Source organism: Seriola lalandi, unplaced genomic scaffold (genome assembly GCF_002814215.2).
Source record: "Seriola lalandi dorsalis isolate HSWRI2012SDOR001 ecotype SW California unplaced genomic scaffold, Sedor1 jcf7180002053958, whole genome shotgun sequence".
NCBI lineage: Eukaryota > Metazoa > Chordata > Actinopteri > Carangiformes > Carangidae > Seriola > Seriola lalandi.
The window spans coordinates 1-58,543 of NW_019524511.1; the positions used below are offsets into that span (position 1 = coordinate 1).

Here is a 58,543-nt window from a genome sequence, read left to right on the forward strand (position 1 = left end):
CCTTACCATACTATGACGTTTTTATGCCTTACCATACTATGATGTTTTTATGCCTTACTATACTATGACGTTTTTATACCCTACCACACTATGACGTTTTTATGCCTTTCCATACAATGAAGTTTTTATGCCTTACTACACTATGACGTTTTTATACCCTACCACACTATGACGTTTTTATGCCTTACTATACTATGACGTTTTTATGCCTCACTATACTATGACGTTTTTATACCCTACAACACTATGACGTTTTTATACCTCACTATACTATGACGTTTTTATGCCTTACTATAATATCACGTTTTTAAGCGCTTCCATACAATGAAGTTTTTATGCCTTACTATACTAAGACGTTTCTATACCTTACTATATTATGACCTTTTTAAGACTCACTATACTATGACGATTTTAAGACTTACTATACTATGACGTTTTTATACCCTACTACACTTTGACGCTTTTATACCCTACTATAGTATGACGTTTTTATACCCTACTATAATATGACGTTTTTATGCCTTATTATATTATGATGTTTTTATTCCCTACTATACTACGACATTTTTATGCCTTACCACACTACAACTTTTATACCTTACTATACTATGACGTTTTCATGCCTTACCATACTATGACGTTTCTATGCCTCACTATACGATGACGTTTTTATACCTACCATACTATGACTTTAAGCCTTACTATACTATGAAGTTATTATCTCACTATACTATGACGTTTTTATACCCTACTATACTATGACGTTTCTAAGACTTACCATACTATGATGCTTTTATACTTACTATACTATGACGTTTTTATACCTTACTATACTATGACGTTTTTAAGACTCAGTATCATATGACGTTTTCATGCCTTTCCATACAATGAAGTTTTTATGCCTTTCGATACTACCACTTTTTATACCTAACTACACTATGTTTCTATGCCTTACTATACAATGACATTTTTATGCTTCACTATACTATGATGTTTTTATGCCTCACTATACTATGACGTTTTTATGCCTTACCATACTATGATGTTTTTATGCCTCACTATACTATGACGTTTTTATGCCTTACTATACTATGACGTTTTTATGCCTTACTATACTATGACGTTTTTATGCCTTACTATACTATGACGTTTTTATGCCTTACTATACTATGACGTTTTTATGCCTTACCATACTATGATGTTTTTATGCCTCACTATACTATGACGTTTTTATGCCTTACCATATTATGACATTGTTATGCCTTATCATACAATGACGTTTTTATACCTTAATATGACGTTTTAATGCCTTACCATACTATGATGTTTTTATACCCTACTATATTATGACGTTTTCATGCCTTATTATACTATGACGTTTTTATGCCTTACTATACTATGTTGTTTTTATGCCTTTGGATACTACAACTTTTTATGCCTTACTATACTATGATGTTTCTATGCCTTATTATATTATGATGTTTTTATGCCTTACTATACTATGACGTTTTTATACCTTACTATACTATGATGTTTTCATGCCTTACCATACTATGACGTTTTTATACCTTACTATACTATGACGTTTTTATGCCTTACTATACTATGACGTTTTTATGCCTTACCATACTATGACGTTTTTATACCTTACTATACTATGACGTTTTTATGCCTTACTATACTATGACGTTTTTATGCCTTACCATACTATGATGTTTTATGCCTCACTATACTATGACGTTTTTATGCCTCACTATACTATGACGTTTTTATACCCTAATATACTTTGACGTTTTTATACCTCACTATACTATGACGTTTTTATACACTACTATACTATGATGTTTCTATGCCTTATTATATTATGATGTTTTTATGCCTTACTACACTATGACGTTTCTATGCCTTATTATATTATGATGTTTTTATGCCTTACTATACTATGATGTTTTTATGCCTTACTATACTATGACGTTTTTATGCCTTACATACTATGAAGTTTTTATGCCTTACTATACTATGATGTTTTTATGCCTTACCATATTATGACATTGTTATGCCTTATCATACAATGACGTTTTTATACCTTAATATGACGTTTTAATGCCTTACCATACTATGATGTTTTTATACCCTACTATATTATGACGTTTTCATGCCTTATTCTACTATGACGTTTTTATGCCTTTGGATACTACAACTTTTTATGCCTTACTATACTATGATGTTTCTATGCCTTATTATATTATGATGTTTTTATGCCTTACTATACTATGACGTTTTTATACCTTACTATACTATGATGTTTTCATGCCTTACCATAGTATGACGTTTTTATGCCTTACTACACTATGACGTTTCTATGCCTTATTATATTATGATGTTTTTATGCCTTACTATACTATGACGTTTCTATGCCTTATTATATTATGATGTTTTTATGCCTTACTATACTATGATGTTTTTATGCCTTACTATACTATGACGTTTTTATACCTTACTATACTATGATGTTTTCATGCCTTACCATAGTATGACGTTTTTATACCTTACTATACTGTGACGTTTTTATGCCTTACTATACTATGACGTTTTTATGCCTTACCATACTATGATGTTTTTATGCCTCACTATACTATGACGTTTTTATGCCTCACTATACTATGACGTTTTTATACCCTAATATACTTTGACGTTTTTATACCTCACTATACTATGACGTTTTTATACACTACTATACTATGACGTTTTTATGCCTTATTATACTACAACTTTTTATACCTTACTACACTATGATGTTTTTATGCCTTACTATACCATGACGTTTCTATGCTTCATTATACTATGACGTTTTTATGCCTTACCATACTATGACATTTTTATGTCTTACCATACTATGACATTTTTATGTCTTACCATACAACAACGTTTTTTTACCTTACTATTCTATGACGTTTTTATATTTTACTATACTATTACGCTTTATGCCTTACCATACAACAAAGATTTTATACCTTACTATACTATGATGTTTTTATACCTTACTATATTATGATGTTTTAATACCTTACTATACTATTGCTCTTTATGCCTTATCATACTTTGATGTTTTTATGCCTCACTATACTGACGTTTTTATGCCTTACTATACTATTGTTCTTTATGCCTTACCATACAACAACGTTTTTATACCTTACTATACTATGACATTTTTATACCCTACTATACTTTGACTTTTTATGATTTACCATACTATGACTGTAATGACTTGGGTTCAACTAAATAAACCTAAGCCACAGTGAGGGGCTGCTACCGGGATGCGTAGTTGACGCGTCGTCATGAGGTGGCTCCATATGATAAATCAAAACATCCGACTTGTGCTTCCGATTATGATGTATTTATTTACCGTGTAACAAAACAGCCTTTGGTCTTCACTCACATACGTTGTACCAATAACTTACATGAAAATAAACAAAAGGCTTAAACATTGGGCTCTGAACGGCGACGGTCAAAAACTGTGTGCTTCTCCCCGGTAAGCAACACACCTGAGGAGTAATTGCCTCCTCTTCTACTTATACATTTCATGTGTTGCCATTCAATACGCCACCTACTGTGGCAACCAGTGCATTACTCTAACACACACAAATACAAATGGCTCTAACAATGACATTTTTATTACTTACTATACTATGTTGTTTTTATGACTTGTTATAGTATGACTTATTTTATGTTTGAACTTCCAGTGCAAAGGTTGTCCCCCTATGTTTGGTCATTATCGTTTTTAGTGAATTCTTCTGTTCTATTCATACAACATGGCTGGTTGATGGAGGCATACAACTGCAAAGCGGTAATTCTAGTTTGTACAGTACTGAGGAAATGTTCTAGTGACTATTCGTATTAGAATAATGCATTAAACACTGATGCAATTGAGACGACTGGTTAAATTGAAAAGGTTTTAGTAGAAAAACATGTTTTAAAGGTAGCCAATCCAATGAAGTATCATGTCCTGTCCCATGACCTAGAAGTGGAACTGAGGGTATCATTATGTCACCTGTTACCCAACCTTCGCCCTAATCCTAATCAGAAACTAACACAGACTAAAGACTTTTCAAAGAGCATCACAGATTTCAAAGTGTATCAAAGCAGGGAACTTACACAAATTACACTTGGATGTCCAAGCTGATACCAGTAGTTGAAGTGATGTTGGGAGTAACATGGCACAGTTTGTCCTTTAACATTTGACGTCAGGCATAGCTCTACAAAAAAAGAAAGTTGGGAGATCTATAACCAAGTCAACATACTGTACGAACCACAGAACATTACTCATTTCGTCTTGGTCTTACCCAGTGGTATGTTGTTCTTTAGCACTTTGTTGACCAGATTTTGAGATCCACCCACTTCAGGATGCAAGAAGGTGCCATGACCGATCCTGTCTGGAGGAAGATTCAATAGCAAATCTGACTCCTCCAGCTGGGATGGAACCTGCAACGTTTTTTGTTGCAATGTCATCACACTTGCAGACAATGTGACTAAAGTCAAATGATAAAAAAGAACATTATGATCATACTTCTGAAAGGTGCAGTGACAGCTTCAGTCCACAGTTCTTAGCCCTCTCTAGAGCTGGAAGTAGAGATTTGCCATCACCCACCTTAGAATGAAAATTTCATTAATTAATCCAGCAACAAACACCATACATTTTTAATGGATTAAATATATCAAACAAGTAGGTGACAGTTACGTGAACTACAGAAAAATAAGCAAAAAAGGAGAAAAAAAGTAAAAGGGTAAATTTAGAGTTAGAAAATGCTATTTGGACTGATTTGTGGATGACAGAACAAATGTTGCTAATTTAGTTAATTTCCATCAACAAAAAATTAATATAATTTAGCTATACCAAAATAAAACAGTATACATCTCATATTTAGATTGCATTGCCAGTTTATGATATGAATAAATGTAATGCACAAGTTAAAAATTTATTTAAAAAAGATACTAATACTGTCAAAAGGCGACTAACATCTTTGTGAGCCACTTATAGTGAAAGGGGGAAAAACAGGGGTGCCCTGGTTTAAAGAGGCGTAGGAACCACTTGTCTAATTTTATATTTCTAATACATTTCTCTAATAATACATCACATTAAGCATAAAACTGTCATTTTATTTTCACCAGTAAATTTTCTTTGCTACTTTCCACCTTTGCAAGCCTCAAACTGGCTGACTAACCGTTGGATCTCCACTCAGGTCGAGTCCCACCACCAAACCATCAGAGGACAACAGGAACTGCTCAGCCAGGGCCACTGTCTCCATGGCAACTTCTGCTCCATTCCTGCGGTCAATTGCCACGAGAAACCTTCAAGATAAATCGTCACGTTTAGTATGATGCACTACTTAGGCCAGCAGTGAAGTTGTTGGAACATCATAGTCAATCATTTTACTATGAGAGACATACAGGAGTGTGTGTGTTTCTGTATTTTTTCTACACTGCAATAATAATGCATGCTATGCCTACCTGACATCAATGTCCAATCCCTCATTTTTGCACAGCTGGATGGCTCTGATGACAGTTTCAATATATCCCTTTTTTGTCAATCCTAGGAAAAACATAATGAACTTATAAGTAGCAACTAATGATTATTTTCATTATTGATAAATCTGCCAATTATTTTCTTGATTAATGGTCAACATCAGAAAATAGTGAAAAATTCCCTATGATTTCCTACAGCCCAACGTGTTGTGATGTGGGAATCTTGGTCCTGGCCTTGTTTTGACAGATCAAGTCCAAAATCCAAAGATATTCAGTCTACTGACATGTAGGACAAAGAAAAGCACCAACAAAATCCCTTCATCTGAGAAGCTGGAAATAACATTTATAAAATGTATTCGATTATCAATATAATTCATTTTCTGTTGATTGACTAATCAATTAATTGGCTAATCATTGCAGCTGTATTTGTAAGCCTAAAAACATTAGGCTCCATGCTGAACATAATTACCTGTGTGTTTCTCCTCCCTTGGTGTACTTCTGAGCTCTAAATATTTGACAGAGTCAGCTGCAAACTCCCGGATGACATCTGTAGTCACCTGGAAAGAAAAAACTAACATATGTTGATGATACTCTCCGCAAACAATTAGATTAAAAAAAAAGAGCAACACGTGAGTTAATTTTTAACTGAGGGTCAGTCCTCACCATCAGGATGTCCTCCTCCGTGTCCACCAGCTGATGGATGACCTTGAAGACCTGAAAACACCTGCGGACATGTGCGCCATGTTGTTTTAATGTTGACCCGTGTAACAAAGACACCCCTTCCTATTGTCAGTCTACTGTTGTCTACGTGAATACAGATCATTTGCTTCACATGGAGACGATTATCTACTTATCACTTACTTGACTGATTCCCCTTAATTAAGAAAGAATGGATGAAATTACTAATTAATAATCAGTTTCACCTGTTTGATATCAGACACCCCCTCTAGCTCTTGTATTAAACTTTGAATAAATTAAGACGCACTCATCCAGCGTCCTCCGCTGGCCTTTGCCGATAGCAGTCATGCTGTGCTCAATGTTGAGATGTGGCTTTCGCTTGATGAGTTTCTCGATGGTCTGGGAGCTGACAGAGCCGTTGAGGTGAGCATGAAGCTCCTGGTGACAGTTAAAACGCTGACGTTAGCATGTAGCTATCACAAACGTTAACCACATTTAGTTACTTCTTTTGTAAACACCGAGTTCTTTCTTTCCTTAAAATATTATCATCACATTTCCTGACTTACCACTTTCGGCAGCTGACGATAGAAGACGTCAGCTTCATTATCCATCACAAAGTACAACAAAGAACGAGACAGCTAGTGTGCGAGCTCTGAGCTGTTATCTGTCACATCAAGCTGACAAACCACCTGTGTTTTCAGTCTACATTTCACTGTGGCACCACCAAGTGCAACAAGGAAATATGCCCCAACTTCTGTAGTTGTTTCCCTCGTCAAGGTTCCGCTCTGTGTTTACGCTCTGAGATTGTCTTAAAAACTCTGCCGTTTTGGTTTCTTTGTAGCTGATAAAGCAATGACTGTTATTTCCTTATTAATTAATTAATTTTTCTAATACGATAATTTTGAAGGACATGGAGCATTACATAACCACTATTGTTTTCCTTTTAATAATTTTTCTAGGTCATCGCTTGAATAACATTGGTATTTTGACCATATCTATTTTATACAATTTCATAAGAAATGTTGCGCTTTTTCCCACTTTATTACATTTATCAAATTGGTTACTTTGCAGAACATGATTTTTATACATAACACCATGATATCAGTGGTGGAAGAAGAATTCAGATCCTTTACTGTACTCCTTTATCCTTTAAGTAGTAATACTGCAATATAAAAATAAAAGTCCTGCATCCAAACTGTTCTTTTATTTTAAAGTACATTGATTATTTTCAACAAAGTATACTTAAAGTATCAAATGTAAAAGTACTCATTATCCAGAATAAGCCATTTCAGAATTTTAAATTACATATAATAGATAAGTGCATTTTTATTACTGATGCATTAGTAAATATGCAGCATTTTCATGTAGCTGGTCAATATGGAGCAAATTTCAACTATTTTGTATTTAATTTATAATTATGCATATGCACAATTATGCATCATCATTTATAAGATGATATGTTTACGTTGTAAAATCTTTATCACCAAAATAACTAAGTGGTAGCTTTCAAACACATAACTAAATGTAATGGAATAGAAGCATAAAGTAGCAAAATAAATAAAATAAAAAAATATAAATACTCAAGTCAAGTACAAATATCTCTAAAATTGATATGATACCAATTGCAAGTAGAGTATCTGGGTAATATTACAGTACACTTACACACTGATGGGAGTTTATATTACTATTTACTATTACAATATTAAATAGCCAATATTTAATCTTTAACTGACAATTTTTATAAAAAAGTATTTTAAATATCACAAACAAACAAAATTAATTACTTTTTATTGTTGAAAATGGCAGCAAAGTAAATTTATTAGCATTTTCCTTTTCTCATTACATACAAAATCCAGATAGTTTGATTAAATCGAAAGATTTGCAAAGTAAAACATTTTTTTTATGTCAGATGAAAAAATTGCATACATGGGAATGATGACTGAGCTGAATGGTGTTGTATCAGTAGTAAAGATGACATTGGTCAAAATGTGTGCTTCTTTTTAGACGTACAGAGGGCTTCAAAAGTAGGCAAATTAAAAATTATATAACCATGAACAAATAAAGCTGCATAATTATAGTAATTTTAACTTAGTCCTTTTAACAATTCAACATTCACAATTTCATGCAAAGAAGGTGTACCTGGAAACTGTAAAAAAAAAAAAAAAAAAAAAAATGCAGCAAGTTATGACATGTCAAAGTTGCATTTCTACTTTTGAAGCATCTTTCCTCTTTAAACTGATACCACAGTTTCAGTCAGCTTAGTCAAATGATGTTCAAAAGTTCACAAAATGAAATGAAGCCGCCGATATGACCATGTATATTAATGGAAAGGACATAAAAGATATAAAAAAAAACAGGCCAAGGGACTGTGGCTCTGCGACAGCACCCTTCGATATGACAGTTAATTATTCACTCTTGATAACAGAGCGCAAGACTTACTAGAGCAACTGAGCCAGTAACTAAGAGTCACTGCAGTTTGAGCAACCTGAGACACTATGAAACCTACATTCTGACACTCATAATTAACAATTAAGGAAAACAGTATATGTTGTGAACTTTGCCAAAAAATACAGTCCGTGAGATCAATTTTTTCATCCCTGGTTGTGGTCCGAGTGATCAAAATGAAGGAAGAGGAAAGTCACTTTTCGTTTCAGATCTCGCTGTCAGATGTCTCACGGTTTTTTTCCCATCCCTTGGCTGATATGTTGAAGCCACTCCTTCAGCATTTGAAAGCTTGGTCGAGCAGCAGGATCCAGGTTCCAGCACTGTTTCATGATGTTATAGACCACTTCAGGACAGCCATCTGGACAGTCCATTTTGTATCCCTTCTCCACTCTAGGCACTACATCTTTTAATGGCTACAGAATAGAGGAAAGTTGTTGGTACAAAGTGTTCCACGGACAGGAGACAATCTAATTAATTTTGATTAAGTAGTATGAACCTTCTGTGTCACACAATTTGCAATTTCACACACACGATGTGACTGGTGAAAAACGCTTTCAACCGACTAAAGAACACGGCAGTTGTTTTCTTTTAAATAAAAAATTAAAGTTTTGCTCTTCTAAATCTTGCAGTACTTGGGAATTTATTTCAACATTTTTATTGTCTTAAACAGTTATGGATTTTTCTGTTATGTGCATTACTTAAATTAACATTTCAATCTTTTATAGAAGCCACAAAGCATATCACTATTTTCCCATAAGTATAATAAAAAATATATTCTCAAGTATTAATACTAAAGAATATAGACTGTAAATCATTGCTAATTGATCCATCTCTGAATTAAAATTCCTCCTTCATATTTTCTGTATGCCTCACAAAAAGATATTGATACTTACAATTCTCGGATAAGGCACTCGGCCAAAAGAGTAAATCTCCCAAAGCAAAATACCGTAGCTCCAAACGTCTGATTTGGTGGAAAATTTCTATCAATTAAGAGAGAAACATAGATGTCAGAGTTTCTGTCACTGCGTGGTTGGTAAAAAATGGGAAAGCACACTACTCAGTATGGTCAGCATTCCCTTTAAATAACAGTGTACCTTTTCTCTGAGGGCCTCTGGTGATGTCCATTTCACCGGAAGCTTAGCAGTATCTTGAGTGGAAGAGGCCTCCTTCGTCAGACCAAAGTCGCTGACTTTAGCGATGTTGTCTTCAGACACCAGAACGTTTCGGGCTGCTAAGTCTCGGTGGACAAAGTTATTTGCCTCAAGGTACGCCATGGCTTCACAGACGTCTCTGTACAGGTGCAGAAAAGAAAAGTTGAGAACCTCATGGATGTTTCCTTTTAAACTCTCAATCCTGGCCTCAAGTAATGTGCTGAAGAAATTTTCTGATGATACCACAAAATATGGGCAATCTTAAAGATACAGTGTGGAGTATTCTTCTAAACAAACGGGTTACATTCAGTGTTTCTCATCTAAGATGCGTTCACCTGACAAACAGGCCGAATGCATTTCCAATGAGTCAACATTTGGGAAGCTCATTTCTCTTCATCTTCTCCTTGTTTACTGGAGCATTGTTGCTGTTTTACATTACATCTTAAACCACCAAGTGTTGATGTGTGTAACTGCCTGAAACTGAGAGACAGCTTGTCCCTCTCATTTGGTAATAATGGTTCATTTTGCAGGAGGGCTACTCCCGCAAGTCTATTTACAAACACATTAAGCAAGAGTTTCCAATCTTAGTGAGATTTTCCTAAAGTCATTAAACCATATTAACGTAATTAATAAATATTTCAAGATGTAAATGAGGAAAAAACGAAAATGGACAAATCATTAGCTATTTGCATGCTGTAAAGAAATTGCTTTGTGGATTCATTAGACCAATTATAATGTGTAGTATGAATTTTGTTTCACATTCTGTTGCAGTATGCACCCCAACACGTATTTGCATTCTGATCTTCTACAGTTGCAAGAGTATCATTTCACCTCTGTGCTTATGTGCATGAGCCAAAATACACACAAATCTGCCACCTGGTCATCAAAATAGTGCTCCACAGCGCCCCTAGTGGCCAAAAACTCCACCGTCTACCTTTAATACAGTATGACTCAAGATATTGTGGATAACTGCAGAAATACGCACAGTGCAAAATTAAGGAGAGCGTCTCCACCAAGTACTGTCCGGCCTCTGGAACGTAAGTAGTCAACTAAACAGCCCTGAGAAAAACAAAATAAAGTGTGACACATTCATTACTACGTCCTGGATTTTGACAAATGATCAGCTGGTCTGACAGTCAGCCACCTACCTTGGCCATGTACTCCGTAACAATGAACAGACTCCCGTTTTCCTCTACTATCACTCCAAGCAGCTGCACTAGGTTATCGTGCCGTAGTTGCCTGAGGGAGGAGGAAGAGCACACAGACATGTTATTTTGGGGTTGTTTGTGTTTCTAAAAAAAAATGTATATATATATATATATATATATATATAACAAAATATTTAATGACCCTTACGTCATGACCGAAGCCTCTGCAATAAAGGCCTGTGCTGTAGCATCATTTTTTATGCACTTCACAGCTACTTTAGTCCCTCTGTAGTCTCCAACCATGACATCTGGAACAATCACAAACAATAACAATGTACTGTTGGTACACAATCAGGGAAACTGTATTTATCTGACCCCGAACTGAAGAAAAGGTGAAATAGGTGAAAAAATAATATGTTCTGCAAACAAAATGTATTCATCTGGTATTTAAATGTAGTTTAACCAAACATTTTACTAAATTAATCTTCATGGATATGAAAATTGCATTAGTACATGTTCATAATACATTTATTATCCCTGCAACATGTGAGCAATAAAATAAAATTGGATCACTTGTACTCTGCAGTGTAAATTTAGCCAAGGTTTAAATGTGAACTTGCCTCCAAACTCTCCTTTTCCAATAACCTGCTGCAGTTTGAGGTCCTTCCTGCTCATTGACCAGCCACCTGTTGGCCATTTGAAAAGAAAACAGCATGCAGCTGAGACACAACAGGCCCATACATGCTTCTCATAGACAAAAAGGTTGCAGTGTCACAGTCACATCAATTGTAAAAGACTGAAAAACTGAGCCTTACTCCTGGAAAATTCATCCTGAGCGGCCACCGTCCCCTCCTCCACCTTTGGCTTGATTAGTTTGGTGCACAGGCCATCTGCATCTTTGGTGTAGTGCTAAATACAAACAAAGACAAATTAAAAACCAACCAAGAGTAATGAGGAGTAAAATGAATATAAAGTGGAAACGAAAGTATTACATCACTTTGGAGGAGTGTCAATTACTCATGGCCTTGTACCATCATAGGAAATGTTTACTACAGCACAAAAAACACCAGAACCACATACAACCGAACCAACTTCTTTAACACTAATGGAGCTTCAATAAACATATATATGACGAAAAAAACCCCACCAACACTACAGTTTAGAAGCAATAAAACTCAGTGTGCAGCGCTTCACAATGACCAGTAGAGGGCTGTCTGGTCTAATGAGAAAAGAATGGCTGACTGATAAGGTTTCCCCCTAAATAGGTCATACTGAACTTACACATCTATTTTACTCTGTAGAATATTTCGTTTGCTGCTTGCCAGAAATGTTTCACACGGGAAAAGGAGTCATTTTAAGTTGATATGCACTTCTGTTTTAGAGTAAAATGACTGGCGTCTTTTTGAGGTTAGAACTCTGAACCTCAGCATACTGTTCACTCTTCCTCTTTGACACTTCCTGTTCATTATTTGTTCCAGGAACTGTATGTGGTCTATGAGGTAGCACAAAGACACAGGAACTCTAAAACAGGAAAGTACACCATACATACAGTAGACTCAATATAGAACCAGAGCAAACATCAGAAACACCTAGTTTTATTTAGAAAACAAAAACTAATATTGTGTCTTACCTCAACCAGCTGCATGAGGTTTTCAAAAAACCCCTCCTCATCAATAGTGAGCTTGCCGTTGTGGTAAATGATGCGGTAGTGCTCCACCTTGCCATCGCAGCTCACACACAGGGTGTAGTCGCCGGGGAAGTTGGTGCTCTCTCGCACTAAGAACAGGCCTGTTTCAGGTGGGTGAAGCAGCTGCTCTGCCCGATCCCGCGTTATCTTCCCGTGAAACCATCTGGGAGTGGAAGAGGCAGAGAGGCATCAGTACATCCACAAAACAGACCACCACAACTCAGTCATCAAAACTCATCTAAATCGCAGTGAATTAAATAAATATAAACAAAATGTTTTGAAAATGTAGCACAAAAATCCTTAAAATTATGACAATGTGTAGACTTGAGAAACCTAATGATTGAAATCTACTTTGATCTTTTCTGCTGATTACCTCTGCCTGCATCAGTCATTACAAAACATATTTCTCCTCCTATTTTTACTCATTTCTACCAAGACAGTTTGCTCTGCGTCAGGTATTTTATTTTATTATACAAATATTTAAAAGTACTTTATATGTATTAAGTGCTATTACAACATATACATTTAACCTTATTAAATTTTGGATAGGGCCTCACATGTGGAAGCTGGTTTATGTGGTCCCCCTGTAAAATCAAGAGCAGTGACCTCAACATCCCATTTCCAAGCTGTCCCTTTTCTGATTTTCTATCTATGTTCTTGTAATTTGTGCTCGAGTGATTATGTACTGAACATTTGCCCTATTTATTTTTTGTCATTTTGGGAATTAATGTTTTCTATTCAGACTTTGAGGGTTTAAGTGTAATATTTCATTGGTTCTTTTGATAAGATTTATGATGTTCCCTATTTATTCTTAAAATGAATCTACTTTCTGTGGAATAGTTTTTGTGACCTTATGGTTAGTTCCTCTTTTTCCCATTGTCAACTGATCAAATTTTTGTGCAGTAGGTAGAGGAGAATTAGCCTTAATTAACCCTAATAATATATTTTCTTTCTTTCACGTCATCCTGAGTGTGTTTGCTTATTTGTCCGTTGACTATTTGGTCCATAGTCCATGGCTGATGTTTCTGTTTCTGTGTATGTTTGTGTGTGTGTGTGTGTGTGTGTGTGTGTATGTGCAGCCTCATTGTCATTTGTTTTATGAAATGCCTGATGTAATATAGCTACTGAATAAGTTCACCCTAAGTGTTGACAATGTGCAGGAGCTGATTTTTGCTTTGAACCAGTTGTTCTGCTTGTCAATAATCAGCTGAAAGTATTATTTTCCTTTTCCCACATCAGTCTGTTAGACAATCAAGAATGCTGTACCATCTGAATTCCTACCAGTCAATAAGGTAATACTGGCGAGGTCCATGTTGGGCCTGTGCTGTTGATTATTTTTCATTAGCCTTTGAGAAATTTTCATCTGTCCTCATTTAATGGTTCACTTCATGATGTTATCATTTACCTCAAATGGGGCTTAATGCAAATAAAATAAATACTGTTATCAATAGTATAGATTTCAGTATTTTGCATATCCACCGCGACCATTTTTATTACTGAAGGAGTCACAGAATGTACAGAAAATTCATTTGCATCTGCCTCCATGAGAAAGTTATATTTAAATATAACATAAAAAATCTTGTCGGAAAACAAGACAAGACAAAAGCTTTTTTCCCCACTGAAATCCAAACAGCTTTCCTCTGAGTTCTAGGAAGAGGCAAATTTGTCATTTTATAAAACATAATTCTGCCTCCACTCAGAGGCCCTGTAGCATTTTGCTCCCAGATTAAATACTGGTGATATTTACAATAATGAGAACGGCATTTTATAAGAGAAGGTCATCTGGCGTTCCTCGACTTGTGTCGGTTCTTTTAACATTATTATAGTGTACTTGTAAAAAGGTGTTGCATTTCTACCAAGACAGTTTGCTCACAATGACCTGGTTGCATAAGTGTGCATACCCTTAAACTAATACTGGTTTTATTACAGCACTCAGTCTTTTTGGTGTAAGAGTCTCAAACGTTCCAGATCCGTCAAATTGCGAGGGCCTCTCCTGTGCACAGCCCTCCTCAGGTCAGGTGGATTCACGTCTGGGTTCTGGCTGGGTCATTCCAAAATTTTAATCTTCCTGTGGTGAAGCCATTCCTTTATTGATTTGGATGTATGCTCTGGATCATTGTCGTTTGTAATTCCCTCCACCTTGACTTAAGCCTGAGTTCCGGCTGAAGAAAAGCAACCCTAAACCATGATGCTGCCACCACCATGCTTCACTGTGGGTGTGGTGTTTTTTTGGTGATGTGCTATGTTGTTTTCCACCAAACATACTTTTAGGTATTATGACCTAAAAGTTCATAGTCAGTCTCATCAGACCATAACACATTTTTACACATGGTTTTGGGAGAATGGATGCATTTAAATTTACTCATTTTGTAGAGGCTTTTATCCAAAGGGACAAGTGAGGGACAACACTAAAGCTTCAGTGCAGCAAGAGACCTTGGTGTAAGTTCTAAGTACTACATCTATTCAATAAGTGCAATTTATCCGGAGGTTCGGGTGCGTTTTTCTTTGTGAGAAAAGGCTTCTCTCTTGCGACTTTACCCCATAGCACGGACAGATGAAGAATACGGGAGATTGTTGTCACATGTAGGGAGCATGCTAGAAATTCTTGCTGCTCCTTTAATGTTGCCGTCGCCCCTCAGGCAGCCTCAATGACCACTTTTCTCCTTGTCTTTTAATCAATTTTGGAGGGACGTCCTGTTCTTAGTAATGTCACTGTTGTGCCATATTTTCTCTACTTGATGATGATTGTCTTCACTGTCTTCCATGGTAAATGAAATGCCTTGGAAATTCTTTTGTACCCCTCACCTGATTGATACTTTTCAGCAGTGAGATCCCATTCATGGCCTTTGCAACTAAGAAGATGTCAAGAAAACCCTACAGGAAATGCTAAACTGGGTTAATCACAGTCACTTGAATGAATGGCAGGTATATACTACTATATAACATGAGTTTGAGTGTGATTGGTTGATTATCTACAAATATAAGAGGGTGTGCACATTTACGCAACCGGGTTATTGTAAGTTTTTCTTTTTCATAAATGGTTTCAATTTGTTTTTCACTTGAACATTATAGGTTATAGGTCACATTAAAGGTGGAAAATGTTCTAAAAATGAATCTTTCATTCTTTTACATCACAAAAACCTGTCATTTTAACAGGGATGTGTAGAGTTTTTATATCCACCTTAAGCCTGTCATTCATACACATATGCACATGCATGCGCACGGAAACTTGTCATACGGACAAACAAGGAGATTTTTGAGATTACTTCAGTCTGAGATAGAAAACAAACAACAGGAAACTGTGCAGAGTTCAAGCAGAGCTGCGTTGGAAACAGACACAAGTGCACTGCAATTACAACACAGCCTGACCCAACTGTGGTCTCCATTCACATAACTAAGGCGTCGGTGCCCCGACAAATAGGCCATCTGCCTTCAGCAGCTACACAGCCATAAGACGAGGGTAAAGTGGAGTTATTTTAGCCATCGCTGCAGAAACCGCACAAAGCTGATGTGCAGGAAACTTTTCAGATGTACTATAGACAGCAAATAAAAATGCCTAATTCTGTTTGCTATGAAAGTGTAAGATTGTATTGGCCATCGGAACTAAATAAGCCAGAATATTCTGCATACTCACGGCATAAGACTCAGCTTGCCTCCAGATTTTACACCTTCCCTTTTCTGAACATAGTTGGCCGGGATGGTTCCCTCACGACCTGCAGAATTTTTAGCTTTGTACCAGTTTGGATCCTGAAACACAAAATGTCAGCAATGGCTAAAATGAATAAATATTTATGTTGTAATGTAAGTAACATGTCCTTTCATATTTAGAGACAATAAGTGTCAGTGTCAAATTCACATGCATGAGAACTAAAAAGAAACACTCTATCTTTATAGGGCAGAGGTGTAGCATATGAAACGTTACCTTTGTGACGACAATGATAGTCAACACATCTCCTTTGTTAAAGGGCAGGTCCTGTTCTGATGTGCCTTTGAAGTTGTACCTGGCCACACACTCTGTGCCCTGCGGCCATGGAGTCTGTGGGGACGTGGGCAGATCCCTAATTAGTAAACAAATCACATTTTTGTTTCTCTATCTATGTTCTGACACGCAGCCCTGTTTGTCCTCTAGAGGCCCTTACCCGGACCTCTGTCATGATGAGGCGGTTCGATCCTCTCACAGGTGGGGTTTTCTAGCTGCTACCATTAGAGCTGGTAAACACACACACACACACACACACACACACACACACACACACACACAGACACACACACACACACGCGCGCGCCCACACACGCACACACAGAGAGAGTACCTATGAAGAAAAAACAGAACTTACTTTAAAATATGACAAACCTCATTCAAAGGTATTCACTTAACCACGAACATATGTTCAGGAAGACAGAGAATTTGCAGGGGTACATAGTAATTCGCAGAAAACAAGTCAGCTATTATCATATCCTTCTAGGCTGGCATACGATCAGGCAATGTCAGTAAAAATAACGTGCTAATACAGAAAGCAGAACTAACAAGTCTTCTTTTTTTAAATCACACTTTCACAACTGGGGCTGAATGTTTCCGTGACGCAGAACAATAGTATTAGCATAAAGAGCGGCTTTCAGAAGAAAGATGGACCAATAACACAACTTAAAAAGACAGAAATACACTACAACATACATTTTGGAAAAATATTCTAGCTGATGAATAAAAGGAATGAAACTTCATCTGCTTTGTAGTTTTGTATTTCATATGGCAACACTGTCCATTTTGACCTAAAATGGACACACACTGGTTGTGAGCCCCAATGACTGGGCCATGCAGGAATCATGATAGCTCTCCTCAACACTGGAATGCAAACTTGTGGTGAGATCTGACCAGGCCCAAGGGACTCATCCAGCCCAGCGCTTCTTTACGTCAGTAGAGCAGCCACTGTGACAGTAACCTTAATCACCCGAGGCAGTGTTTCCATGATACTTACACAACAAATCAGAGCAGAGGCGTCATAATGAAATGATGACCTATGGATAAAGTAATGCTTAACACCCCCCCCCCCCTTCCAAAACCCTGCTTCCTCTCTTCCTGTATCAGTTCCCATGGAAAGGTGACAGGGCTCAATGGTCAGGGAAAATCCTGGCTTTGATAGCTCTCTGTCTTTACACGAGGTCACATCCTCTGACATGTCCATCACTGTGAAGTCAGCTTCCTGTATGAGAGCCCAGATTTAGAATATACTCCAATATGAGGGCGGGGATCTTAGACACAATCTGCCTGAACACATCATTTTAAATGCAAGTTTGTTCTCTCACAAACAACATAATCCTGAATAAATAACCTCTTAACAGACACCACATGTGAGACTAAAAACTCCCATGTGTCCCAGAGAGGACTGTCATCACTCAGTATGATGAGGATGTGGCACAGTCGACCCCTATAGAGTACTGCAGCTGTCTTTCTGCATCGAGGGACAAAGCTATCTGGACACGTTTCCCACGCCCATCAACACAGCAGACGCCCCCACTGGCGCATCCCAACCCATATTTTCTATGCTTCACTTTGACACATTCCACACTGCGCAGAAGGTCACGAGAAAAACAAGAACAAGAGTCCACAGCCACGCTTAGCAGCTTCGTGAGGCTGGAACAATCATTGTAAAGAAAACCAAACTGTTAAATGGATAGACCAAAAATATTTTTGGCTCGTGTCATATTCAAAAGGAGGTAATTTTGTCTCGTAACAGGTTTAAAATAGCTATAAGTCACGAGTAAGTCAACCAAAGTGACTCTCTCTTTTCAAATACTACCCAATACTACCCAATGTTTCACAAGAAAAAAAGAATTATTTAAAATTATTAGAAAAAAAATGTTTTGCAATGTCGGCCTGGCAGTGTTGCTTGGTTCAGCACGTTGGTTAAGGCTGAATTAACAGCTATTTGATGGATTGTCATGAAACTTTGTGGAGACGTTCCTGGTGTCCAGAGGATGAATATACTTCAGTGATCTCCGACCAAAGTCGTGGACCAACTGACCAAACGACACTGCCACCCCTAGAACGATGCTAGCTAAAAACTCATCTAATCTAATCTAATGTAATCTTTGAACTCCGATTTGATCCATCTCTGTATGAGTTGTAACTTGAAGCAGGAAATCACACTCATAATGCTCTGAAAATAGTAAAGCTATCAGAATTCCTGATGGCAACAGAATATGTCTGGGCAAAGTCCTCGATGAAGGAGCAGAGTGATCTCACCAAGTGAGGAATGGATCAACTGGCCCAAGGCTGACACACACAACGGCACTTTTTAATTCATCTGTTTTGGGACAGTGAATGCATCTCAGCAGCAGGCCACCAGCAGCTGACTGGATGGGACAGAACTCAGTCTGTCATGGAGTCACATTGCCATTTCCAGAGAGCTCTACATGGAAGCACAGCTTGCCCTTTTCAGGAAGCGCACAAGGCTGTCTTTGTGAGTCGGTCGCGTTTCTGGCTTCTGATGACCCCTGTCTCATCGAAAAGTCCATCGTCCCCTGTCCAATGAGTAGCTTTAAACTCAGCCTCAGTTCTGCAGGGCTGGAAATACAAATTATTCTTCATATTTTACCTCGAACAAGTACAATCAACTTGCATCGACTGTTGATGTTATTATCATGAGAATTCCTCTTTAAACATAGTCCATGCTGTGTCATGCCCAACAACGGCTTGACACAATGATTGCTGGCAGTGGATTATTACATCCGATTGAGAGATATCGTCTACTACAGGAGCAGCGGTGCATGACCTAAGTTTTTGAAACAGGAAACCAGTAAGCTGAGTTACAGACTGAACCTGAATGGAGTCAGAAAAGAGCACAATCTCTTTGAAGTCCATATTTAACAAGTAACTAATAAACGGACATGTCGCATCACTTGAAACAAATCTCATATAGCTTTGTTTGAGGTGAGAACAATTTTGCATATTCTTGGCATCCCTAACAATCACACTGTTCAAACCAGACCGGTTCATCAACATTTGGCTCTCATGCAAGTCAGTTGTAGTCTGAACTGTACAAATCAGTGGTAGCATGACTGCACGAAGCAAGACAGGACAGGAATGTAGAAATATCTTCTTTGGTCTTGTTTAAATCTGCCACTCCCTCGTCTATCTGCAGGCAAAACCTGAGGTGAAAATGCTGCTACTTTTGGTAAATGCTGAGGTGAGGATATAGTGAAGTGAGGGGGACCAGAGGCGCTGTGGACGGGTCTCCAAATGTGTCAGTATCACTCGAACACACCACGGTGAACTAGTCTGTTAAAAGTTACTTTGAAGAAAAACAACGCAACCTTCAAGCAGTTGTCCTCGGTGATTGAACAAAGTACAGTTACCCCAGTACTTTACTACAGTACATTTTTGGAATACTTTTACTTACGTAGTTATATTTAAGATAAACATTAAAAAAACAATAATCTTGGACAGTAAAATGTCTTGTTAAAGATTAAATCAGTGGCTCCACCCCTTTTTAGCTTGTGACCCCTTAAAAAACAGCATCTAGGGCCCCTTGTCACTTTTCAGATGTCTTAGATGAGATACTAGCAGTTCCACCAGGGAGACATTTCCCTATAAACTTCTCAGATTTAAATAATTGTTCACGGCATAAATTATCCAATATTTCACAATAAAAAGGAAGTTTCAAAAATGAACACAAATTTCTGTATCTAATTCTTTCTTCTTCGATCAGATATATTTTATGAGCCCTTAGGGGGATTTGACCTCCAGGTTGAGAACCAGTGGACTAAACTACATATCTGTACATTGTTGTTGAAACTAGCTTCACCTCAAATATGTAAACAGTAAAAGGTTGCGTACATATGCATAAGTATGAACAATCTCATGGTGTCATATATGATAATATCAATCACAGGGGTCATTTTTCTATGAAACAAGTACTTCTGTGCTTTTATGTAAGTATTTTGAATGCAGGGATTTTACTTGTGCTTCAGTATTTCTACATTAATGTATCAATACTTTTACTTAAGGAAAAGGCTCTGAATACGACTTCCACCACTGGATATCCTGTAGTAGGTATGTCACAATAAACATTATGTCTGTGTTATTACAGCTCTGTACTCCTGTATGCCTCCTCCATGTGCAGCAGGGGGCCGGGGTGATCCGCCCCTCATCCTGACCCTAAAGCTTCAGGATGCTCTGCAGCTGCTTTGATGATGCTGCCCTGTTATCATCACTATTATAGCAGCAGGGTGGCAGAGCAAAGTGGAGAGTGAAGGACACAATGATTTTTGTCCATATCCACTGAGGTTTCATCTTGGTACACAAACAGAAACACTGAGTGGTGGGAAAGGAGAAATGTACAGAAGGAGAAGGACGGAGCACATGCCAACAGTTCACCCAGCTGGGCCTGACAGGCTGCAGATGTTCTCGGAGGAGGAGGAAATCACCTCTGCCTCTGGGACAACAGCTGGATTCTGGTGCTGCGATAGTGTTCGCTGAAACAACTGTGGGATCTAAGAGAGGAAGTATGAATCTAGTGGTAGGCCCTGCAGCACAAGCCATCATTGTATCACTTTAATGACTGACAGTTTTGCCTATGAGGCTCACAGGCTCATACAGAGCCTAATATTGCACCCTCTTTATCATAAATCAACATAAAACTAAACTCTGCAAAACAAGGTCGTTTGAGAGCAACAGGAAGAGAAACATCAATGGTTGTCAGTCAGGGGAGAATCCCATTTTATTTAACAACCAGGCACTACAGTAAAACTTTACATTTTAATGATATCCAAAGTTCAAACATAGTGAAGGTCTTAACACATATGACACTTTGGGTAATTGGTGATTTTACCAAGCAAATATATCAAGAAAACACCATGCAAGGCAAAGCTGCTATGCCTGAGCAGTGGACAGACACTTCCTTGCTGCGGTACCTTGCACACAATGCAGTGCAATGTTGCTCTGCTGATGCAGCTATGCATGACACATTACAGGGTAGCAGTTACACTTTGCTGTGGTTTCATGAGCTCTCTTCATCTTGTTTCACCAACTTAATGCTTCTTCACAGTTTTGTCACACTCAATAAGAAGAAGTCCCGATGAAGGAGGCTTGAAGACTGCCAGCACCAGACTGCTTTCAGTCTTTTTCAGAGAGTTTCTGACCAGTGAGGGAATTCCTGTCTAAGCTGCAGGGGCATCACCCTGACATAGACCCAAAAGGGCCTCAGTTCCTCTCTGACAAATACAGCTTTCAGTCAACTTTTGTTTTTCTGTTTGACACTTTTGTTTTAGTGCATTGGTGGCTTTTCCAAAAGTTTTGATTAATTGTTTCCTGAGAATGACAAACTGAATGAGGAGAGGCAAAATCAAGCTGACTGGTATTAATATTCAATGAGAAACCCTCTGCGAATCACACATTTCTGTGGGTGAAGCCAGCTTAAGGGGGCCAGTAACACCTTCAAATAACTGTCAAAGATCCCAGGGCTCTGTGACAGATTAGATGCATGTGCAAGTCAGAAGAGTATCAGGTTATTATCTATACCATTATCTACCATGTTGTGACAGAGCTGCCTGATGTAGCTGCTGCACCCCAGGAAGCCAAAGAGAGTGACCTAAATTTTGAAGGAGTACGTTAATAAGGCCAATTCTATCATGAAATCACATACTTATGAAGCCTACTTGTTTTACTGTGAAGCACTTTGAGCTGCATTCAGTGTATAAAGGTGAGTACAGGTAAACGTTTGATTATTGTCTTTGTCACTGAACACCTGGAGCGTCCAAACCCCAGAGCTCTTTGAAAAGCTGAATATAAGTTCATCAGAGCTCAGTCACTTCACATTGCGTTATTAATCCTCCTGAGATCAAATCTATACGTGGTGTAAAGTGAAGTAGACAAGCTGACAGGTCTACAGTTTATTTCTCAGGAAGGTTTACCACGACGCTGCAGCGTCACTGTATCTAGAAGCCATGACCACATTTCAAAATAAAACTCTTACCTGTCTGCAGGAGGCAAAATGGAGAGATTTAAGGCAATAACAGGTGATTCAGCTACTGGCCGACGTCCGTTTTCATGTGAGCGTAGGCAGCCAAACTACAACTCATCAAATAAATAAATAACCGTGGCTGATACCAAAGCGCAAAACACATGAAGTCCCGATGAGGAAGTGAAGACTTTCTCAGGTGACTCGAAACTTCAGCAGTCCAAAAGTAATTCACTAAAACCAACCAAGACTATTGTTGTTGCATCTCCTGTCATAATCAAGTAGTCTTAAATAAAGGGAAAAAACTGTTCTACAAACTTATCGCCGCGGTGTCGTCTGTCCCTCTGCGGGAGACGTAAAGTGGGTTGGAAAAAACGTGATAACTCACTCGGCCAAAAACTGCGGCGATGTATTATTCCCGATTCAAACTTATTTCAGTCTACTTCAGGCTCCGTCAGAAACATTCAAGTTTTTTTGCCCCACCTTGGTTTTGCAGTGCACATGCGCGTTAATGATAAACTCGCCCGGCTAAAAATAGGCTAAAAACAGGCTATCACTCAATCCACTTCAGTGAAGCTGGTAAAGGAATTTGAGCATCAATGAGGCAGTGTTTACAAAAACACCCACACACAAAATAAAAGCTCGGTGGGAATTTTTTTTTTTTATTATTTATTGTTTCAATCTGCACATAAGACACAAGAGAACTGCACAGTATTTTTGCACAAGAGCCTTGTCAGTGAACTTCGATCCCAAAAGGAAACAGTTGCCCTGTCTACATAAAACCTCCCACTGGCTCGTTCATTTAATGCGGTTTTTTACTGAACTGCAAAACGGAACTTCCATGGACTAGACCTCCTCTGCGGGCCAGACAATTTGAAACTAATTTAAATCTATCTCAGCAAGGATAACCTTTTAAACACTTCCACACAGGTGTTTTCCTGTCAAAAGGGTTTCTACCAAACGGTTTCTGACTGTTCGCAATTCGTTAAGAAATAACACTATTGGTGCAGGAAATGGTATTAAGTACATAAAGCTGCCATTACAGCACAATAAGGAAGAGCCACCAAAACATGTGATTTCATGGCCCCCTGGCGGCCAAAGAGAGACGGAGCTCATCTTCACATTCAGTAACACTGTCTGACGTTTTTCCGAGCCAGACTTGTCTCAACAGATGTGACATAACACATCAGGCTGGAGGAATGTTGGAGAAAGGACAAAACATTTGTGCACGACAGAAACTTTCACTGAATCAGCACACAAACCCTGTGCGGACCACTGTGCACAGAGACAATACAACACAACAAATGTAACACAAGCATTTTTAATCCTCCTGAGATATTATCAATGCGTGGTATCAGGTGAGGACATAATACCACACCTTACACCATGTACCAAAGAGTACTGGATTTGTAGCCTCCTTGTAGTAAGTGTGTACTCTTTGAAATCAGCCTTTTCTAGACTACACTGACTTCTGATACAGGACTCACCTCAGAATTAAGCAAATGTTGAGGTTTGAAAGTTGCATGTCCAATAAAGGTCTGTGAACTTAACACAACTGCCCCCTCTTGGAAAAAAAATTAAAAAAAAATACTGCCAAGGGTTTGACTTACATTGTCAAAAAGATCTGGCATTTCAGATGCCTCTGACCCCTTTATCAAGGTCTCAAAAAGCAGCACAAAACAAGCAGCTCTTCTCTTAAATTAATTGAGTATTTCACAGTCTATGCTTTAGTTTTTACGGTCGATACCAGTAATAGTCAAATACATAAACAGGCATTCTCCTGGTCAGACTGAAACTGAAAAACTTTCTCAACAATGTCTCATCACAAAGACCCAATCTAATTGGTACATAGCAGGTACTCAGTGCAGGACGGTGCATCTTGATAATTTTTTGTGAGGTCAGATCAAGACAATTCACCCCAAAAAATTCATTTCAATCCCACATACAGAGTAATTATACTTTAGAAAATGTTAATCTTTTTTTTTTTTCAGCCAACACAACTTTCATCAAAAAAAATGACATTCTGACCTGAAAGGTTGAAATTCACACGATCACGTAGTTTGAAACTTAAAGGACCGTACCAGTGGTTCTGAGCCCACTAATCACAAATCACTTACATTTAACATCACAAATAACCATCTGCAAACCATGCTATGTCTTTGAAATTTAGATGTATTTTTTTCTTACTGTTCCAGGCATCCATTGGCTTCTATTCATTTCTGTCTAATATGAAAATCTTTTAGAAAACTCCAAGTCTGCATTAATTCTTGTTAGTGTAACAGGACACTTCATGTTTACTGTGGAGGATTACATAATATAGACTTTTCGAGTCTGTTAATTTTTATACTGTACAGTAATGAATGAAACCAATAACTATATATAACTGAAAAAATACATTAAAAATGAAATTGCCTGCATTTGAATATTATCAGTAGAAATGTTAAATGTACATGATCTGTAGTTAAGGACCTGAAACTTCCAAAGACAATGGTATGGTCCTTCAGCTCATAGTTTAACTAACATTTTTGTTAACATCTTCCCCCAAATCATCACTTGATGGGAAAATTGCTAGAGGTTTTGCAGGCTGTGGCATATTATACCACAGCCTTATTTACCATGAACAAACAAAACTTCTGACATCTGGGTTCTCTTCAGTAGCTGCCCCATTCAACACTGGTTTAGTTTGACAACATCATCACTCATATAAATGACAAATATTCCACATTTGCTCTGATTAAATTTCTGGTTTATCTTAATAAAGCGTCAGACAACATTAACGAATGCTACAAAGTATGGAAGGCTGTAAGCAAAGCCATTAGTAATGCTAACACCAGTGTAATTTTTCTGTTGTCTCATCAAGATTAATGTAATAACATTGTATTTGCATGTATTCGATGGTGGATCTGTGTTTATTCACAACATGGCTTTTGAATGACGTTAGATTACAATGACATTCAGAAGTTTTCCTCTTTAAGTCAGAGATTGTCCTATCCAATTTAAAACTGAACTGCGTGTATTTTTGAATAGCCTATTTTCAAAATATCTTGTTAGATCATGTAAACACAATGTTATCTATTTAATTGCTGAAGTCTATCTATTTTTTCAATAAAGAAAAAGGTTTGAAAACGTTTTCCTTCTCCATTCATATACATTTAGTCCTTGTAGAACGGACTAACATACCAAACAGTGGTCCTTCAGTGTGAGGGGAAAAGTCCCTTTCGCATGTTGATGAGTAAGAAACTTAAGGGATGAACTGAAAGCTGAAGCTCTCTAATATAAGGCGCCCAAACCCAAACGGTCAAGGATGGTGAAAGATTCAACTGTCATGTTAACCATTAGTTCCTTTATGCAGAGTGCAGGGGGATGACAAACTTGCACCCAAAGGGGGAATGGTACTTGATTCCAACTTCCTGGAACACCTGGCGAGGAACACCTATGTCACACAGGTAAACCCTGCCAGCTCCCTCAGCCAGGGGAAGCGGGAGGCAAAGAGAGAGGGACCACTTCGCTTCAACTGCTTGACCCTGTCCACTAACAGGAGGGTCTAAGCTGAGCACTGGTGCTCGGTTCTGGTTAGCCCAATCTGCAGCTGCTCGATACCAAGGCTGATCCATAAGGAATGTGTTCTCGTGGCAGTCCAGGCAGTTAATGATTAGGTCCACTGGGGTGTCTGGAAGGTCTGTAGAGCCAGAGAGAAAAATGTATATATCTCAAGGTACTGCTTGATCAACTACAATGCAAAATGTTAAAACAAATGTTGCGTTGATTGCTGCAAAAATAGAAGGTCAAAATAAACAAAAGTGGAAAAATATGCCCACCTTTGATACTTGACACCTGTTTGCCCCCCGTTTTGTTGAAAAGTGTGAGCTCGCTGGTGACAGAGTCGAGCATCTTGACAAAATTGGGCAGAAACAGGATGACCTCCACTTCATGATTGGACAGGTGCCGACCACAGCTGATGCCCTGAGCCCCCTGAACATGAGGGCCACACAGAAGTGCCACTGTGGGACGCTGGTGTAAATTCTTTGGAGTGAATCTGGAAGAAACATAATAAGAAAATCCAAGTTTATTTCCCAAGTTTTGTGCTCTCCAAGTGCCCACTTCAGGTGAATTCATATTTGGCATTTGAAATAAAAAGGTTCAGTAGTATGGAAATCCAAAATGTTCAATCTTGAAATGAAAGCGACATTATGAAATAATTATATGAAAAAACAAACATACAAAATATATGAATGCATTGTCTATTTTAATACTGTTTTATTTGTTTATTTAATATTGAACACTTAGGATCTCCACGCCACCAAATAACCAACATCTACATGTCTCTGATGTTTAACTTTAACCTCTTCTCAAACTTTGACCCTGCTTACAACAATACACACTCTCTTGCATATCATGTTGTTATTTTTGCGAGCATTGTCTGAATTTTTTTTGTGTGTCTAAACCATCACAGCATTCTTACCTGTTGGGCCCACCCAGCAATGTAAGTGCCATCTGACTGGCACACACTCCAGTCATTTCAAGTCTTCGCTCCAGTGAGAGACCATGACGCTCAGCAACCGTCAACAGGCGCTTGTGTAGTTCATAGGATATACTGGGCACAACAAGCCCAGAGTCTGGGTGAAATAAAAGACACAAATATGTAAATTCAGGTCATTTACCCTCACTACTATTTGTTTAATTATGGTGTAGACTTACCAGTGCAGTACTCTTTGGCTCCAGGCTGTGGTACAGTAATCTGTCTGTACACAATAGGTTTGGCCTCCAGAATGTTCTCATCGTGACGGTAACGTGAAGGTGTCTGCTCTTGTGGTGTCCCACGTGACCTTGCACCGTTACGGCGCTCCGATATGTCAATCTCTGAGAAAACTGCTGCTTTGTCAAAAAGAGCCAAGTTTCCTTCAAAATCAAAGTCTGTGTCCAGGCCATCATCCATGCCATCCCCAAAACACTCATCATCTCTGTGTTTCATCTGACCATTCTTCACCCCATTCTTTTTCGGTGTCACTTGGTTTGCCCCTCGACTACTGGATGACCCTGATGGGGCAGTAAACACATAATCAATCTCTACGACATATAAACCAACAGTAATGATTTGTCTTATTCTGGGTGAGAAGCACAACATTGCACTTACAGGAGTTGTGTCTTCGACGAAAACCTTTAGGCTGGCCAGGAACATCCAGATGACGCTCTCCATAGCTTTTAGAGCAGTGTTGAGGGGAGTTTACCTTCTCCACAGACCTGGGGTCACCTTTTGGGACTGCAACTGGAGCACTGCTTACCTTGGTAGATACAGAAGAGCTGTTCCTTGCATTGCCATTTTTGATATCTAAAATCTTTAGTTCCTTTATGTCAATGGCACTGCATTAAAAAAGATAAAAAAAAGGAGAGATTGACTTTAGTTGTGAATCAGATCAATTTGCAAAAAACAAAAAAAACAAAAACAAAACATCCAAGAGTAACTGTTTTAAGCTGTACCTGAATGTGACCTCGGGGACAGGACACTTGATTCCATTATGGAAAGGTTGTCTTAAGGAGATGGTTTGGCTGGACTGGTCCACAGATGATACCTCTCCTTGATAGACTCCCAGTGTTGGCCCACAGTTAATTGACACCAAACTACCCAACCAATCCGCAGCCATATCTGTACGATATTGCAAAGCAGAAGTTTTAATTAACATTTTTTGTCAGAGCAGCAAATCAATACGATAACTTTCTGACAGTAAGACATCAGAAATACTAACTGCTCGATGTGAACGAATGGCTGTGCTAACCGACTGGCGTTAGCGTCGGCCTGTTATCCAGCTAAATTAGACGCAAACGCTCTCTCTAATTAAAGACCTAAAACCTGGCGTCAACGTGTTGTACCTTTTCGGGATTGATACGAATCAAACTCCTCAAGAACACAGATGAATAAACTGTAATATTAAGTGCTGGAAGTAAATTTGTTGCTTTATTAAACTGTTAGCTTCTTAGCTTCTTAGCTTCTTAGCTTCTTGAATGGCCAAAATCTTCAGCTGCTAGCGTCTGGCTTACTACTTCCTGTTTCCGGGAGACGAAATGTTTCACAATAAGAGTTTATACGTGTTATATTATGAACCGGAAAGTGTTTACTTACATCTAAATAAGCGAAATCTTGCACATTCATTGGGTTATCAAAAACGTGGGCTTCTACTTTTGTTTTGTTCTATTATAAAAAAAAAAAGTGAGTCATATGTAACGCTTATGACAATATGAGCATTCATTTGGATGTGCGCTGTTTTTGAAAGTTAGAGCAGTGCTTCTGAATAATGGTCTGACTTGCTTATGCAAAGAAACAACTTTGGACTTAGTCAGTAGCATGCAATATTTCACACTGATCTGTCGAGTATTAGTAAGCTTACAGCTATGATACTATCTGACAACTCATCACATGCTTTCTTTACCCTTGAAGCTAAAATAAAATCTGTTAAAACCCACCTATTTAAGAACATAATCACATCAGGCATTTATTTCTCTCTCTATGTTCCAAAAGCCAATTATAATCAATTATGACTCATTTACTGTCATTAGTAATTAATCCAAGGAAAGCTATGTGTAGTATGATTACTGTTTGGGATGTGTTCTTAACAACCCATGTCAACAAACAGCCAGTCATCAGACTTGAGTGAGATCATGTGGAGACTATCCCAGAAGTGTTAGCACATGACACACCCACTCAACTGTGTCCTGTGTACACAGGTTACCATGGATACTCAGTTCAAGGGCTGTAGCTGAATAGCTTAAAATCAAAGCTGCTAAGCTGGGGCTTACAAGCAGAGCAGGTGGGCATTGCCAATGGACAGGAGAGGGTTTCTACAACAAGGTACCGTAAGATTAAGTTTCACTCAGTGCAGACCACAGACATCAGTTTTAGTCATAAACTGTGGTTCACTCTGACCAGACATGCTTGTATTTAGATATGGAGATACGAAGGTATAATGAACAAATCTAGATTCAAACCAATAGATTTGTAGATCACAGACCCACTGTAATAACCATGCAGTGTTAAAGCTAGTTATTTACCATCAAGCAAGCACTGGAAAACTCAAGGCACATGATCCAAGAATAGCCACACACCCTGAGCTGCCACCTTTGTGTGAAAATCTATCCTTGTCACTTGGGCAGACATGTGGGGAGATGCAGATTGTAGCCTCTCCCATACAAAGGGAAGTGATAGCTTGGATCTAGGAAGACACTCCAAAATGTTTAGACCCTCATATAGAAGTTCAAGTCCATTTTCTCTCACAGACCTCGACATGTGGGACACCAAATCCCGCCTTACAGCCCAGGTAAGACCCAGATATGCTCTTTTTGGGGTAGAACAGGTCAAGCAAAGTACAGTTACATTAGAACATGTGTTTTTTTCTCCTTAGACCTCAGCATGGTGCGGTATGGCAACTGTCTCTGGGTCAGGATTTCTGTCCAAAGTCAGCACAAGGTGAGGGGAGAATGTACACAGTTTTTAAGCAACAGAGACACAATAATATTCATTTTCAAGTCAGGGCAGCTGATGTATTGATGAACTGTATCTGTTCCAGCACGTCAGGCAGCACCGGTGGCTTCAGACAGAATGACCCCGGTCTAAGGAGATGGCAGTCATTGTCCCGTCTGGCACCTGAGGGTGCTACTCGGTCCTTTACTCCGTCTCCAGGGGCTGAATTACAAGCCGCCCGAGCTGAAAGTAGCTTTAGACAAGCAGGAGTGGTGCAATGGCTGCAGGATGCTCATGAGCGTATAGACAGTCAGCTGGACCGGCTGAGGGCCAGAGACGCACAGCTGAGCTACAACACAACTACTGCACAGCTACACATGAATCATAAGGTAAGTAAAACAGTATTTAAATCTTTGTTGAAACAAATTCTATGCTCTATCTTTTTTTTTTCTTTTTTTTTTTGCAATCTTCCCTCTCATTGCCACCGCTTTTGGGTGGTTTTATAGTTTTTCTGCTTCAAATAGATGTTTGGTATCTGCCACACTTGCACCACACAGCATCCTTTCACCCTCTACTAACACAGCAGCTGTCAGAAGCAATGAGCACTCTTGAGCAGGAGAAGGAGGCAGCTGAATCAAACCATTTTGACAAGAACCAGCAACGTAGAGAGCTTCATGAAAAGTGAGTGCAACGAAAGACATGGAGAGGAACATTTGAATGACTGTAGAAAAGATTGACATTCCTCACGTGAAATTTACTCACAAGGGTCCTAAAGCTGGAGAGGGATCTGGTGCAAATGAGGTCTACTTTGGACAGAGGAAGCAATGATCAACCAACCAAAAGAGCTCCTAGTTCACTTAGCCGAACATTACCAGTGAGCCAAGAAGACTTTAACAGACAGGTGTGTTAGCTTTATGTGTAATGAAAATATATGTTGTAAATATTGTATTATTCTGTGTATTCTGTTTGTCACAAACTGCTTTTACATTTGTGTTTAATTAAGGAGAAGCAGGAGGTTGATACAGAGCTGTGCAGGCTGAGAGAGGCCCTGAGAGAGGCTGAGACGAGGGCAAAAACACAAGAAGAAGAGCGAAATCAGGCACTCCAGCGACTCCAGACTTCAGATGAGGTCAGTTACAAAATATATGAGGGAAAAAATCAAAATCATCAAAAAATCAAAAGTCTAATGTCAAATTGTGTCAAATTATACCTTTAGGCTGATTGTCTTTTGCTCCTGTGTATCTAGACACAGAGGACGCTGTTGAGTCAAATAGAGGAGATGAACCAGAGCCTCAGCCACACTGTATCAAATCACACTGAAGTGCAAGAGCAGCTGAGTGAAGCTAACAACAAAATCAGCCAAGCATGCCTGGTCAGTCTCCTGTCTCTGATTCAGTATCCAACACAATAAACATTCACATAAATAATCATTTCACCTTGAAAAGCGTCTTTCCAATTCTGCTCAGGAAAAAGCTATCCTGTCAACTCAAGTGTTAAAGCTGGAGGATAATGTGAAGGAACTAAAGGCCAAACTGACAGGGGCTCTGTCTGACAAAGATCAGCTGATCCAGGTATCAGATATAATCTCTTCTGAGCTTTATGTACAATGTCTGAGATCAAAATGTCATGTTTTAGTAGTATGACTGTTTTTTTTTTTTTGTTTTTTTTTTTTGCATCATACTTACCATCAAATGTTGTATAGGAGAAGGCAGAACTGCACCAGAGGACCCAGGTCCTGGAGCTGCATCTGGAGAGAACACAACCAGCTTCAAAGGATCAGGAAACTGTTCTGATGAAGGAAGAATCAAAGGCCCTCAGAGAGGTGGAAAAGTCTGAGTGGTCATCTTTTTTATTAAGTTAAAATTTTTCTGAATTCTTCATGAAATTACCCCTGCTATGTCTTTTCATCAGGTCAATGAAAAGCTGACATGTGAGCTTGAAATGATCAAGCAGAAGGTAGAGATCTCACAGTCTCAGCTACAGGAGCTAACAGCAGAGCAGGTCGTCAACATCAAACAGATCAGAGATCTGGAGGCAGAACGCTCTGAGCTGATCACACAAAAAGAGGAACTGCTGAGCAAAACTGATGAAGATAGTCATGAGATGAAGGAAAAGTGCTGCCAGCTCAGGTGAGATGTTAGGCACATGCTCTTTCACAGCGTACTGAAGACGAAGTTTAATTATCCTCTCTTCACTAAAACCTTCAAATTATTTATCCAGGGAATCTGTGGAAGTTTTGGAACTAGAAAAACAGACGCTGCAGGATCAGTGTCGGTGTCTGGAGGCTGAGCTGCTTGACAATGAAGAGAAGCTACACCTGCTGGAAGAAGAGTATCGCAAACAAGATGCAGTGAGAGTCCAACACATCGAGGAACTGAAAGCTGTGGCCTCACACTGGACTGAGAAATGGCAAAAGGTGGCTTTGACCCTGCAGTCTACACAAGAGGAGCTCGAGGAACTCAAGAAGAGCAACTCCACAAATGAAGTAAGACTATACCTGTAGCACTCTGCTACACACCCACTGGTTTAAGGACATGCATAATAATTTGTGTCTGATGTTTTGTTTTTTCATAAAAGTTTTATTTCATAAAAACATTTCAAATCACATCTCCTTCTTCTCCTTCACTGAAAAACTCCAGAAGAGATGCTCCACTGAAGTTTCCACATCACACTTTCTTTAAATTGCACATTGGACGAGGATTGGCTCCAAAAAAGTTTTAATGTCACAAAATCATACTTGTATTTCCATATGTCAAAGTCAAATTTAAGATGAGCACAGAAGAAACGTCAGCAGATGAATGTGAAAACGGTTTTAGTTTCGAACTCTGCACATAAATCATTCTGAACTGTGTGAATGTTAAACATCTAAGTGAAATAACAATTGACAAAACACACACATTAATTAATTGCTAGATCACAAATCATAATTTCCTACCTGGAGAAGAAATTGAGAATCTGCTGAAAAGCTTGTGCCTGTGCTCTTTCTTTCTCAGAGTTAGGGCACATGGATGTTCTAGTAGATATATATATTGGTTATATACCTATACGATTTTTCCCATAGGGGCAATGTGACTCGCTGCTCAGGGTTGAGCTTGACGCATGTAAACAGGAGCTGGAGCTGGAGCTGGAAAGGAGCAGAAGTCAGGCGCTGCTTCAGAGATACAAGGATGACGGTAAAGGTTAATATACTTGTCAGCAGTCTGTGGCAACTGCAAATATTCTCTACAAGATTACAGATGTGTGTGTTGCTGGCACACAACTCCAGAGAATAAGTGTTATTTTATTCTTTCAACACAAGGGGGCGTTAAACTGCCGTGGCCTTGTTTTTGCAGGTGGTGCAGCTGTGCGGACTAAGGGCAAAGAGACAGTGACAGAGTGAGTGGATTTTGATGAGATTTTCATTTTCAAAATGCACTGTCAGCAAATGCTCAAAATGAAATTCTGTGTTATCGTGTGTACTATATCTTTTTATCAGCTTATCAGAATCCTCTTTGTTATGGGAACCGACATCAGACTCCCACAGCAGCCAAAAGAAATCCCCTCAGGTAACAAGATGTTCCCCTCTTCAATGAAATGAATTTTTAACGCTTAATAAACGGGGGGGAGAGTGTGTCATACACTGATGTATTTTTCATGTAAACATGCGTTGAGAGTAAATATTTTATGCACAGAATATTGATGGTTAACTCTCATGATTAATAGGTTTGTATACAAAGCAGTGAGGTTCAAATGCTGAAGGAAAAACTGACAGAAAGAGAGAAGGAACTGAGGGAAAAGTAAGCTTTTTTTTAAAATTTTGAACTGAACTTTCTATTAAAAGATTTAAATGGACGAATGACCAGTTGAGAATGTAACAGTTTTTCATCCGTTCTGTTTAAAGGGAAGACGCTTTGATGAGTTTAGAAAGGCTAAGAGAGACGGAAAAAACTGAGGCTCAAATCAAGGTTTCTGCTCTGGAGCTCAAGGTACAGTCACTACAACCTGATCAAACTATCAATGAAATATACACATCTATGTGAACCAGTGGCTGTGTCGAGAGGTGAATTGACTAGCACATATACTCTCTTTATCATCTCTGTTTTTCATGATAGCTCAGGAAAAAGGCTTCTGAAGTTAGTCAAGAAAGTGAGGGCCACGCAAATGTCTCAACTACTGACTCACTAAGGACCCAGCTAGAAGGTATGACACTGCTTTTGAAAATACTTCTGATGATATTGTGTTATTTTCCTCATTGTTTCAGCTCAAAAACCTCTTCCTGTGTATGTTTTCAGAGAGCAGGAAGAAGGCTGGCCAGCTGCAGCAGGAGAAGATGCTGGCAGTCCAGAAGCTTCAAACACGAAAGCAGCTTTACTCGGTAAAGTTCACGAAAGAGACACCACTGAAGATGGCCTCCTGCAGTGGTGACGGACATAATGAATTACAGATGCCTTGTCTGCAGGTTAAAGATGAGAAACCACCTGTTGAAGGCAGGAAGGATAAGACTGTCTGTCCGGTTAATCTAGAGACAGACCAGCAGAGGAGAATGGTCACTGAGCAGGTATCAACGTGATTTCAGTTCACCTTGTTTTATCCAGCAGCGTGGCTCTGGATGCCAATTCCAGGCTGTCTATCCACCACTTTGTCAACAGCAACAACCATTAGATGGATTGGCCATAAAATTTTATTGAGACATTCATGGTCTTTAGAGCACAAATCCTACAGACTTGGTGAGGCCGACTTTACCTCTGGCGCCACCAAACAGTTGATATTTGTGGTTTTGAATGAAAAGTCTCATCAACTATTGGATGGATTTCCAGGACAGTCGTGTCCCTCTCAGGATAACTTTTAAAAATTTAAGTCATCCTCTAACTTTTTTTGTAATGCCATTTATTTAACAAATTTGGTCACAAATACCCACAAAACTAATGACATTCACATCAGCCTCAGCTAGACTTGTGGAATCTAAATACATTTACTCAAGCATTGTACTTAAGGAGGTGCGACTCCTGCAGAATTAGATCAATAACACAAAATATAATTAACAAATAAATGATGATCTTTTAGTATAGGTTAATACATAATTAATCCCTGGGAGGAACTTCACCAGCTAACTTCTAATAAATAATTAAAATTATGCCAATTAATATCAGCTGCAACATTAAAATGATGTGTGTGCACATTTATGCAGCAACAGTCATAATCCAGTGATATACATTTTACTTGTAACAGAGTATTTCTACACTGTAATATTGCTACTTTTAAAGTAAAAGATTTGACAACTTCTTCCATAAAATGCTAGCATGCTAGCATAAACAAAGTTGTCAAAGGTAAGCATCACATGCTAAACATTTTCATGTTAGCATTGTCATGGTGAGCATATTAGCATGCTTAAGATTAGCATTTAGGACAGCTGTGCTCTAACCTTTGTCTTGTTTAATACCTGTTGTAAATGACAACAAAACTCATAATAGAAATATATTGTATCTTACCATGTTTTCAGTTGAAGAGTTTGTTCAAAGAGCGAGAAGGAAAGGAGGTGGGAAAGGTTGACAACACACCAGCAGCTGCTCAAACCAGAACCTCCTCCCCTCAAGACGGGACTCCCACATCTAAAGCTGTAAGGTTAAGAATAGAAGAAAATGTAAGAATCCTGACAGCAGTGAAATGGATTACACTAACAGCCATGAACTCAAGTTGTGTGTTCATTTTCATTCAGACTGCAGTGGACAGGTGGGGCTGGCAGCAGAGCTCAGGTCTGATGCCAGTGTTTGAGGAGGACGAGGAGGGCAGTGACCAGGAAACCTGGCCTGAGAGGAGGAGGAGGAGGAGGAGGAGGGAGAGCCAGCAGGAGAGGCTCATATTGAGGAAAACCTCCACAATCAGGGACACCAGGTTAGGAGTGCTTAAATTACAGAAAGTAGATGTGTTACCAGGTTGAAAATCCATGAAGAATGTGTCCAGTTTGTCCATAGGTCCCTCAAACCTCTGAATCTTGCTGCCAAGCGCACCAGCTAAATGAATAAAACATCAACATAAACCTCCAGCCAACACACCACTCAAAAGATCCTCTATGTTTGTCTGACTGCATGCTACTAAGTTTCATAAATGATTTATCCGCATCAGCAACAGATGCAAATTAATATCATTAATGGCATAATCGTGGCACATAGATGATATCATGAAAGTAACAGAGCTATGCCCACATTGATTCATTACATATACACTCACATATGTGCAGACAGCACTAATCCCAGCTTCTGCTTTAATCAAACAGCATACAGTACGTGGGGAGGGGTGTGAGCCTGGCTGCATAACCACTTAAACTCCATGTGAAACGCAGTTCAGCTATAATCTCACATATGACCCTTTCTACTGGGTAAATAATCGGATTTGGAGCTAAGGAGTGAACCGCTCGCCTGGAACACATCTGACCCAACCATAAGGGGATGGGCAAGAGTTACAGTATGTCACTGTCTTCCACTGAAGGCCTGTGACCACCACTGTATGATAACAGAGAGGGAGTTCATGACATCCAGACATAGTATGAGAAAGACTGGTTCAAAGTCATTACAAATTCGTAGATGTATTATACACGAATAAATGGAATTACATTTAAACATATATTACAAATTTTGTTTTGTAAAGACTAAAGTGTTTAAAAAAGGTCTTTAATGTGAAAAATTCTTTTGACCTATTCGGGCTGCTACCAATAGAAATAAATATGAAATTGAAATAATTTAACATTTTGAAATAGGTAAATATATATATATATATATTTAGAGACATTCAACCAAAATAAGAGGAGATCTGAAAGCATTCTCTCCTCTGCCAGATGTCAGCTAAGAATCCAGAAAACAGCTGTCTGAAGGCAAAACATGAGAGTCTGCTTCAAGGTGAAAATGTGATGAGTGAGTCAGTATAATCAGTAGTGTAGACGTGTGTGCTATGATCTGTGCCTGTGTCGTGTTTATATTGAACCTTCAGGAGATACTACAGGAATCTTCTTCCTTTTTCTCAAACAGGGACATATCCAGAAATGACCATTACTAAACTGACTCACAAATATGGAGCATTTTATTTAATAAAGCTACTTTTATCAATGCTGATGACATTCATTGATGGATAAATCCCTGTTTTGAATGAATGAACCCTCTTTATCTCCCTTTGCTTTCTATCTTTTGCATGTGTAGAATACTTATTAGACTTGACATTTGGAAATATGTATCTTGGTCTAATTATGTTTCCCTTATTTCTTTTGATTTAAGCAGTAAGGTTCAAGCTGCTAATCCAGGATCTTCACACTGCAGCAGAAAAAGTACCAGACAAGTCTTCGGATGTTGAAGGGCCAATCCTAGCTCATTCTTTAGATGAGTGTGACCTGCAGAGGAGAACAACTTCCCTCTATCCTGATGGAATATTCCTGGCTCAGCTTGTAGATATCTGTAGCCCTGATGAAGATGAAGAGGAGGGAGAGGACAAATGATGTGTTTGCATTGGGAAAGACTTGCTATATACAAATCTGATACTGTATGTTTTTTACACAACAGAAATATAATAACTAATTCAAATCTACAATTTAAATATAATCCTATGATAAGATGATTTTTGGCAGATGCTTTTCTTCCGTAACCAAAGATTGTGATGTTTTGCAGCTCAGTCTAACAGAAAGCTGCTTTGTGATGGAAAATAAAGCACAACAGCAACAATCTGAGCATTTTTACGTCAGGCAATAGTGTTAATAAAAGCCACCAGGCTACGTCAGGCAAAAATGTGTTTTATTTATATGACATGATATGGTTCCTCACACCATATTTACATTCAGAATATCCTACAGCCAACAAGCTATTCCTAACGTGTCTCCAAAGAACTGTGGAATTACAGATATGCATGAGAGTATATAAAGTACATTTGTGTGTAACACATGTTACTCACACATCAAATAAATGACAAAGTGTATTTTAGTCATGAGGACTGAACTGCTTAAGGTAATATTTTACAAATACATTATTCTACAAACTCTAAGTTTACATTGCCATTTCGTGCACTTACAGTAATGTTCCATAGGAGAATTCACAGATTCATATAAATAAGGCCATGTTTAAAGAGTTTATTGTTTGGTGCTCAGAAATCCATCCATTAAAACTGCATTGTCCATAAACTGTGAGCACTTCATGTCAAAGTTTGTTCTGGATGCCTCACTGAGTTCACACAGAGTGTCAGGTCCACTGGTCATGAAACAGGTTTTTAAGCACATGTGTGTCAGAGCTCTATAGTGTGTCTGGTTGAACGTTGTGCCAGCGGGCCTGCTCCACCTGCAAGCTGCACATGTCCCTCCAGTGAGCACGTCCTGCATCCGCAGCCTCCGCACCGATTAGGACTCGACCAAGAACTTTACCTTCTGAACACACCTGATTCATAAGGAAGGAGCAGACTATGAAATCCACAGGGAAGTTACAAAACAGATAAATGCTGTTATTCACAAAGCACATTCTATTCTGTAATTGTGAGCTCCCAAAGCAATTTTTACCTGCATGATTATGAACTCGAGCATGAGGGGCAGCTGGCTGATGTCTCCTGGAGGAAGGTCAAACAGGAATGAAGCATTCCACACAGTACATGAGCCTCCGTTAGTTTCTCTGCTGCTGATCACAGTTCCCTCATGATGCAGATTGATCACCACCCGGTATTCTGTGCACAGAAAGTGTGAAAAAAACTCTATTGTAAAATAAAAAGTAATAATAAGTAAACAGTAAAACAACACTATATGACAATAAGACAGGTCTAAAAGTCAAGGTAGTCCTTACTTGTGTTAACATACCACAAAGACGAAAAATAAGGTCTTGTTCATTTTTGATATTGTATCTGTCTTGTGTGGACCATGAAGTCACAGACTAGCGCACAAGCACGTATTTTTAATCCATCAATGTCTCTGTATTAGTTTAGTTCTGTTTTTATATCTAAAACACAAAAATCACACCCCACACGAATGTTTACACACTGTCCAGCTACAAAAACTGGATAAAAATGACAAAAGTCTCCTGTAAATACTATATTAGGTATGGTCGAGCAAAACATGGAGCTAGAATGCATGAAATAAATATCTTTTTCTCTCTCTCTCTTCAGCCAACGTAATGCAGTCCTGTCTGTACTCTATATTGTATAAATATTCATGAACAAACAAGAAGAGATTATATAATGTGACATACTGCAAATGAAACAGATATCATACAATCTAATGGCTCTGTATGCAGGATGTGCTTGTCTGCAATAAAAATAATGCCGAGACAGGCTAATGCAAACAAAGATTAGATCTGTCAGATCAGAGATCCAGAGGAGATTGAAACATTTTCCTGAGGATTGTGAACAGTGAAGGATTAAACCACAATGTCATTATAAAAAGGGATGATCTCCTGCTGCACTCGGGTCCTGTAAGACATCATTTAATCCGCAAAACATTAAAAGCAAACATAGGGAATTATTTTACCTCTGCCCCTGAAAGGCAACAGTTAGGTCTGTCCACGCATGCTTACATAATGCTTCTATGCATGATGTCCTTATGGGATCTCTAAGTCAAGTAAACATTTTGTCAAATTCTAATGACAACAAATGTAATTTTACCCGGTGCTGCTGACGTGTGGATGAGCTTGTCTAGGTTGTCTGCTCTGAGGACCGAGGTTTTGATGCGGTGGGCCGGAGTCTGATACAGAAGCAAAATGAGGATCTGTGGAGGGCCGCTAAGCCCCTTACACATCGGTGCATTCTGGGAGATCAAACTCTGCAGTCGGAGGGCAGAAGTTCAAAGGGAAGAGAGGGAACCTCAATCAGGGGGAAATACAGCATGAGGATTTTTGTGTTGTTGCAGACTAAAGTCACAAACCTAATCTAAGGATTCATTCCAACAGTACTGACCACAGACATCATGCTCAGTTGTCTCTTACACAGAAAAACAAAAAACAACTTGTTTCAGCAGTTTATTTCAATAGGTAATCTCCATGTCCGGCTGGATTACTAACCAGGCACAGCTGACAACTCCTCAGGTCCCCCAACCCCTAGGCTGACTGCGTGGCTCTATATAGAACATGAATATAGAACTTGAATGTTCCTTAAAAGGGGCCCAACAATCGATTTTTGCTCCAGGGCTTCTCAACACATTAACATGGCCATACCTGTGTCTGTCTTAAAGATAAAGTGCTCACAGATATTAATTGAAAACACCACTACCTTTTTTAGTTTCCTCCTGTTTGTGTTCAGTTCTTTTGTGAAGTGCAATGGATGCTCTGCTCTCCAGTCTTTTCCTCCACATTCAGCCTCCAGTTCCCCCAGTACGGTGCCTCTCAGGCTGTGTGCTTCCCGAGTATATACAGCTGTTCTGAAAGTGCACCTCTGGAGCTCTTCCACAGAGCACACCTTCAGAAGCAGCACCAGGCTGTGTGCCTCAGGGCTGAGGCTTGTCTTGACGGAGGCTTGTATGGGACAGGGGTACAGAGGTGGCAAGCTGCCCAGCACAGACACGTTCTCCAATCTACGAGACGTCCCACTGAGGCTGAGGACGGTGACTGTCAGGGTTTGCTGCTCTGGAGAGAAGGCCATAGTGAAATGGAGGCAAGGTTTTGGTGATATTGGCTGTTTGCAGGTGGCACTGGAGCCATAGCTCAGTGGAGCTAATGGGATTTGTTCTTCAGGCATAGAAGGAGAGACAGCGCCGGGGCTGGTGAGCCTGCTGTGTTCACTATAAGATGCACTATCCCCAGTGACGGTGCAGCGCCTCTGCAGAGCCTTACATGTTTTGGACAATAGTCCCAGTTTGGGAAATGTAGGAAGAGATGCATGAGTGGGATCTATGGGTTTATAAAGGGGTGACGTTAGTGGCGGTGTGCTGAGTCGGCGCAAAGAAAAATAAGACTTTGGCTGCTCTTTCCGTTCAAAGGCAGCTTGAGCTTGATTTGAAAATGGTAGAGAGGTAAATTCAAACTCAGAAGGGGCAGGGCTCGCGAATGTGGAGGGATACTCCAGTATATCTCCATCCAGCTCTTCATATTGTGGCCTGGATGCTGTTGTCACTGCCGAGGGAGATGGGCTCTGGGCAAAGGTCACAGGTTCAGCAGGAGCTGGTGCTGATGTCACAGGATCTTTGTCTTTCACTGGACAAATCTGACTTTTCCTGCAGCATATAATACATCCCAGGACCAAACAGAGACAGAAGGTGATCAGTCCAACCAAAAGAAGAATTTGGAGGTGAACTGCAGGCATAAGAAAGAATAAGGCCAGTCAGATGGTGGCAGTTTAGAAACTGTTGTAATTTACTCTCATGCAACTCGTGGATTACATAACACAGTACATGAACTATTTTAGCCCCTTTGCCTGAGAGCATAGACCCCATACTTCATGGTTAAGTACTCATTTTTTTCAAGTCTGTCTTAAAACAATATTCTCATGCCTATATGTACATTGAAAAAGCAATGTCATGTTGGAGGTAAGACCCCGATCCACAGTCCTTGATCTGTGTAAAAGTGAATCATATGGTAAGACTTCAGTCTGAGTTAGTCATATGAGATGATATTCTTCTAAAGTGATTCAAGATCACTTTACAGTCAGTATGAACAGGAGGAATGATTGCAGTGACCAGTAACTCTTTTAAAGTACTCATAGGCATATGAGTATTGTTTTAGACTTGAAAAACATGAACCTATCCATCAAGACCGTACCTTCTAGTTGTTTGGTAAAGAGAACCTGCACCAGGAGCCAGAAGAAGAGTATGACCATGATGCCCTCAATCATACCCTTACAGCAGAAGAGCAGCACAGACTGCCAGAGAGGCTGACCTGGATACTCCTCATCATGATAAGGCATGGTGCCAACAGGGAGTTAAGAGACTGCAGAAGGCGTTCCTAAAGAAATGTCCACAGAAGCACTGAGGTCCCAGTAAAGATCATTGACTTGACGGATGAAAACACATTCCAGCTTTCAGTGTCAGTGATACGTCCCTTTCTGCTTTAGAGGATCCATCAAACCCATTGTTTTGGAGAGCCAAAGGCACGAAACATCCATATCCCATTAAAACATCCTGAATATGAATCACAAGTTTCAGGTATGAGCAACAAAATAATCAACAACACCTGCACATTACATGATGACACCGGATTCCATAAAAGAGAGCTGTTACTTCCACGAGTTATATTCAAGCAGTCTTTAACAGCTGTAGGTTTAGTTCCCAGTTCAAAGCTGGAAAGTCATCCTTCTATCCTAACTTTCTACATATAGAGCATCCCAGTCTTCATCCCAGGACAGTGATCCCCTCATCTGCAGTGTGACTCGAATGGTATTATGCCTCCCTGGCTGGCGGGGAGCGTGGGCGGAGATATCCATCTCGTAATACCTCTGAATTGTGCCTGTAGCATCTTTCTTCTACACTGTTCCTGATGCCAACCCAGCAATGTCACTATAGGAAAACTATCCCAACAGTAAAACCTGCAACCCATCCCCCGTCCTCATCCCCTGACCCATGAGCTCTTATCTCCATTAGTATAGCTTCTACATTTGGTTTGTCACTTATGTAGCAATTACAAACAAATTAATTGACAAGTAAACCCAGGGCAGAAGAGTTAAGCTCTCAATTGTTCATTGCGAAAGGATTGAGAACAGAGACATCAAAGGGATGATAAAGTGGAAATACTGAAAAATGCACATATTTATGGATGTATAAAACCCTCTGAGCAGACTGAATTAGTCTGTGGGTCTTGTACAGAGGAGGAAATGCTGCCCCCATCTGGCCACTCGCGTATGTATTCTTTTCATTTTTGTTTGTACTTGTCAGTCGTTGAGGAACTATTCAGGTCCTTTACTTAAAATAGTTGTAATACTGCGATATAAAAAAGCTTCCTTCCAAGAAATAGTTCTGAAAAGTAAAGTTGCATGAGCATCATTAGTTCTCACAATGTAAAAAATTTGAGTGTTGAGTGTTATACTATTACATATTGTATTGCTCGATTATTATTACTAATGCAAGGATGTGTAGTATTTTAAGGTCGTAGTTGGTCAAGCCAATATCTCTCCTCCAAAGAACAGAGTCACGAACAGAGTCACCAACACAGCACTCATGATTGCTTTATTTATCATGGCCACATGTCCAAGAAGTATGTTAATCAAAGACCAAAACAGAGTTTAACATCAATCTGGATTTTTTACAGATGTCAAGTTCATAGTGACATTTGTTTGCAATGATATGTCTACTTGATTGTCCACATACAGTATATTTCAGCAGATGGCTAAATCAACACATGCTGCATTAAGTATTGCATATTTCTCTAGAAGAGTGAGGTAGCACTGTTTCAGTGTTCACTTGTCAAAAGCCTGAGGTCATTAACGATACATTCTCTGCGTTTATACAAATACAACAGATAGAGTCGAACAGTGATGAGTCCAGGGGACATTCCTGAGTCCAGAAGAAATTCCCAAGGAAGTTACCAATATGGGAATTCAAATGAGGTAAATGTTGTATCACTTCTCTCTTAAATATTGTCCCTCTCAGAAACCTTATCTCTCAAATTTTGCCTTTGATTCACAACTGACAAGAAACAAATGTTTTGCACTTTACAGGCTCCGCCAAATGATTAAATAAAACATTTTAAGAAGAAAAAAAAAATAAAACACAGTATAAAACATAAAAAAAAAAAAAAAAAAAAAAAAAAAAAAAAAAAAAAAAAAAAAAAAAAAAAAAAAAAAAAAAAAGGAAGAAAATCCAACAAACCTACAACAAAATTCTTTTAAATTCCATTTGATTCTTTAGGAGACACAACTTCTGGAAACTGATGATGTACATAATCCCTGAAAGCTGCTAGGAAAAGTATAAACTAAAGTTTCACTCAAATTGAACCGGCTTCATTTTGGCTTCAGCAAAACCGTTACAGACAAAGCTATGACACTGAGTTATGGCTTTTTGGTCTTCATTAGCTGCACTCTAGCAACCGCAATGTTTTACTGACGACTATGGAAGAGGCAGCTACAGACCTGTTTGATAATTAACTATGAATGTAGCTGAAGCCCAAAAAAACTTGGCATTGGTTCTCACTGTGCACTTTTCTGCTCTAAAGACACTTCTGAACAAACTATAAAGCCTTTTACACATTAATGAGGCTACATTTAACAAAAGTGTCTGACAGGCACTAAGGTAAACTGTGATCTGAATCTACATTATAGTCAGTTTTTAAGCCTTTGAGGTAAAATAACAATGTCCTTTTGACAAGAATCATGTAAAGCACATTACGCTCTCAAAGTAATGGAAAAAATGGAAAGGCTTCATGTGTTGCAGCTGATTTTCCCTACAGTTTATATAGTTCTTGTCTGACAAGAGGGGAATATTGTGTAATCATTTTGCTCAGAGCAGATTTAAAAGCCAGTGAGCCTTAATTTGGTCCCTTTGAGGAGGTGGAAGAGGAAGAGGAGGGACTGTGTGAGGAGGAGAGGGCACTGAAACCACTTGTTCCTGCCAGAGTTACAGCCTGTGAAGCCACAGGAGCAGCTGACTTCTGGGCAAACAGCGTTCCTACAGAGCAAAGATCACATAAAGGATCAGTTTATGATTGGATTGTTATATTTACACAAATTACACATTTCAAGGTAAAGTTGAGTGTAAACGTTGCACATAGTGCTCAGTAAACAGAGGAATGAAAGTATATCATTATAACACTACAACAGAGAAACAAGCTGGTACAAAAAACAAATGCAAAAGACAGTAAACTACAGTAGTAGACTTATACCATCCTCATGTCTTTACACTACATACAATGCTACATACAAATCTGCAGCCAGCAGGCGATTATTAGCTTAGCTTAGCAAAAAGACTGGAAACAGGGCAACAAAAAAATCTGGCTGCCGCCAAAGCTCATTAAAATCACAGTGTGTTTTTTTTACACTTCAGTCTTTGTAGTGATTAAACAAACAGGATATAGTGTGTTAAGTAGTCAGCTTTAGAGGTGCTGGTAGGCAGATTTTTTTTTCATTTGACAGGGCCAAGTTAGATGTTTCCCTGTCTCCTATCCTTAGGCTAAGCTATGCATCCACTTGTTAGGAAGCTCATGTCTGTTTTCTCATCTAATCTCATCTCTCAAGAAACACATCTCCCAATATGTTTAACTTTTCTTTTAAGTACTATAAGACAATAAACTGAGATAGTTTGATAGAGTGATTAATAGTAAAGTGCAATCTCATGAGAACGTACATCTTTTTAACAATATACTATACAGTAAAATTGACAAAAAAAAGCATAAATATATATGTGTAAACAAGTAAATTATGTAATTTAATTTAAAAACATAAAAATACAATTTTCCTAACTGCTTATTTTGTTCTTTCAAAGAAAAAAAAAAAAACACAGGAAGGCAAAACCATGCTTCCCTTTAAAATGGAAAGACCTACCTGAGTAAATAGTACCGTTGACCTCCACAGATACACTGATACTGGCTGCTCCGTTAGTGGAGATACTCAGAGACAAATCCTGTTTGCTCTCTGTGGGAGAACAACAAACAACAACTCAAATGAATGCGACTTTTCCTACGATCATGTTTAGTAATTATAAGGTCGGTAAAGTAAAAGGCAACTCACCACGTGCATTGTTGAGCTTGAGGTTCATTGGGTTGAAGTGAGAGGCCATGGCCAAGAGGTTTTGTTGGAGGGCCTGCTGCATGAGGCGCTGCTGCTCCTCCGCCAGCTGCATCATTTTCTTCTCTGGAGTGTTGGCTGGAGCTCCTCCCGCTCCTCGCTCCAGCCTCTCTCTGAGATGCTCTAATGTGGCAGCTTGTGCCAGCTGCTGCTGCCCCAGCGCCAGAGCCATGGGCAGCCGGCTGTGTACTGCCGGGGTGGGGGTCTCATCTGATTGGAAAAGATTTGAAAGTGAAAACGATTAGAAATGTCGTGGCAGTTTCCCTTTAGATAAAATGGTAGCAGTTCATAAGATATCGGAAAAATAATCCTACCTATGTATATTGCATTAATAATGAAAACAAAAATAAATGTCATTATCAATCTGCTAAATGTGCAGGGAGATTTAAACCGTTCTAGGTCAAGCACCCTGCGTCCACCTGGTTTACCACAAGGCAGCCACAGTAATGGAGGCAGGGTAGCACTTTTATGGATCAATACGATACGACTTTACAAGTAAAATAGTTACACATTAGCAGCTTTAAGAGTCCAGTAAGTGTCCTCTAATGTCTTGGTATAAAACAATATGGTATCTGAGCTGGTTGTAATGGTGATCTTAGTAACACCAGGTTTTTTCTTTGAGACAACAATATGAAGAATTTTCTAAATAAACAGATACCAACACTCAATCCAAGTAACGTCATACCTGAGTTTCTCTTTAGATTTGGACTATGTATGGATGTACTCAGGCCATTGTGTGTGATCGGGGCGGTTTGCATTGTGGGAGAAGAGAGGAGGGCGTGTGGGGCGGAGCTCGGGGAGGGGGGGAAGCGGTACAGGCTGTTGGTGTAGCTGGGTCGTCGACCTTCTCTGCGGTTGCTGTCGATGGCAGCCTGCAGCTCTCCAGGAGAACTCAGGCCCTTCTTCTCACACTCGAATGGGTACAGGTACTTCATATACCTAGCAAGGAAAAGTTTCAGTGTTAAAGATTTTAAGCATTTAACAGATCCTCTTTAAAATAGATTTACAAACTTGTTGCATTTAATACATTAGAAATTCCTTAAACTTTGAAGAACAATAAATGAAAAACGATCTTGTATTTGTGTTGCACCGAGCATGTGGGTTTGAAATCTAACAAATCTGACATTTCCAAATTACTGTTACATGTAGACCTGCACACATAATGAAAACAATTCCAAACTAACCCAAAAGAATGTGTGTTTCATTTCTATAAATGAATGAATGTGTATAAATGATTATTGGAAAATTTTGGTCAGTGATTTAAATGTATCCATTCGTATTTGTAATAATTCATTATTTAAAAGGATTACAAATCTGACAGCAAGCACTGTACTAACTACCAGATTATGAACTATCTTTTCAAAACATCTTTCTACTAAAGGATGAAAATATAATATTATTATTAAATCTATAAATGTAATAACATGCTGGATAATGTAATGCATTACTTCATAAAGGGTGCGTCATAACAGATGAGCAGACGGTTATTCCATTATCAGTGACTCTACTTCTTCATTCTGAAGCTCCTTTTATTCCTCTGAGCTACAACATCGTGAGCTTTTCTGTTTCAAATCTGAGAGACACCTACTGGGTGCGGAGGGTGAAAGCGGCACTGGTGATCGACGTGGGGAGGTTGAGACCTTTGGTGATTTCCCTCCAGATCTTCTTGTTAATAACTTCCACCAGGCCTCCCTTCTCTGTCACGAGCTTATAAAGTCTGTACAGGTCCAGCACCTGCTTCGCCATGATGGGGATGCGGTTCACAGGAGTTCCTGAATAAATGGGAGAATGTACACAAGGAAATGTAGCGACGTTCATTGATTTGTACTAGTGCCAGTGATCTTCTAAAGGCAAGAGGAGGACGTGGAGGACATACTCTGATCTTCCCACCTGAAGGCCCTGAGGTTAATGTTAGATAATATGGCTTAGCATGTACAATCTGCATCAGTAGACTGGACTAATGAAGCTTATTTCAGATGGATGGGGGTGGGGATTCCATGACAGCAGATTTGTTGCTGCATTTATTGGACAACAGGGGGAGGAGTGATTTTGGAGTCAGCAGTATTTGTCAATCACCGGGATGACATATCACCTCTTCAATCCAGATTAGGAGAAAAGCCAATTATTGAAGCAGGCTAAAAAGCTGTTGTAAAAATAAGATTAGTTTGTTCTTAAGATAATACGTGCCACAAACAAACATTTGACATGGCCATGAACCCTGTCCACATGAGTTAAGATTGCTGACAGTGTCCTGCTGCATCTACCTCTGTTTGACTGGGATCTGTTCATGTTAGAAAAAGCCAAACCAAGCTGGAAATGTTTCTTTAACAAACTCAGCAGTACCAAACAACTATATGGTAAAAGCTGCTGTTTAAAAGACAGCATAAATATATTTATCTAATAAAGAGTATTGCAATAGCATTTTTATTGTTAAATGTGGTTTATGATAGAAAATGTTAAATTCATGAGTCAATTAGTTAATTTCCAAATCTTCTTATTAAAACCTGAGTGTTATGTATCTTATAGCTTTACATGACATTACAAATAATAGAGTTATACTAATTTTGCCAAAGCGCCTCATTAAAGCGCCTAATTAAATAAATACTTTACACAGATATATTATTGTATGTTTTGTTTGCTTGGTGTGACTAGTACAACCTGCAGGACCAATCATTCAACATGCAGAGCTTGGCGTTTGCTTACATGCCGTTGTAGACCAAAAAAAATTTGAGATTTTTATCAAAATGATAATACAATTAGTGTCCATCATGTACCATTAATGTACAAGCCTACAGCTAATTTATGAAGGCAGTTTTAATATATATCATTTGGCATTTTAAAATCTAAATCTTTTTCATTTTAGGCACCTGCATTTATTTTGTTAATATTATAATCTAATTTTAATCAGTCAGTCAATAAGTTTTCTGGGGTATTTAAAACCATGTGTACAATTCAAGCACGTCTCAGAATTCAGTTACACAGTAAACTGTGATCGATTGATAAGATGGTATCAATAAACTTATATATTTCAATGCATTTCTAAATATTTAGAGATTATAGATAGTTAGATTTTCATTTTATTTTAAAAAAGAAGTCAATTAAGCCTAAAGGCAACCTCTTTTCAGCTTGTCCAAAGATCCGTAAACTCTGACAAGCGGTTTATGACTCAGGGTTTAGTGCTAACGTGCAATGCTGTGTTCACTTGCAGTTGAAATTGAATTACAGACACAACACAAATCCCTGATAAGGAACTGAAACAAACAGTGACACCACTTAGGAACATCGATCAGAGCTTCCAAGGCCATGAAGAGAAACAGAATAAGGATGTATGAAATCGACAATGAGTCTCACCTCGTTTCTGCATAAAGACAAAGAGTTCATCAAGAAATTCCTTCCGTTGTGGGTCATTATCCAGCTCATAAAGCTGTAAATCAAAAACACAAGAACATCAAGCAAACAAGCTAATCAACATTTATTCTGTGATTATTTCTGGAATTTTTTTTGTTTATGAACATCTACCAAACCTACTGACCTTGGCAAAATCTCTGGATGGTTCTCCTCTTACTTTTCCTCCGTCATTCTCCTCAGCCCAGATGGCACTTCCACTCTGTGAATACACCCACAGAGAGAAACATCAGTCAGCAGCTTGTCTGATTTTTATGATGAATTTAGTAAGGACGATAGAGCAAAAAAAAACTAACATGTTTATGAGCTATTTTACAGTTGCTTATTTCAGACCAAAAATGAATGTACATAGGATACTGGTGTTACTTTATATAGTGACTGCCTGACATGCAATGTATAGACACCGGATTTTTAAAATGGGATGTTGTACCCGTCATGAGATACCATTTCTATTTAAAGCCCCTCTTTATATTTGTCACATGTTCCTCAAGGTCTCTGGACTTTGTGCTTCCCACCTCCCGTGTCCAAACCTGCTTTTTTTCCCAGCACTGAACCCACTATCAGAGTGTCCTGCAGTAAACAGCTGCACACAGTAAAACGGACATTAATGAAAGGCCCCATGCTCATTAGGTAGTTTAAAGCGACTGTTATTCTTCCATCACCTCCCCCTTACCAAGACAGTTGAAGGTTAAAAATGTCAGTGGAGGGGAGTGTGTGTGCAACTGTGTGGAAAAGCCTGCTGAGAGGTTATTGTCCCACGAACGTGCATGAGGAGCTGCATGATGATGCAAGTTTGAAAATCAAACATGAGTGGTATAAAGTCTGATGAATGGTCTGTCATTACAATTACAGTGAGTAGATGATGTGTTTTTCTAGTATCCATTTTATTTGTACAGAAAACTGACATTACATTTAATTTATTTAAGGACTGTTGTTGACACAGTTGTCTCTTGTGAAATGTTTGCTCTCCCTCTTGGATATCTGTTGCTGGTTTGCTTTCTGTAGGCGTATAAAGGGTATTGCTTACATGTCTTTCAGTTCATGCTCATGTTTTATATCAAAACAAGCATGTGTATTTTAGACAACAAAGCATGTTTTCCTTTTTGACAGGATCAGATGCTTCAGTTATCATGCTTGAGGTTAATAAAAATAATGGACCATTTATGTCTTTCCCTGTTTTGCCTCATACAGATTTAGCTTGATATTTGGATTTAAATTTATCATTTTGTTCTTTAAACACATGATCACATTCACTAAATGTTTGGCATGGCAGCCTGATCAAAGCTATGGCTTGGATTAACAATAACTTTTCAGTCTTTAAGCCATGTATGGGGTTCCAGTCCAGCTGTACCTCTCTTCCTTTAATGCTCAGGATATAGAAGAAGCTGAACTTTGTTTGTAAAACCAATATGTTGTTTAAAAAAAAAAGGCCAGTAGCACCTTTTACTTGGTGATCAAGGGCCGAAGCAGTACGACTGCTACTCTACATAAAAGTCTCTCTGACTTGTATAACAAACTGGTGTAAAAGAAAACCGAATCCATTCTGCCTGACAGCACCCACCCCCTGCACCTAAAGCTTCAGATATTGACTTCAGGTTCGTACTTCAAATACAACAGATACAAACACACCCTTCGTACCCTCAGCCATTTCACTGCTAAACTCCAATAGAAAAAAGTCAAATCAGCTTGACCGCCCAACCATGCTTCTGATTTTAGTAGAACTTACACATAAGAGTATTTTTATACCCTAGGTTTTTTACTTTTACTATACTGTATTTAATTGTGTTGTGTGTTTTGATCTTGTGTTGTTACTGTTGCACAATCAATTGCCCCCTCTGGAGACAAATGCCATTCGACTTGACTCATGTTTATAGTAAAAACACAATTCAAACTGCAAATGCTGGCGAACAATCAACAGCTGCGCGACAGTGTGAAGTGGCTTCTTACCATTGTTGTGGGATGTGCCCCCACAGCCGCAGTTCATTGGAACCGATTTAGATGTTTAAAACTAATAATAAAGAGAGACTTTTTTTGACCCGACAACAACATATAGTGGGGTTGCTTTTTCAGCAATAATAAATGTATGATATTGTCATAGTAATTTTTTATCCGTTTAACTCAGTGTTAAGCTGGACATTTTAACATTTGTCCGTTACTCTTAGCTAACATTAGCCTATCTATTTCAACCTTTTATTCATAATTTAAATGTTTATCTATTGCAAGACTTATCCCTTATGTTTAGGTATTTTAACCATTTATCTATCACTTTTAGCTAACTATTTAGCTTCTCAATCTTTACTGCAGAGGCTGGGGTACAAGTGCGGCCTGGTTGGGCATCGCTGTTGTAGGGGACACCTGTAAACAACAACTCTCCTTCTGGAAAATTATTTTCTATTCCTCTGTTTCTATTTGTAAAGAGCTGTTGACACATCTAATAGCTTTAGCTTACAATCAATAAAAAAAAAAGGACTACTCCTGCAGCAGCCTACTGATGTGATGGTGGATAAACATCCCGGTCTTTTCACCATCAAATAGAAATAAAACCCATCCCCCCTTATTGATGAGCAAGTGAGACCTACTGTGGCTCTATTAACAAAGAGCTTTCAGTTAATTGCTCACAGAGCTTTCACACATCCAGCCCTGGGATTCCTGATAGCATTCAGTATGTAGGTCAGGAAAAGGTTTCTTTTGTTTCAATAAAAAAGGCTGGTTTTTATTAGGTTTTTAGATTATTTTATGTATTTAAATTACAAATTATAAGGTTAATTTGTTTTACCATATAAAAGTAGTTGTGTGTGTGAACAGTGTAAAGTAAAAAAAGAAAGAAAATGAATCAATCTTCATTTGGAAAAGTCCCATTAAAATAGTCAGAGCACTTATACTATCAGGAAACTACTTCTTATAATGAGCTTCATTAAAATCATTGAGCTGCTCCAGCAGAGCAACAGTGAAAACCTATCCCTCACCAAATTTCAATGTAACAGCAGGGGGGACCAAATTATTAATCCAAATCAAATTATTGGACCTTAAGTCATCCGAATAAGTCAAGATCATTTATCTGGCCCCTTGCTGTGCTGGGAGCTGGGGCTGAAAGCAGACATTGGATCTTTGTCCCCACCCATGCTACAGGCTTTTACATTGAGGCCACGCGCAAGGAGTGAACAATGGCTGTCCAGCATAGCAAAGCTTGTACAGCAGGTCCCCCACTAACTACAGATGTCTGGCTGACAAAATGAGTTAAAGAGAAAGGAAAGTAAGTTCGGAAGTGAGCGACAATTCAGACAAGGAAACAAGTAAAACATCACAACTATTTTAACCAGCCACAAATGAACTTGCAGAAGATCCCAGTTCAGCCTATTTGTAACAAAGTGAACGTATTTAAATGCATGTCACATAAGATAGCTTTGTTATAAAAGGAAGTTGAAAAGCTGAAAAGGGGCCCTGTTATGAAACTCAATTTAAAAAAATACAAGCATTAATCGAAAGGGTAGTTAAAGTACAAGCATGTTTAATCTATTCTCTGCTTACAAGCTGCAGATTGCGCTTGCTAAATTCAATGATAAGGCTAATTAAGTCTAATAAGTCTATTTTTATTTAAGTCTCACTTTGATGTAATGGTTAACAGGATGAATTGAAATACCAAGAGCATCCAAAGATAATCTGACATCATATGAAGCTGTTCACAAATCTTGAGGCACACAGGTCACAGCAGAAACATCACCTGCTATTTGTTCAGTTAGAGCTCAAGTAACACCTGAGCTGTTTCTGGTGATTTGGGCGAACAGAATTAAAATGAAAAGTCTTACATCTCATTATTGTGCACGTTGAAATGTTTTTAATGCATTCAAGGTTCTGTGTGCTGCACTGAGAAAAAAGAAACACATCCCTGCTGCAGTGGCCATATAATGTATTGATTACTTGCAGCTAAATTAACTTGCCATTTAGTGTTGCCAAGCGACAGCTAAATTATGCAAAGATATCCCTGAGCTGCAGCTACGTCAGCACTGTGTTTTCTGACCTTGTTGAGGTTTTAACAGAGGCTGATGACCACCTAACTTTTTGTATGTTTATGGATCTTCACTTTTAACCAACGATCAGGCAATAAAAGGCAAAGAAAACATAAGAAAATATTGAACGTCTCTAAATTATCAACAAGAGATGTGTAAACTCTCGATAACAAATACCAAAAGCCCATTCTGCTCCACTGAAACTACTGTAAGTAAACTTTATGGGTAGTTGCTTGCTGGTATGCTGTGAGGCACTAACCCAGCCCTCCCTCTGCCCACAGGCCTCATTAATCATAATGTATTGTATTGAGGTGGGGCCTTTTCAAGGGAAACATACACACAGAAGAACCAATCAGATCAGCCCCTGTAAAGAGGAAAAAAAAATCCCACGAGGAGACCCTCTGTTTCCTATAAGTAGTTAAACATATCTGCTGGGAAACATGCTCGTAAATACTGGCTTCGGATGTCATGTTTAATACATTCTTTTTACATGCTTAAAGGAGACGTGGCTGATAAAAAAGAGGAAAAAATCTTCAACCCTATCCAGCAATTCCTTAGTCTAGTTAACCCTCAAAGCCAACCCTGTCCTTCAATACATACTTGAGGCCGTTTGATTAATCCTCTGCTCTCAGTTTAACTCCAATCGCTGTCAGTCCTTAACCAGCTGCTTTGAACAGTTAGGTTTGGACCACAGCCAAGACCAATTAACTCAGGCGATGTCGAGAACACTTCTTCGAAAGTGTGAGACATGAGGTGAAGTATGGAAAAAGGCGAGAGCTCTGGCCTGGACGGTAATTAAACGCTATCAAGTTTGGGCATCTTGCCAAAGGAATATGCTCTTTCCTCCACATGTGAGAGAGCAGCAGGGAGACCAGGCAGCACTGAGCTTGACTCTCAGCAGGACGAAGACATTGGATCATAATAAGAGGCAGAACACACACAAACTGAAGAAGAGAGTCACAGACGTTCATCTGCTCTTTGTAAAGATTAAATGAGGCTCTGGCTACTGAACAATGTTCCTATTATCTAGACAATATATCCAAGAGAGGGCCGAGATATTACAATGGATTTTATGCATCTGTAATTTATGAACAAAAATTTCCTAAAGTTTGATCTAAACACACATAACAGAAACACAATACAACCCTTGATTGTGAAATTGTAATTTAAAATAACTTACTTGTTTAAAGGGCTCATCATAGCCCCAGTCAGTGAAGCCATTGGGTGATGTGAAGGCGTGTTGTCCTGCAGGAGACAGCAGGTCCTTATCTTCACGCTCCTGTTTTATTGCTGGAGCTGGAGATTCAGACATTTGCTCCACAGCAGTTGATTGAGATGTGGAATAAGGAGGGAAGGGGAAGCCAGGAAGCTGCTGGAGTCTAGGCTTCTTCACCTGCTGATGAGGCCCATTCTCCTCCTCCTCCTCCTCCTCCTCCTCCTCATCATCATCTTCCTCCATCTCATTGTTCTCCACCATCTCCTGTTCCTCCTCATCCGTGTCTTCATCTTCTTCACCTGGATCCATTCTGCTGAGACGGGTGCTCAAAGCTTGTTGAGCATCTTGATAAGTCCGTCCATCTGCTTTACCAAATAATGCAGGGTTCAGTCTGGAGCCAGAGGCTCTGGCTGCAGCAGCATGCTGAGCAAACAGGAGCTGAGCTTGAAGAAGATGTTTCTCTTGCAGGTTCATCTCCAGTTTGGCTTCTTGTTGTCTCTGCAGCTGCTCCATCACCGCCTCCAGCTTCACCCCAGCAGGACTGGACTGAGGACACCCAGCTGAACTGCCCTCGTCAGATAAGACTGACTATGGACGAAATACAAAAATCACCACAGGAGGAATTTCAGTGAGAAAATGTCCTATATCACTTCAGTTGACAGTTTGATTAGGCGTTTGTGCTTTCCTATGCTGCAGCAAACAACCCAAGCTTATAAATAATGGAAATTGCATTCAACAAGTACAAAAAGGCTAAAGGAAGCAGATTAAACTTTTATCAAACTGTTGTTTAAATATGTTGTCTGAATAAGATTATAGGCCAGTTGTTTTGGATGCAAACAAAGATTCAAATGAACCTGAAACTGTCTGGGCCTCTGGGAGCACATTAACACAAAATGCATTGATTTAGGTGACAATAAATTTGTAGCAGGACACAAATGTTTCTCACGAAGATTTTCCGTGTCTCTCACTTCATGAAAAGCTACCTCAGTAAACAAAAGAAAGAAAGAGCTCACGATACAAATCGATTTTTCGGTTTTATAAATGGAAAATCAACTTTATTTTAAAGTGCAGATAAATGCAGCCATAACGCCTGCTTCGATATATATGAACAAAATGTAAACTCATCAACAAACGGCAAAGAAAACCTCATGGTAAAAGTGCAAATGTTCTTAATTACGTCCACATTTATCGTCATTTGCTTTGTTACTGTAACAAACACGAGTGGGAGCGTTAGCCAACAGTCGTCGACACTCACCATTTGCGCCTTTGAGTAATCCATCATCGCCAACAGGTCTTGTCTAGTTTTTCCTTCTTTCCTCCGGCAGAAACAAATCGCGTCGCATGACCAGTTTCTTTTTTTTTAAAGACAGAAAAAGGTTCTTCTGATCAAATGTGATTTAAAAGCCCGTGTGGTGTGGAGGCCGTAATGATCGGAGCTGGAGGAGGAGGGGTGAATAATGGTCTGCGCTTTTCCTCCCTGGTCACTGCGCATGGAAACTCAAACATCTTTGATTGTCTTTGGCTGAGTGGCCTACACCCCCAACTTGGATGAATGAAAGGCCCGCCCCGTGCGTAGAGCTCGTAAAGTGGGTTTTCTTACCCACATCTCTCTACAACTACCCGCCCACTTCACAAAAAAACCCCGGCCCCCTAAAGCTGAAACCACCGCTATTATTCTACACATTTATGTGTTTATTACGGTAACACGACCTCCACCCAAATATGTCGACACCAGTTTTAGCCTGGAGCTCCTTGACCCGATTACAAATGGATGTGGCCTCTACGTGTTCTACTTTCCTTTTACTTCACTGTCAAATTAGTTGCGTTTCACAGTAGAAATACGCGTGGAAATTAATTCTGTCGGTACAGTCATGGTTTATTAGTCATTGTTCTTTTATTTCCTTTTGACCAGGATCAAATAATCTGAAAATTAAGTGCATACGCTTGCAGACAAAATGTGAATGGCCTTATGCCGGCTGAGGTCATATGTTTCATCTGAAGTCATATTTTCAGTGAATTCCCCAAAGGGTCCACGATTTATTTGGGCCCATCATATGAATGTGTGTGTGCTGCGGTCTGACTAACCTGGTGGTTTGCGTCAAGTCCAAACAGCAGACAGGTTTATCCCGACTGTTTGTTGGCTGATAAACCAACTTTAACTTTAAATCGTGGCACCTTGATGAACATCTCATGTGCTGCTCTTCTGAGCAGTCACATACTACATGTGATAACAGTGCTCGCCTGGGAATCAGTGATTACAGCTCCTCACACCCTTCTTTAAACAGCCCGAGGCAGATGCTGCTGACATGAGCTACTGTTTACAGGATAGGAGTAAAAATCTGCAAGACTTAGGTTTCATTAAGCTAAATACGAGAGCTTAAGGCAAAACAGTACTTACATTAAGTCTAGCAGTCACATGAAGCAGTCATAGATTTGAGCATACACATAAACCCTAAACTGTGCTTTACTTAAAAACAAGAAATAATCATATAGAAATAATATCTTTGCAGTATGTTCTTTTTGGTGTTTGGGTCTCCAACACAATAACGAATTCTATTTTAATTTCCTTAGCATGAAGTCAACTTTGAGCTTCCTTGTATCATGCAGCTTGTCAACCAATATAAAAATGACCTTGGACTTGTTGATACTCTACCTCCAGTTTCAATTAATAACTTCCTGGCCAAGGGTGCAGCTAAAAAGATGAGATGACTTACACAAATTTTGCTTATAAAAAGTATATAAATTTTAGCCAAATTAAATGTACACTGTAGGTCTGTTGGCTTTGCATTTCAATACTGATGACTATAATTTAAAGAATCACAATGTCGCAAAACTCCAACTATAAGTCCTCCCAATGACAATGACCTGTAAGAAGCATTTCCTGTTCTGCTTTATGAAAATAATTTTATAAATGGCTATTTCTGCAGTATTCCAGCTATGTGTGGATAATAACATTACACCATTTGCCATTTGAACAACTTTATTTAATCAGCATGTAAATTTTCCCTGAAATGAAAACAGATGCAATATTGACTGAATACAGTAAAATGATTTTTACATTCATGTGAAAACACTGCTCCCTGGTGGCAAAATGTGACTCTCACAAGAATGTCTCGACACACTGAGACAACATGCACTGAAAAGTGGCGCTCTGTTCTCCATTAAAGCAACTTGAAAAGAAGTATTGCTTCAATATGTACTCAACTACTTCAAATATCCAAAAATACTTGTGACACTCAATAAAGTTACAGTTTCCTTTATTAAGTTCATAAATATTTTACAAGCAAAAGAACCTAATAAAGGCCAAATTAAATATCACATGTATTATATTAGGCAAACATTTAAGTACAAGGGTTTTGTGTCCTGGGGATATCCACTGTCACACATCTGAAAAAACAACCAAAAGATTGTGTTAGACTGCCATCTTATCACAAACATGAGAAGGAAAAAAAACACAGGGCTATTCAGAAACTTTTAATACCTACTCATTCACAATTTGTCAATGCCGAGCTCTTCAGGTGTGGAGATGCCAAGTTCATTTAATATTGGCTGCAGCTCCTGGATCAGGTACGGGTAGATCTCTTTATTAGGTCCGGCTTTGTGCTGAGGAAGTAACCATGGTAAAAACCCATCACTCATTAATTTATGACCGCCAACTGCAAATGATCCTGGTTTGCAATATCCCCTGAATTATTATGCATCTCAGAAGCTTTCCTCTCACCTTCACAGCTTCCAAAATTCGGATAGCGCTGGCCAAGTCGTCCAACCGCCGACAGGCTCTCAGTGCTGCCTCAAGAATCTTTGGCTCAGGTACCAGATCATAACCAACCAATGTGTTCATCCCTGAAAGAAGGAATTAACACTTTTTAATTGGAGAGCAGAGACAGAAATCAGACTGCACACCACATTCCTTTGATTTAGTCTGTTTCAAAAAGGATAATGATGATGATATTCTATTATTTCCATGTGAATAAACTCATGAAATGACCAAAACCAATGATGAACAAATCCCACTAAAAAGTATTTTCTGTGTAGCCAAAGTCTGTTGCACTCTATCTTATCTTATCTTGTATCCCTCTGAACCACAGACCTCAATAAATGAGACACAGTTACTGAGCTACATGCCTCTTACATTACAATGAACATGGGAAGTGTAGTTTATTTTAAGTTGATCCCACACACACTGTCCTTGAGCTAAAAATACTCAGTAGCACAGCAAATTTGTATTAATCCAC

General features: G+C 38.9%; 5 protein-coding genes and 1 pseudogene across 6 annotated transcripts; 1 reads left to right on the forward strand and 5 right to left on the reverse strand.

Annotated features, from left to right (window-relative positions):
• Window positions 1-4,109: 4,109 nt before the first annotated feature.
• Window positions 4,110-6,908, reverse strand: mapda (N6-Methyl-AMP deaminase). Its single transcript, XM_023402612.2, has 9 exons — window positions 6,768-6,908; window positions 6,509-6,639; window positions 6,187-6,247; window positions 5,993-6,080; window positions 5,509-5,590; window positions 5,223-5,349; window positions 4,568-4,648; window positions 4,344-4,482; window positions 4,110-4,256 (listed from the first exon to the last, which is right to left on the reverse strand). The coding sequence occupies exons 1-9, from the start codon at window positions 6,810-6,812 to the stop codon at window positions 4,138-4,140; spliced, it is 873 nt and encodes a 290-aa protein (XP_023258380.1). The 5' UTR covers window positions 6,813-6,908; the 3' UTR covers window positions 4,110-4,137.
• A 1,064-nt stretch (window positions 6,909-7,972) lies between these two features.
• On the reverse strand, window positions 7,973-23,073 carry LOC111652367 (tyrosine-protein kinase CSK-like). Its single transcript, XM_023402614.2, has 13 exons — window positions 22,607-23,073; window positions 16,772-16,945; window positions 16,555-16,668; window positions 16,267-16,379; window positions 12,576-12,795; window positions 11,761-11,854; window positions 11,566-11,631; window positions 11,154-11,253; window positions 10,946-11,036; window positions 10,783-10,856; window positions 9,741-9,936; window positions 9,540-9,626; window positions 7,973-9,059 (listed from the first exon to the last, which is right to left on the reverse strand). The coding sequence occupies exons 2-13, from the start codon at window positions 16,784-16,786 to the stop codon at window positions 8,874-8,876; spliced, it is 1,356 nt and encodes a 451-aa protein (XP_023258382.1). The 5' UTR covers window positions 16,787-16,945; window positions 22,607-23,073; the 3' UTR covers window positions 7,973-8,873.
• A 153-nt stretch (window positions 23,074-23,226) lies between these two features.
• On the reverse strand, window positions 23,227-28,602 carry edc3 (enhancer of mRNA decapping 3 homolog (S. cerevisiae)). The gene is made up of 7 exons (XM_023402613.2): window positions 28,460-28,602; window positions 28,070-28,235; window positions 27,726-27,952; window positions 27,290-27,628; window positions 27,054-27,207; window positions 26,410-26,627; window positions 23,227-26,270 (listed from the first exon to the last, which is right to left on the reverse strand). The coding sequence occupies exons 2-7, from the start codon at window positions 28,231-28,233 to the stop codon at window positions 25,936-25,938; spliced, it is 1,437 nt and encodes a 478-aa protein (XP_023258381.1). The 5' UTR covers window positions 28,234-28,235; window positions 28,460-28,602; the 3' UTR covers window positions 23,227-25,935.
• Window positions 28,603-29,749: 1,147 nt separating this feature from the next.
• On the forward strand, window positions 29,750-38,281 carry LOC111652362 (uncharacterized). Its single transcript, XM_087172998.1, is given in 23 exon segments — window positions 29,750-29,776; window positions 29,779-29,901; window positions 29,986-30,050; window positions 30,151-30,433; window positions 30,628-30,725; window positions 30,810-30,945; window positions 31,048-31,173; window positions 31,291-31,416; window positions 31,511-31,615; window positions 31,747-31,866; window positions 31,956-32,173; window positions 32,265-32,529; window positions 33,106-33,217; window positions 33,377-33,419; window positions 33,520-33,589; window positions 33,747-33,820; window positions 33,925-34,009; window positions 34,136-34,223; window positions 34,316-34,398; window positions 34,483-34,581; window positions 35,524-35,640; window positions 35,740-35,915; window positions 37,289-38,281. Coding segments are annotated over 23 exon segments (2,715 nt in total). The 3' UTR covers window positions 37,365-38,281.
• Window positions 38,240-42,300, reverse strand: LOC111652363 (uncharacterized; annotated as a pseudogene). The gene is made up of 5 exons (XR_015437022.1): window positions 41,729-42,300; window positions 40,245-41,263; window positions 39,642-39,798; window positions 38,551-38,711; window positions 38,240-38,431 (listed from the first exon to the last, which is right to left on the reverse strand). The product of XR_015437022.1 is annotated as an uncharacterized LOC111652363 (transcript).
• Window positions 42,301-43,102: 802 nt separating this feature from the next.
• LOC111652360 (AT-rich interactive domain-containing protein 3B-like) lies at window positions 43,103-55,821 on the reverse strand. Its single transcript, XM_023402604.2, has 9 exons — window positions 55,564-55,821; window positions 54,273-54,896; window positions 49,213-49,287; window positions 49,032-49,104; window positions 47,269-47,452; window positions 46,366-46,619; window positions 45,624-45,890; window positions 45,438-45,527; window positions 43,103-44,565 (listed from the first exon to the last, which is right to left on the reverse strand). Exons 1-9 carry the CDS (start codon window positions 55,588-55,590, stop codon window positions 44,426-44,428), a joined length of 1,734 nt encoding a protein of 577 aa, XP_023258372.1. The 5' UTR covers window positions 55,591-55,821; the 3' UTR covers window positions 43,103-44,425.
• Window positions 55,822-58,543: the final 2,722 nt, after the last annotated feature.

Bases quoted from the DNA above. Each gene is read 5' to 3' on its own strand.
- mapda (XM_023402612.2), bottom strand. From the start codon at position 6,812: ATGGATAATGAAGCTGACGTCTTCTATCGTCAGCTGCCGAAAGTG. The intron at 6,640-6,767 runs GTAAGTCAGGAA...AACTGTCACCAG, and splicing joins ATCGTCAGCTGCCGAAAGTG to GAGCTTCATGCTCACCTCAA. The intron at 4,649-5,222 runs GTTAGTCAGCCA...TTTCATTCTAAG, and splicing joins ACCTGAGTGGAGATCCAACG to GTGGGTGATGGCAAATCTCT.
- LOC111652367 (XM_023402614.2), bottom strand. The intron at 16,380-16,554 runs GTAACGTTTCAT...TTTGTGTTTCAG, and splicing joins CTATCATTGTCGTCACAAAG to GATCCAAACTGGTACAAAGC. The intron at 10,857-10,945 runs GTAGGTGGCTGA...TGTTTTTCTCAG, and splicing joins TTACGGAGTACATGGCCAAG to GGCTGTTTAGTTGACTACTT.
- edc3 (XM_023402613.2), bottom strand. From the start codon at position 28,233: ATGGCTGCGGATTGGTTGGGTAGTTTGGTGTCAATTAACTGTGGGCCA. The intron at 27,629-27,725 runs GTAAGTGCAATG...CTGCCCCATCAG, and splicing joins TCGTCGAAGACACAACTCCT to GGTCATCCAGTAGTCGAGGG. The intron at 26,271-26,409 runs GTGGGCATATTT...CTGGCTCTACAG, and splicing joins ACAGGTGTCAAGTATCAAAG to ACCTTCCAGACACCCCAGTG.
- LOC111652360 (XM_023402604.2), bottom strand. From the start codon at position 55,590: ATGATGGATTACTCAAAGGCGCAAATG. The intron at 54,897-55,563 runs GTGAGTGTCGAC...TTTCGTCCATAG, and splicing joins ATTACTCAAAGGCGCAAATG to TCAGTCTTATCTGACGAGGG. The intron at 49,105-49,212 runs GTCAGTAGGTTT...TTTGATTTACAG, and splicing joins CATCCAGAGATTTTGCCAAG to CTTTATGAGCTGGATAATGA.